This window comes from Epinephelus fuscoguttatus, linkage group LG5, assembly GCF_011397635.1.
Source record: "Epinephelus fuscoguttatus linkage group LG5, E.fuscoguttatus.final_Chr_v1".
In the NCBI taxonomy this organism is placed as follows: domain Eukaryota; kingdom Metazoa; phylum Chordata; class Actinopteri; order Perciformes; family Serranidae; genus Epinephelus; species Epinephelus fuscoguttatus.
The window spans coordinates 2,159,671-2,231,759 of record NC_064756.1 but is presented as its reverse complement, the minus strand read 5'-3'; the positions used below and the strand labels follow the sequence as shown (position 1 = coordinate 2,231,759).

Sequence of the window (72,089 nt, the reverse complement as noted above, 5' to 3'; positions counted from 1 at the left end):
TGTGTATGATGACAATGTCACATGTCACATTTTACAAATTACTCTGCACAGACATTGTAACTTATTACTCTCAAATGGAAGTAACTAGTAATCTGTGATGTGTTGAACTGTCAGTGATCGATCCATCATCCGTCTTCTTCCTCCGTCAGCTGATGAACCTTCAGCAAAGCATTGACTCTGTCTTTAAAATATTATTTCCTGTTTTTTTTTTCTTGTTGTGTTTCCTGTCACAGTGAGTGGGCGGAGTCTGCCACTGCTGCGTCGATGCCAGCTGTTGGTCGTCACTGATGTCATCCTGCTGCCTGCAGGTCTGTCAGGGGAATAGTGTATAGTGTTCACCTGCTCACACACACACACACACACACACACACACACACAGCTGAATGGTTATTAAATCTTTTATCTTTGCTCACAGATGTCTCTACAGCTACTTATTGTTTTTCATTTAATGAATTCCTGCTCTGCTCACATTTGGTGTTTGTGTGTAAAATAGTCTGAACGCCATCACATCACACGTCACCTGACTCACAGCTGCTCACACACACCACTCACGTTCAGACAGGAAGTGGAGTGAATTTGAGCGCTGGGCTGTCGACGAAAATGACCAGATTAAATCATGAAAATATTCTTGTCCTCAAGTTGATTCCTGGACAGTAGAACGTTGTCACAGACAGTCGAGTTTACTCCTCGTCAGCAGAGTTCTGCTCAGTAGAATTAATTTGAGGAAACAGTCAATAATCATCAGCCTGCGACCGATCCCAACACAAGAATGGTCTGAAACCTGATCAGATTTCTATGGTTGAAACTTGTTTATTAACTTAAGTTTGTAGTTTGATGTGGCAACAAATTTGCTCAGTTTTAGCAACATGAACAAGCTAATACGCTGGTAATTAGAAAGTACTCATCTGAGGACACTGGGACCTTATTATCGTCTTGTTTGAGGATACTGTGTCACAGTGGGCACTTGTTACCTGCCATCTCCTCAGCTCACTCAGTAATTTTCCACTCACCCTGCTTCGTCATCACACCTACCTGCCAGCCTATCACCTGTCACCTCATCAAGCTAACGGCCCTCACCTGTGGATCATCACCTCCTGACACTATAAAGACGCCCGCTTCACACACTGATTGTTCTTCTTTGCCTCTGTGCAAGACTTTCCAGCGTTTGTTTCCGGACTGCATCCTTGGTATTGACCCTGCCTGTCCCTGATTCTCCTGTTTCGTCTGTGAACCACTCTGCCTTCTGTTGTCAAACAAGAGTTATGCTGCGCCTTCCTGGTTCGCCTGTATTCTGTAGCTGTCTGGAGAGACCATCACCCAGCTCTCCAAAGTGAGTTTACGGGTTCAGTTACCAGTGGTCGTGGGTTGCTTCACTGTGTGGCTGCCTGTGTGCACCGCAGATTCCACTTCTCACCGCAGACAAGCTCTTCTCCATCCATGGCCTGCTTGACATCGGTGAGACTGATTCTCCTTTGAGTACTCTGACATCACTCTATGCCTGCCCCCTCACTGTACCAATGCAGACACCGACTCCTCACCTGTGTTTGGCTCCGGCAGTCCACGCCGAGAGCTGTGGACTGCCTCAGTTTCCCTGGAAGCTCTGAACCTGAACATCGACTCCCTCTGTTGCTTTACCAGCCTGCTCTCCCTGTATTTGTTTAAGTGATGCATTAAAGCTCAGTATAAACTGTTCCACCTGTTCCTGGTGCTGCTTTTGGGTCCTAAACTCACCTGTTACACGTTGGGACACTATTATTATTGTCTCGTTTGAGGACATCAGGACTTTGAGGTGAGGTGAGACAGGCTGTTGCTAGAGACAAAAGGATGTTCCGAACTTGGAGTATGGAGCAAATAAAATTCACACAGAGTTACAAAACTAACAAATCATGAGGCTTTTAGACGTGTTACATTATTTGAAATTTAGTTTTTACACCGTCACGTTCAGGTGACTATGAAAAACAAACCCATCGTCCTCAACATCTTTTTTATTTTATTCAAAAGCCGCTCACTGTTCACAGACAGTGTTTAGCTTTTATACGTATCCTACTGATCCCAAGTAGTGAGGAGGGGGTAAAGGTTTTATTTTTGTTCTTCACAGCTGATTTGAAGGTGATTGTGCAGCCTTGTTTCAACACAGTCTGGATGTGTCTGTGTTCCTCTGAGAGCATCTTAGTCTTGTCATATGAACACCCTGTTGCGGTCATAATGTTCAGTAATATGTTGAATCTGTGGGAGTCTCCGTAATGAAGCAGTCAAACAGTTTCCCACTGTTACAGTCCCAACACTAATCACACCTCCGTGCTGCGAGCATCAGCACACACTAACTTCTTCACTCTTTCATATTTCTGCACAAACAAACTCTTTCACACATCGATGCTTCGCCGTTTGCAACGTGTAAACAACATTTCTGCCCCTCGATCCATCAGAAGCACCAGCAGCTGACGTCACCGTCCTCTGATGAACCAATCACTCAGCACGTTGGCGGATGATGGCAGAGGTCAGAGAGGTGCTCTGCGATTGGCCTGCTGGTTACCTGAAAGGCGTCGGAACAGGTGACACATCAGAGACAAGAAAAACGAGTCACGAGCCGACGTGTCTAGTCGTCTCCCCGCTGACTGATCAGGTGAATCACTTTTGTGATGTCATCAGTGGTTCGAGTTCACCTGCGTCATGACTCCCACACAGGTGGATGCGTGTTGATTCTTTTCAGGTAAGAGCCCGCCTCCTGACAGGATCAACCAATCAGCTGGTTTGATCCTCAGGTGTGTGTTGATTCTTCTGCGACAGGTGATTCAGCAGTAACACCCCTCATTGTGTTAAACGACGGAAAAGTTTGAAAGTCCAGCAACAGTTGTGTAAAAGACTTCATTGTGAGGTTTCCTGCATGTTTCCTTCATGAGTGGTTTGTTATCTAAATGTTTCATCACCTCCATGAACACAGTGACACCAGAGGGAAATGCATTCTGCGATGCTGCAAACCACACATCTGTTACATTTTCACATTTACACAAATCCTGTCAGTGTTTTTGAAGAGACGTAGTATCTGAGCTGACTTTGTCATCAGGAGGTGGAGGGGACGGTGGATGGTGTGACACCAAGAAGAGACGCCTGCCAAGCTACCTTTGTTTCTTAACGAGACATTGCTGCACTTCCTGCCGGGGCAGTGCCATGAAAAGTGGCTGATTTCTACAGAGATGTTGCTGTGATTCCTGCGCAGATAGAGCCATGAGAAGTGGTTGATTTCTTTAAGACACTGCTGTGTCTCCTGCCCGGACATTTACACACAAGTGTTTGTTTTCTCTCGAAACATCGCTGCTTCTCCTGCTGCTGATAGTTCCACAAAAGTGGTTATGTCCTACATGACATTCCTGCATTTCCTGCCAGGACAGTGCCACCTACAGCAACTGTTTACTGCCAAGACATCACTGCATTTCTGCCAGGATAGTTGCACAAAAGTGGTTGTTTCAACTAAGACATTGCTGCGTCTCCTGCACAGATAGTGCCATGAAAAGCAGTTATCTCTTTTTCACTGACAGAGACCACACCAATAAGATAAACTTATGATGAAGAATGATTTACTGCATGTGATGGATTATGGCATGAAGGGATGAGTTGATGAGGGATGAGGGATGAAGGGATGAGGGATGAAGGGTTGAGGGTTGAATGGATGAGGGATGAGGGATGGAGGGATGAAGGGATGAGGGATGAAGGGTTGAAAGTATGAAGGGATGAGGGATGAAGGGTTAAGGGATGAGGGATGAAGGGTTGAGGGGTGTGGGATGAAGGGTTGAGGGGTATGGGATGAAGGGATGAGGGATGAAGGGTTGAAAGGATGAAGGGATGAGGGATGAAGGGTTAAGGGATGAGGGATGAAGGGTTGAGGGGTGTGGGATGAAGGGTTGAGGGGTATGGGATGAAGGGATGAGGGATGAAGGGTTGAAAGGATGAAGGGATGAGGGGTTAAGGGATGAGGATGACGGTTGAGGATGAAGGGTTGAGGGTCGAATGGATGAGGATGAGGATGGATGGATGAAGGGTTGAGGGGTGTGGGATGACAGGATGAGGGATGAAGGGTTGAGGGTCGAATGGATGAGGGATGAGGGATGGAGGGATGAAGGGTTGAGGGTCGAATGGATGAGGGATGAAGGGATGAGGGATGAAGGGTTGAGGGTCGAATGGATGAGGGATGAAGGGATGGAGGGATGAAGGGTTGAGGGGTGTGGGATGAAGGGATGAGGGATGAAGGGTTGAAAGGATGAAGGGATGAGGGATGAAGGGTTAAGGGATGAGGGATGAAGGGTTGAGGGGTGTGGGATGAAGGGATGAGGGATGAAGGGTTGAAAGGATGAAGGGATGAGGGATGAAGGGTTAAGGGATGAGGGATGAAGGGTTGAGGGTCGAATGGATGAGGGATGAGGGATGGAGGGATGAAGGGATGAGGGGTGTGGGATGACAGGATGAGGGATGAAGGGTTGAGGGTCGAATGGATGAGGGATGAGGGATGGAGGGATGAAGGGTTGAGGGGTGTGGGATGAAGGGATGAGGGATGAAGGGTTGAAAGGATGAAGGGATGAGGGATGAAGGGTTAAGGGATGAGGGATGAAGGGATGAGGGATGAAGGGTTGAGGGTCGAATGGATGAGGGATGAGGGATGGAGGGATGAAGGGATGGAGGGATGAAGGGATGAGGGATGTGGGATGAGGGATGAAGGGTTGAGGGTTGAAAGGATGAAGGGATGAGGGATGAAGGGTTGAGGGTTGAAAGGATGAAGGGATGAGGGATGAAGGGTTGAAAGGATGAAGGGATGAGGGATGAAGGGATGAGGGATGAGGGATGAAGGGATGAAGGGTTGAGGGTCGAATGGATGAGGGATGGAGGGATGAAGGGTTGAGGGGTGTGGGATGAAGGGATGAGGGATGAAGGGTTGAGGGTTGAAAGGATGAAGGGATGAGGGATGAAGGGTTGAGGGATGTGGGATGAAGGGATGAGGGATGAAGGGATGTGGGATGAAGGGATGAGGGATGAAGGGTTGAAGGATGTGGGATGAAGGGATGAGGGATGAAGGGTAGCTGGTGAGCACATGATGAATGTGTTGAGTCAGAGGCAGGAACACAGGAGGGATCCGGGGAGTGAGACTGAGTCGGGGAGTTGTCTCTTCGTGAGCTCGGCTTCAAATCGAGCCCCAACTGGTTCCTGTTTGCAGAAAGGAGCAGAGAAAGAGATGTAAGAGGCGAGATGGGATTGGATGAGTGGGATGTGAGAAATGTGTTGAAGGGAAAGAGAATGCTTCAGGTGTGCTTAAACACTGTTGGGCGGAAATGGGATGTGTTCGAGGCGTGGTCTTTGTTCCCGAACCTAGTTATAAAACTACATCAAGACATGGCTGAGTTTCATGCCAGGATAGCGCCACAAAAAGTGATTGTTTTCTACCAAGATGTCGCTGTGATTCCACGTGTGCCACGAAAAGCAGTTATCACGAACCACTGAGACAGATCAGACACTCAGGACAGCTGTGTGAGTTCAAGACGCAAAAATAAAAACAAACGTAAAATATAAAGAATATTTTTTTGTCTATTTTCAGGAAATGAAATCCTGCCATCACTCAGACACAAAAAAACACACCTGGTAACCATGGCAGCATCACTTCCTGTCTCCTGTAACCTAGCAACCACAGAGGTCCATCTCCAGCTGCAGTGACCCCCTCAGGACCGACTGGGAGGAGGCGGGACTTCATCCGTCGGATGGCTAACAGCAGACGACGGGACACATTTCACAGATGTCCAACACTGTTACCACGGAGACGCTGCCCGGTGACAGGTCAGATTACAGCGGCTGCGTGTTTCTGACAGCTGATTGGTTCAGCTTGTTGATGTGTGTCAGACTTTACAATGCTGCGCACAGACTGAAGCTAAACTCTATGCAACCTTTATTTTGCTTTGAAGCGACTGACTGTAGTTTCATGTTTGTCTGTTTGTTTGTTTTGGTGTCACAGTGAAATGTGTCCCCACGTCCTCAGGAAACAGTTTGTGCTGGAGTGAACACCTGCACATTGAGTTTGCCACAAAAATCCAAACAGGTATAAGCTGGTTAGCGAGCTGTCTTACCTCATTGTCTCGTCTCTCTGATCCCTCAAAGGCGAACAATGACAGGAAATTGCAAGTCACACAAACGCAGTGACGCAGTTTGAGTTTCAGTTCAAGGTTCTTAAGTTTGAACACATTCACGCACACACACACACACACACACACACTGACCTGTTTGGTTTGGGTTTGATCTCACGTCTCCAGGTTGGAGGTCGGCGTCTTTCTCCACTGAGCAACTCAAACAACCAGAGAGAAAATTGATCGCATTTGTGGTGTCGCTGAATGAAGGTCGGACAGACGAACCTCAGAATCTCAATTTGAGGCCTGAAAAATATCTCTGAAGTCTCAGGTGTCTCTCCACCTGTCCACCAGGTGTCCCCACACTGCTCTCCTGCTCATCTGTACCTGTGTTCACACCTGCTGCCTCTTCATCATCTGGGTCTGATGTTTATTTCCTACCTGCTCACCGTGTGTGTGTGTGTGTGTGTGTGTGTGTGTGTGTGTGTGTGTGTGTGTGTGTGTGTGTGTGTGTGTGTGTGTGTGTGTGTGTGCACGTGTGTGAGATGTTACCTGCAGAGGTACCAACACCTCAGTGCAGTGTTCCGTCAGAGGTGAAGCTCAGCTGAGACATAAACTCATCTTTGTCTCTGTGTCCTTTAAAGTTAGAACTAAAAATGTGTGTGTGTGTGTGTGTGTGTGTGTGTGTGTGTGTGTGTGTGTGTCGTGCTGTGCAGCAGTGTGTGTCCTCATTACTTCTCCTCCATTAACTGAAACACGACTGAGAATCTGCATCGACTGATTTACATCATTCACTAAAGAACCAATCAGGGATCTGGATTCTGCTCCGATGTTTCCTCTCATGTCTCCTCTGTCCTCTCCTGTGTCCTCTCCTCTGTCCTCTCTGTGTTTCCTCCCATCACATTTTCTCTCCTCCCACCTCTCCTCCTCTCTTTCCTTTTTTCTTGTTTTTGTTTCCTGTTCTCTCCTTCATTGTTTCCTTTTTTCCTCCCTCCCTTTTTACTTCTATTTTCTCTCTTGTCCTCCCTTTTGTCTCCTCTCCTTGTTTCCTCTTTTAGTTCCCGCTCTCTCTTACCTTGTTTCCTCTCTTTACTCATCTCTGCTCCTTGTCTCTCTGTTTCCTCTCCTCTCTTTCCTTTTCTCCTCCCTTTGTGTCTTTGTTTCCTTTCCTGTTTTTCCTCATCTCCTCTCCTTCAGTCTCTGATTCCTCTCCTCTCTTTCCTTGTCTTCTCTCCTTGCGTCTTTGTGTCCTCTCCTCCTTCAAATCACTGACTGAGTCTTTAACTTCCTGTCAGGAGGACATTTTCTCTCTGCCTGTCAGCCCGAGCAGCCCTCCCAGAATCCCGCTGGGTGTCGGCAGGGGGTCACATCGTATGTGCTGACCTGCTAATTATGTGGACGAGGCAAATCAGTGTGTGTGTGTGTGTGTGTGTGTGTGTGTGTGTGTGTGTGTGTGTTTGACGGACACACGCCTGCTGTGTCTCTGCTCATTGATTAGTCCAGACTGACGGACACATTCACCTCCACCCGTGCGTTTGATTGGTCGGCCCACAGTGAGGCGTTTTATTGGTTGGCTCCTCGGCAGGGTGTCGGCGTGACTCAGAACCTCCCGCTGCCCCGCCGCCCGCCCTCACTCCCCCCTACCCACGACGTGACCTTTGAACCCATTAAAGGAGCGTTGTGTGCATACGTTCATGTTTATTATCTCAGCCGGGCGAGGACTCAGTGACCGAGGACAGAGAGACGGAGAGACAAACTGAAACTCAGACTGGTGACAACTGCACATCAGCACCATCACCTGTCTGTCTGTCTGTCTGTCTGTCTGTCTGTCATTGGTTAACTTGTGTCTGTCCTGCAGTCAGTGGGGAGCTTGTCCCACCGCTGTGGAGCCAGGACAGGAAACAGTCATGTAGCCAGCGTCCGTCATAGTGAGGGAGCGATGAGCAGACAGGCGGCAGTAGAGCGTAGTGGACGGGCCTGAGACATTCACAGCTCAGCAGGCGAGTACCAGTCCTGGTGAGACCAGGATCCGGTGCAGGGAGCAGAGGAGCACCAGAATGTTGGCGTGTACATTTCTGCAAACGGCGGACATGTTCCATCTGAACCTTTCTCATGTATCATGTCTGAACTGACGCAGGTCAGATTACGCGTGCAGGAGCTGAGCTTCTCATCAGGAGGTCGAGAGGACATTTCCAGCCGTGTTTATGGCGACCAAATTAAATATTTTTTTAGTTCTTAACATTTCTAGCCGCCATTGTGTTGACCAAACTGCACTCTGGGATATTTACAGCCCTATTTATGGCGACCAAACTGCACTTTTTTTTAAATAGGAGTTGAGGACATCTCCAGCAGTGTTTGTTGCAACAAAAGCAAATATTTTTTAATGAGGGTTTGTGACGTTTCCCACCTCGCTCTTGGCGACCAAACCACTTTTTTTTTTCTTTCTTTTTTTAATGGGTGTTTGAGACATTTTCAGCCATGTTTTTGTTTATTTTTGTAACAAGAGTTTGGGACATTTCCAGCAGTATGTGTTGCAACAAAAGCAAAGATTTTTTAATGAGAATTTGGGAAATTTTCAGCCATTTTTCTAACAACCAAACAAAATATTTTTGTTGGAGTTTGGGACATTTCCAGCCAAATTTATGGCGACCAAACTACCTATTTTTTCAACAAACGTTCAGGACATTTCCAAATATTTTTTAACGCGAGTTTGTGACGTTTCCAGCTGTGTTGACGGCGACCAAACTGCACATTTAACGAGAGTTCCAAACATTTCCAGCCTTGGCTGTGTCGACCAAACCGCACATTTTTTATAAACAAGAGTTTGGGACATTTTCAGCCAGAGGTCGGACAGCACCTGTGCTGAACGTATCCTCCTCCTGATGTGGAGAATTAATCTGCAGGAAGGCGTTGTCACAGTGATGTTGCTAACGAAGGACAGCTGGTTATCTGGTGTTACGCTCAGGTTCAGAGACACCACAGAGCTCTCAGTGGTGATGGAGAGGTCACTGACCTTCTGTGGAGGGAAGAGCAACTCAGTGTTGTTGAAGTTGAGCTTCTGGTGGTGTGCAGACATCCACTGAGAGATGGTGGCCAGCCAATCCACTTTGACTCCAGATGTCCTGAACTTCACGAGTTTCATGGAGCTAATTCTGGTCTTCTCAGGGTTTATTCTATCTGATGTTTTTGGATTCTTCCACGTGTGTCTATGTGTCATTTTGCTGCTGTAGATGTTTCAGGTTGTGCCCATTTAACTTCTCTATATCCAGTTGGGTAGTTTAATCTACAGCGTCCTGTGAGACAGACACGTTTATTTAGCAACACATAAAAGAAAACTTCATCCTTCAGTTTATCACAAACACTCAATGTAAGTACATGTGGAGATACGTGCTTTTTCACACACCACATATCATCAGCCCATCAGATTCGCTCCAAACTTTTTAAATGTATTCTGTAAACTGTTGTTTCCAATCAGCTGCAGACAAACACACACACAGATCAGACCAGCGATATCAGCCTCACTGTCACGGAGCGTTCAGGAGCTGAAATGAATGTAGGACACGTGTACAACATGTTTGGAGACCAATAGGAGCAGAGACAGAGCAGTGACGTTGGTGCTGTCAGGTGGGGCGGTGACATCACTGTCAGGTGGTGACAGATGAAGAGCTCTGATAGGTCCAACATGTAGGCTGTCATGTCAGAACAGCTCAGACAGTGGGCAAAGATTTGGCTCAACATTCACAAGTGAAGCAAACGGCGGGTTTCAGGTGAAAGTCCAGAGTTTATTGGATCCTTTCACCACCCCTCCTGTCCACCTGCCTTATAGGGACTTTCCAGCTCCTTATGTTACGTTGTTACCAGCGACGTTTGAAACTGACGACGTCCAGAGTGTTTCATAACGCTGCAAGAGGTGCCTTACAGGGACCTGGAGATGTTAGTTGCTGCATCAACAACTGCCACCACGAGTGCGTAATGTAGCGCTGCATATGTGACTTTGTGTGTCCGTATCTTACAAAGTCGTCCACGGACATAGCGCCAGGATTTGACAACTTTAGCTGGTGACCGCTGCGTCAATGACTGCCACCACCCGGTGCGTATTATACCGCCACAAAAGGTGCCTTTGTGTGTTGGTATCTAACGCCGAGATCACTGACAGAGCGGCGGTATTTGACGAGTTGGGAATGAGAACGGAATGAGACAGAAGACTTCGGACAGTCTGAGCGACACGTGACTGCAGTGTAAGCCAATCACAGCAAGACTTTCTGACTCTGTGATCGACTGACATCATCGTACTGTTGATACAGACGACAGCGGTGCAGCAGGATTCACACCTGCATCTGCTGACAGGAAGTTCATTCATCACCGTGGAAACACAGAGAGATGGTAACCAACCAGCTGACGGACCTAGATAACACACACACACACTCTGTTCCACCTGATAACAGTTTAATCTGTTTTCAATTATTTCCAATTTATTTCAGTTGCAGCTGCAGCACCTCAGCTGTCTGTCAGCTTCCTTCCTGTTCAACTTATTTTTATTTTATTAATTAGTTTTTTGTTTTAGTTTTTATAAATGTGAATGTTTCAGAATCAGGTGCAGTCAGTGTCCAGCTCTGATTCTTTCTGTTTAAACTACAAATGATCAGAATTTCAATAAATTTCTGACAATGATAAAGTTTAATTATGTCGCACAAGAGATTAACAACGCTTTACACACAGTCTTCATCTTTTAATACAAACACACGTCACATGTTTATCGACCAAACTGCAAACACACAGTAATACACACAGACAAATTTACACAAATTAAATAAGGTTATTAAAAAATCTCTTGGTGAGTCAAACACCTGCTGAGTGTTTTCATGTTTAATTCAACAAACACACCGTCCTGCCTCCTCCTGCACACGCTACAACAATTATCTCAACACGCTCACCATCAACACAGAGGAAACAGAAACTCACCATTAATTCTTTATAAATTCAAAATGAAAGTTCTTAAGATTTACACCCAGTGGCCACTTTATTAGGTACACCTGTACAATCTGATCCATAAGTTGTGACACAAAATGTATTTTTTTGTTTATGTTTGCATTGTTTTATCATGGAGGTCACTGTCAGTATGATCATAGGTGTTCCTAATATTCTGACCACGTCATATTTGAAAAATAAAAAATAAAAAAAAAAGAAGGACAAAATAAAAGACACACCTGACAGTGTAATATAACGTGGTCCAGTACAACGCCACCTTAAAGGTGCCTATGTGCGTTGGTATCTTACACAGACGTCAGTGACAACTTTGGTTGTTAGCTGCTGCGTTAACACCTGCTGCCACCCAGTGTGTTTCATACCACAGTGAAACACGGCCGTGTATCATGGTGACGTGAAAGGACGGCTAGAATAGTGTTAACTGTTGGTTTCAAACGATACACAGACCGCGGTCTCCTTGGTGAAAGCCCCAGAACGTCAACAACCAACACACCCAGGGTACCTTGGACGCCATATGTGGACGTGGAAAGTCCATGACCAAACGTGAACAAGGTCGGAGTGAGAATTTGTTGTAAAGTGAGTATAAATGGGCCTTAAAGTCCATTCTCATTGATGGCGAATATCTGCGCGGAGTATTCTCGCGGAAAAATATAAACGCTAATTTCATGGGTTCTTATGGAACCAGGGCGGAACTTTAGTGCGGTGAAAAAAGTTTCTGCCCAGACTTTGACCCCCGTGGAATTCGCCGGCAGAACTATACAGCTGGGCCAATGACATTGACCGGACCGACAGGACAGTATGGGAGAAAGGTTGATAAACCTCGTTTCACAGCACCCTGTCCTCTTTGATAAAAGACGGGATGATTTTATGAACAATGAATTAAAGGACAATGTCAGGCAGTCCATTGTCCAGCTTGGTGGCTGCAGTGAGAGTGGTAAGTGCTAAAGAAAGTTGATGTTGACGTTTGTTAAATGTTAGCTTGCTAGCTAGCTAGTGCTAGCTAAGTTAACGTTAGCTAGGCATCAGGGTAGCTAACATTACTGAGTACTCGGTAACGTTTGCTTGACCACCAATAATTTTGATTTTGTCAGGATCCACATTAGTCCGTACCGCGCCTGTGTGTATGGTTTAAAAAGCGCTGCACGAATATTCCGCAAATCCGTCCCGCATTTCTGCATCGCGGCAGAGAGAATGGACTTTTAAGAGGGACAACTTGTATTTTTGGGGTTGAACTGTCCCTTTAACTGTGAGCTCAGTAATAAGCATGTCATTTACACATCTCTGTGATGTCAACAAGAACTAGACACTATTAATTTTGTGACGATGTCATGGCAGAGCTGTTTGATTGGACTGCGTTTGACTGTATAGGCTAGGTGTCCCTAATAAAGTGGCCACTGAGTGTGATCCAGCCAGTGAGTTGTGGAAGGAGAATATGCATTCACAGATGTTTACGTTTTTAATTTAATCTTGTATAATAAAAAGCTGCTGTGTTTTGATGTCGTCGTCCGCAGATCAACACGAGACTGACAGCAGCAGCCAATCCTGTGGCTCAGATGTAAGCAGTGGGCGGAGCTACAGTTCAATTTATATTAGTGAGGGTTAATATCTTTAAAGACACGTCTAAGTAATATTGTGCTTTTAGTTTGGGTTGAGTATGTCGGTGTAATGGCTCACACACACACACACACACACACACACACACACACACACACACTCTGCAGTGTTTAATGAGTCAATATTTGCTTTCTGTCTCTCTGATCTCCATTAAAGGTTAATTAGTGTCGACCTCCTCTCTCTGTTCAAACACTGAAACCTGCTGCTGTTTCCACACACTCTCATCACTCTCATCACTCCCAGTGCTCCCAGTGCCCCTCCCAGCCGTGCATGCTAGAGTGTATTTTAAATGAGGCAGAGGAGCGTGTGCAGCATGTGAACACGTGCGCTCTCACTGCTGAACATTGTGTCCTTTCTATCACCTTCTCCTAAAGTTGTGTTCAAAAACAGGAACTTTTTTTGAGTCTGATTTGATTTGCAGAGTTTTGCTTTGATGGAAGAAGTTCTGTTCCCGTCTGATAAATGTTTCCCCGCTGCTGTGTGGTGATGCACGAGCTCCATGTGGGCCGGACGCTTTCTGTGTTAATGACACAACCTCACAAACTAACCACCCTTTGTATTTCTGTGTCACGTCTCGGCCGTGGTCAGTTCTGTTTGTTCCTGTTTAGCGTCTCCTCCGTCAGTCAGGATACTGAGGGCTGAAACCAACTAGTAGATTATCGACTTGATTGGATCTTTTCAGACTTGAACCAGAGAAAAATTCATCCTCGGGATCTTGTCTTCGCTGACCTCCAGTGGTTCTACTTCTCACCTTGATGCAGTGTTGTTCAGGTGTTCTCTAGAACCCTGTGACATCACTGTTGGGCGTGGCCACTGGTGCGACAGAGCTCACCTCTGACCACGCCCATCAGTGATGCTGTGAGGTCGAACAGAAACCTTCAGTCAGAGAGGACAGTGACCAGCAGGGGGCGCCTGAACCCTCAGCACCCCCTTAGCTCTATAATCTCGAATCTGATCAACACCTGGATGTTTATGTAGTATTTTACTTCAAACTCTGGACACACAGGAGGCGGAGCCACAAACTTGATTTCTCTTTTTAATTGATAATTACATTAATTATTCAGGTACACTGCAGCCACACAGCTGCTGATTGGTCCATCCAGTCGCTCAGGAGAAGGCCAGGTGATCTGGGATTGGTCTGTTGGTCAGTCGGGAACAAAACAACAAGGACAGGTGAGAGACAAATGCAAATTACCTATGCCTGGCTTCAATAAGTAGTCTGGTACAGTTTAAATAGGTAGTCAGGTACCTGGGCGGGGCTTAGATAATTGGACCGGCACCTGGATTAGACTTTAACAGTTAATAAAGTACCTGGGCGGGGCTTAAATAGCTGGTCAGATACTTGTGCGGGGATTAAATAAGTAATGGGAGTACCTGATCAGGGCTTAATCAGGAATTCATGTACCTGGGTGGGGCTAAAATTGATAATTGGGTACACTGGTGGGGCCTAAACATATAGTCAGGTGACTGGGCTGGGCTCAAATAGGTAGTAGGGTACCTTGGTGGGACTTACACAGGTAGTAGGGTACCCGGGCAGGGCTAAAAAAAATAGGTAATTATGTGCATGGGTGGGGCTTAAACATATAGTCAGTATCAGGGTGGGACTTAAGTAAGTAGTAGGACACCTGGGAGGGGTTTAAACACGCAGTCAGGTACCTGGGTGGGGCCTTAACAGGATGTGAAGCCCTTCCAGTAGAAGTTCTTGCAGCCGGCTTTGCGTTCGCGGGGGGGCAGGTTGTTGGGGGGGTCAACAGACCGCTCCAGGTTCATCCTTCCTCCTGTTGCCATGGAAACAACCTCAGCCTCCCGCTGGGTGTCGGCCTCCGGGAGAGACATCTGAGCCAACAGGTCCTCCACTGCGCGTTTACTCCACTCCTGAGAAACAACAGTAGGTATTTTTCAGTTCAGAACAGTTTGAGAGATTTTAGACGCTGTCAGAACAGACGACTGAGAAAAGCCTGAATCACAAAATACTGGAGCTGTTCTGGAGCTTTTGATTGTATCACATGAACTTCCTCAGCAGGTGAGGTTGTCAGCTGCTGTTTTTAAGGTGAAAGACGAAATGATAGCGATAAGTCATTAAAGTCCACAGAAACAAACAGCTTGAACATCTGCATGTCATGTGGTGACACCAAAAGCTTCAGACAAACCTTCAAATACTTTGCATCGTCTTTGACATGAAAACAAGACTTTTTTTGTGGACATAGAGACTAAAATTAGACTAGAACATTCTGGATAGAAATCGGATTTTTAAACCAACACACAGCAGCCTGCTGCAGTTCGGGCAGGAACCTAACTCGTGTTATCGTCACATGTTTCATACATTCTTTAATCATGAATGTCCATGGCCTGCAGCGTCTCTCACAGCAGGTGATCCATATAAACATTTGCTGTTCTTTCAAGCTGAAACAACACCGTTAGATTTGCATTCTGCCGCCTCCACCTCCCCGGCCTCCTCCTGTTTTAGCATTTAGTTGTTCATGATTCTTAAACGTTTTTAATTTGTCCTTTAAATGTTGAGTATCTCAGGGTGTTTGTCAGCTTAGAGACAGTTTGTGTCAAGAGAATCACCTCACATTTATTCCAACATTAATTCTTGATATCAGTGTTTAAAACATAGAAGTAAACTGTGTATGGATGACATTAATCTCACAGCTGAACAGGACAGCTAGGGTCATCATGATAAAGACGACCCTAGCTGTATGATCCCACAAACAGTAGAAGATGACTCTTCAGCTGCTGAAAATGAGGCATGTTAAATATTAAATCCTGAGCTCAGTGCGGTGATGGAGTACCTCAGGGCTCCATTCTGGGTCCTCTCAGTATGAATCCATAAAAACTGGGAAGTAATCACTAATCCTGTTGTGATACAGTTCTTATTTTGGAAGTTGTGTTCCTGGATGAATCTCTGTTTACAGTTTGTGAAATAACTAATAATGTTCTTTTTGGTTTTCTTTTACCATGAATGTAACCAAACTAACCAGTTCGTCTTCATCACTGAGGATGTCGTCTCTCATGTAAAACCAAGACACACTTTTAGGAAACACTTCTCATAAAGCCTTAAATTCAACTTTAGCTGCATCTCAGTTCAGGGCTGCAGCCTTTGAAGGACACGACTTTAATGGTTGACGTCGGCCATGTCCACTGAAGATCACATCAGCCAAACTGAATGGTCTTCGAAGTGGGACAGTCTGGTCTGTGGAGAATTTCCTGGTTGCATCACTAGTTGTTTTCACCCCAACCTGTTGGCGTTACTGTTAGCTAGCAACCAGCGCTTGACGAAAAACGGAGTAAGCTAGTAAGTTAGTTAGTCCTAAATCATGAACCCGGAGATTGTTATGATATATATTTTTTTTTATTTAATATTTGAGGAGATGATTCACCGCTGCAGACGCTGCTGTTTGATATATTTCAGGCTGATGGAGCGTTTTCAGTAAATGTATTAAATTTTAAGCTGTGTGCTTTTTGCTAACAGAAACGTTAACAACAGTTAACTTTTAGCTAGTTAGCAACTGTTAGTTAACTTAATATATAATCGCCACCGGCGCACAACGCATCTTGGGATAGGCTGGGCCACAAAGGACTCATCCGTTGCATCCTCCAAATTCTGGGAAAGAAGGCTGCATTTCTCAGCCGCATTTGGAAGGAGCCTTTGAAATGCGACGGCCTTGGTCACACCGATGTGACGCTATCAGTCTTCAAATATAGCCTTCGAAGGCTGCAGCCCCTGAACTGACACACAGCTTTTGTGTCATTGTTTTTATGTAATGTGACATATTCTTCATCCAACTCTAGGGCACCAAGCTGTGGTGTGCTCGGTACCGCCCCCTGAGGTCAGAGAGCACAAAACACTCACTTTAAGTGCTGTTGGTGAGAACTGTAGTTACTGTGGGTATTTTTAGCTTTCATCCACCAGCATTTGAATTGTATGCATTTGTCTGAAGCAATATTTTTGGGTTTTACAAAAGAAAACTCTTCTAGGATGAAGACGAGCTGGTTGGTTTGGTAAACAAACATTTGGTTAACTTCCCTTCCTCTTACAAGACTGAACCCTAACCCTGTCCTGAGCATTAAAGTTGTCACAAGAACCGTAAACAGAGCTGTGGCCTGGTTTAGCTTTGACCCACTGCACTTACTGTAGCTGTTACTGTGGAGGGTTTTAACAGACTCAAACCTGACTGCAGCCCAAAAACACCTGTTGTCAAATTAGTAGTTTGTGTTACTGTGTGACTTTGCTGAGGCTGAACGAACTCTCATAAACACCAAAGTCAAATAAAATAAAAACTAACTAGCTGGTGGAGGCAGCAGTAGAGCAGCTTAAATCACTGTTTTTCTAAATGGAGTCTGGCTTTGACAATTTAACAATATAACAGCTTCAGATCCCCTCTGTAAATGTGCCTGACGGAAAGGTAAAGTGAAATTATTGTAAATATAACGTACAATTAACTGATATTGATTTTTTTAGGTGGCTAAAATCCATTTTCTGCTGACCCCACACACAGCAGTAAATTGTTAAGCTTCTGTGGTGGTACAGCTTCCTGCTTCTCCGACCTGGAGGCGGACCCACCGCCATCTACTGGAGGTAACACACTGAATATGGGTAAGTATCTCAAACAACCCCATTTCAAAACATCCAAACTATCCCTTTCATGCTCTCAGTGGTTTTGTTGCTGCAGCCACACATGGTGGCTAATGTTATCTTCTTTTACAAACCTTTTGATTTCTATTTGATTCAGTCAGTTTGCTGACTTCATGACTTTTCTTTTACTTGTGCCAGTGCCAAATGTTCTGTTTCGCAAAAGTTAGTTTTGCTTTAAACTTTAAAGCACCTCCAAATCAGCAAAATGACTGAAGTCAGAACTCTTTTCACTGAATCTGCAAACATGAACAGTTGTCTGGGAGAAGTTTGGGGCTTTTGTAGCGCTGTCCAAATAACTGGCTATCACGTTTTCTGATTGGTTGTTGACTCTGTCTCTCACCTGTGACAGGAGTCCGGCACTGCGAGCTCGTTGCAGCAGTCTGTGGTGACGCAGCTCCAGGTCCAGATCCTGGTTCTGGTACTGGTCCTGGTCTCTGTCGGGCTGTGAGAAAACACCTGGACTGCACAGAACCAACGCCACAAGAACCAAGATGGTGGGACAACGAATGCACTGCATACCTGCCGAAATATCAGGTGAGAGAAGAAGAACATTTACGCTGAGGAAAATCAAAATGACAGAAACAAAGTAGGAAAAACAGAAGAAGAAGAAATGAGAAAGAAAAAGGAATGAAAGATGGAAGTTCTCACTGTCTGCTGGTCTGGTGACTTCTGTCGGTCTTGGTGCTGGTTCTGGTTCTGGACTTGTCTCTGGTTCTGGTCCTCTGGGTGCTGCACTTTTGAAGCCCAGTGCTCCTCCTCCTGCAAGTCACATGACGCAATGTGTGTGATTGACAGCTGGCGGGGTGCGAGGCGATGAAGGAACGCCGACATTCAAGTTAAACAAACGTCCATTAGTCCTTATTGACTTTAAATGGAGTCTGAACAATAAAACAATAAAACTATCAGCAGCAGCAGCGTTCTGCAGCCGCCGGCGCTCATCTACAACAAATACAACGGCAGAATGTCCGGCTGAAGAGGAGAGGAATTAACGGAGCGTTCAGAGGATTAGCAGACTTCATTAGCACTTGCTGATATCTCCATTAAACAAAGAGGCAGCTGCGGAGAGTCGCCCACTCAACATTTAGTCAGAACAAACACAACTCCTGCTTCACTTTAATACTGTAGAAAAACACTTTCTGTGAGTTTGAAATGTTCGGCTGAGGAAAGACAGAGTGGATGTGACATCAGGGAATCCCAAACGTAGGAACACCACAGAGATACTTAGAGTAAAAGTTCAGGAAAGTAAAGCAGCGTTCTTCAGCCGAACTTTGGTCCCTGCAGCTCGTGATGAAAGACTTGATGTCAGAGGTCATTCATGCATCTTAGTGTTTACCAAATAAAACAAAAACAGATAATTATTGATTTATTGATTAATTTCTCGTTTGTCAGTGATAAACTATCATACGGCCTCTGAAATCTCTCTGTCAGATCATCACAGATATCTGGGGACAGTTACTGACAACACAGCTCGACACACTCTGATCCTGATCCTGATCTCTGAGTCGACTGAGCCTGAGCTGAGAAACTCTGAGTTTATGGTTCCAGAACATCTGATCAGAATCAGCTCAGTTGAATCTGAGTATGTTCAGCCTGAGGGAAGCATGCTCACGGTGAGCTTATAAAGACATCATCAGCGGAGTGCAGATGATATGATTCTCAATGTAATGACCACGAATGTGGACTATTCATGAATCACTGCATCATGTGTTCATGTAGATTAATTTTCACTGACAAACCTGCAGTTCTGTGGAATTCCTCTTTGGTGATCCGTTCTGATTCACGCCAGGGAAAACCACAACAACGGGCAAAAGTCTTTTCAGAGCCAGAGACACTTTTCTTACAGCCCGACAAACTGCTGTCTCTGCTGCTATGATAATGTAAATCCAGGATGTGTGATATGTGATATATGTGGGTGGAACAGATTGTTAGATACATGATAGTGTGAGGTGAAATTGTTCATATAGACCCTTCTCCAGGAACGATAAGACAACCAAACAGGGTCTAATCCTGACGCAACAGTCCCTGAATCATTTGTGCCTCAATGTCCTCGACTTTATTCACAAAAGGACACGCCATGTCTCTACTTCCTGCTATACGCTCAGCAAGCAATCAGCCTCAGGCTTAGATACTTCATGGAGTATGTTGCCGTAGTAACTGACTCAGGGTTACGCTGAGCTTCCTTTGTGATACGGAAAACTCAGAGTTTCATCTGAGGCTGCTCTCTGAAATAGGGCCCTGCAAATAGACAAAACATGAGAAAATTGAGAAAACATCTTCAACAATTTGACACCACACCGCAAAAAAAGAAGAAGCAAAAAACACAACCAAATATAGAAACAAAGGAAACTATCACTATCAGAGGCCCCATGACATGATACTATCACGTTACTTAAGTGTAAACTTTGTGGGCGTGTTTGCGCCACAATATTATTAATGTAATAACTTTTGTGAATTGACTGTTGAGCCCACACTGTAACTAACTGCACTACCTGAAGATATATTATGATATTTTTGGAGAAATGAAAGAGTGATTCCAGAGAGCAGCAGACAGAGGGGTCTACAGTCTGTGTTTGAAGGATATATCCAGGATGTCAAACTGACTCAGCAGCAACAACAGGTTAAAAAGACGAAGATAGTTAGAAGCTAAAGCCGAACTATAGGCTACAGATCACAGTGTAAAAGTGAACCACCACATCACTGCTGATCGCCACACAAGACAAAGAATATGAAGGGAAACTTTGCTCATATTGAACCACAGCTGGTTCAATATGAGCAAAGTTTCCCTGCTTCCCTTCACTGGTTCCTGTACAGCAGGGTCGCTCTTTGTTTCACGGTTATAATCATTAAAAGCAAAAGCAGCATGTGTATACATTCAGTAGGCTATATCTTCAGTAGCTAGCTAGCTAACCCTACACTTTTCAGGGTCTGATTTTGGTTTTGGAACAGGGAAGAAACGTATATCTTTTTCCAACCTCTCCAGGTAACGAGTATCATTAATACACGACGAGCCCCAGGCACAACATTTAGCTCCAAATCCACAACACCAGCCTGAAAATGAAGGAAATCTGAAACAATTGCATTAGAGTCAATGGAGCACAGCTGTGTTGTTGTTGGACCCTGGTCTGAGCCGCCTGATGCTACGTTATCATTGGTCAGTCTGCGTTCGGAGTCGGGACTTAGCAAAGGGTCAGTTTGAGCTTGAGATGAGCCAGATAGCAGCACAAATGATGGAGCTATCTGCAGCCATGATCCGTTCTTGTGAATTTAATCATCAGTGCGTATGATGTGACATAAGACATATAAGACATTAACGTGGGGAATAAGAGTCGTACTGAAATTAAACCTGTCAGTTGTTTGTTGCTGAGATGGAGCGACAAAAAGTGGTTGTTTCTCACTGAGACATCCGTGTGTTTCCTGCCAGGACAGTGCCATGACATGTGGTTGTTTCCCGTCTTCCTGAGCTTTCTACCATTTTTTTCTGCTAAAAGGTTTTTCTTCCTCAATATCAAAACTCTGAGGACAAAAAGTATATATATCTTTTATTATCTGTAAAACATGACTGACTTGACATCATCTTCATCCTCATCTTCATCATCACTTTCACTGAATGCTTATAAACTGCACATTAGCAGCAGCTTGGTTGCTGTGGTAACACATTAACCGTGAGCAGCCGTTGCTGCGGAGCTGCTGGCATGAACACACACACACACACACACACACACACACACACACAGGGACACGAAGGGAGAGTGATGACATCACACTCCCCCCTGTGATGCGTACAGTTTTTGTTTCCACACTGAGTCACTGAGTGAAGTCACCAACATGCAGATTACAGGAAAACACTTTAATTTCATTTAGGTCACATTAAACTGTTACTGGGAAACTTTATTAAACGTGTGTTTCATTTGGGGAACATTAATCACAGGCAGAATTGATCAGCTTTTTCTTTTAATATTACTGCATATTACAACAGTACAGCTCAGAGCGCTCTGCAGCCAGACACACAATCATCTGACACAACGTATTCACGATGCTCGGGATGCATCCGAACTCTTGTCTTTTGTTTACACTTTGTTGGTGCGACAAATAAACTAGTGTTAGTGTAGAGTGTCTCTCCTCTGCAGCTCAACAAGGAAACATAATCAATCCATCAATCATTTATTTGTCACATGGAAATTAAACGTAACTCCAGTGAAATGTGAACACATCAGCTCCTTTAACTCGCGAACTGTGGTTTAGTCCTTTTTCATCTTGTTTCATTGTTGGCTGATGTTTCATAACTGTCCATGATGGTTCTGGTAATCCACGGTTTCTGGCTGTGGAATGATTTAACTGTCCGCAAATCCCGACCACAACAAGATGGCCGCAGGGTCACTTCTTCCTGAATACGGTAGTGCTGCACTACAGTCATCTCTGCATGGTGAAATGTTAGCTGGACCAGGAGCAACTTCCCATCAACACACTAGTCCTTATTCACCGCCAGAGACCTCTGCTCCGTCAGATTGGCATATAGAAAAGGTTGAATGGCGCTGTGCAGGATTTGGTTTTGATGAATCAAGGGATACTAGTCCATAGACATTGGTAGCTGTGTCACCTTCTACCTATGCCAGTGCTGTTATAGCGCCACCCAGTTGCCAATTAGAGTTAAATTTCTCCGGTCACCTTGAGGCGTCCTGTTCTACATATCTACCAAGTTTAGTAAAAATCCATATGGCGGTTAGGCCTAGATAAGAAATGAGCTCTCTAGCGCCCCCATTTTGTTTGATGGGCTCAATAATGGAGGGGTCCCCTCAGATTATGTGTGGTCATATGCCTACAAAGTTGCGTGGTGATGGGTGAAACCCTTGAGATGTTCTACACCTTTATGTGATGAGCCACGCCCTCCGCAATATTCATTGCCTTATAGAAGCTCAGTTTTAGGAAGTTTTCCAACTTTTGCCAAGAGGGAACTTTAGATATTGCTCCCTAGGTTATACGCCAGCATCAGAGGGAAATGCAGCAGGACTACAATGAAAGGTGAGACGGGTGGGAGGGGTCCAACAACCACAAACTGTCACCTGGGAGGTTGGTGTTCACTTCCTGACTGTAAACTTCCTGTTCTTTTTTCCTGAACCCAACTGGCGTAGTTCTTTTATTTTGAAAGAGACTGTATGCAAACTGTACATTTCCTGTGAAAACAGAAGTGTATTTTGAAAACAGACAATGCATGTAACAGGCTGAAGTTGACACGGCGTCCCAGAACGTCAACAACCAACACACCCAGGGTACCTTGGACGCCATATGTGGACGTGGAAAGTCCATGACCAAACGTGGACATGTGACGAGGTCACAGTGAGGATGAGTTGCACTGGGTCATATTTATTGGGATGTAATTATGTGACAGATCTCTCTCATAAAACTGATCAAAACTTTAACCGTGGGTCTGAGAGGGGCTCTCCAGCTTTGCAGGTTGATAATATTTATCCAAAGGGGTGACTGCCATCCCCCTCACACCACTGGGCCCCAGTGCCAACATGAAAGGAGGGTTTTTTTTTCATATTTTTCATCGCTCTGTATTCAACAACTTTGGAGTGAGACCGGGTTGTTGGTTTTGTCTACATTGAGAGCCAGGTTGTTGAGCACTGACCATGCTTTCAGCTGCCCCACCTCAGCCCTGTATGCCTTTTCATCATTGCTGCCGACGAGTCCCACCTCTCTGGTGTCATCAGCAAACTTGATGATGTGTTTGGTGATAAAGCTAAAAGCTCTGGGGTGAAGTGTGACTGCCCACCCTGTCCGTCAGGAAGTTAAGGACCCAGCATCCACGTTGAGTGACCTCAGCTTCTCTACCAGTTTTTGCATTATGATGGTTGAGCTGAGCTGAAATCAGTGAAGATGATCCTGGCGTTCTTCCCTTCAAGGTGGGACAGAGTGAGGTGGAGTGTGGTGATGATGCAGCCTCTGTGGATCGATCTGCTTTATATGCAAACTGTGGGGGAGGCCCGCCTTTATGTGCAAGTCGCTCAAAACACTTCAGAACTATCGACGTCTGACTGTTGTTTAAAATATATATGTAGGGGAGAGTGGGGTGATTTGAGCCAGTTGAAGAGTTGGTTGGTTTGGCTCGTTATTGTCATGCCCTCACTTAGAAGTCGCCTAATGTAAAAACTGGCTCTTCTAACCCCGCTCTCCCCTACCTGTCCTTTACCCTGCGCTAAGATGAGTTTTTACAGGATGCAAATCGTTTTAAAAACACAAAATACAACAGGAAGTGACTTCTGTAAAACAACATGTTTTATTAAACTCAACACAAATCATATTCACAAAACAAAAAAAAAAGTTATCACACTATATCAGTGATATTTAACAATTACAGGATACGAGTATGTACAACAAAAAAGCCTTTTGGATGATGTGACGATGGTCAGACTGTAAACAGGTGTTATCGTTTTTCATGTTTATCATCATTTAGTAAAGAATACAAAGAAAACCTTCGTGCAGAGTCACCAACTACATTATGACTACGACACCCAGCATGCTTTGCCATGGGAATCTCCCAGTCAGAGCGCTCCAGGCTCTGTCGCCATGCGGGGAATAAAACTGTGTTCATCTTGTGATTTTTTTATTTTTTAAGTCACTTCAAGTTTTCTTGGAGCTCCATCTGCTGGCTGCTGGAGGAACTGCAGCTTCTTCTTCTGTGGTGTCTCAGAGGAACTGCAGCTCCAGTCACGGAAGTAGTGTTAGTCGTGTTAGTGGTGGTGACATTAGTACTTCCAACAGTAGCAGTCCATACAGTAATAGTAGCAGTAGTACGATGATGACAGTAGAAAACATGGCAGTAGTAGTGGCACTTGTGTACACTGACTTTCTTCTACATACTCACAACTGTGAGTCGTACCAGTAGAAGTACTTGCACCAGTAGCAGTAGTCACATAGCTCTAGCAGTACGAGTGCAAACACCAGTAGATGAAGTAGCACTTAGAGGTTGTAACTACCAGTAGATAAGTGCCAGCAGTAGTACTACTACTGTAGTAGTAGCACTAGTAGTTTTTTTTTACACTCACAACTTTGTCGAATATCAAAACATTCTTGTTTAACTGCTGGAGAAAACACTTGGGGCATGTATGAAGTAACCGAGTACCACTACACTGTAGTAGTGATGCTGATGGTGTTGAGGTGTTGATGTTGCTACTGTTACCTGAAGGATGTGTTAGTATCAGTGACAGTGACAGCTGAAGCAGTACTTGCAGTAGTAATAGTAGTAGCACACCAGAGGCGTCGTGATGAGTATCATCATCAGGTCTCTGCTGGCGTCAGGAACATCAGTAGTATCAGCGGTGTTAGCAGCAGCAGTATTTACAGCAGTAGTATCAGCAGTGTTGATGTTTACAGTTGCTTCAGACAGACTCGACAGCGGCTGATCAGACTGCCCGGAAACTCTCCTGTGTCAGTCTGAGGCTTCGGTTTACTGCAGGACGAGAGACAGAGAGAGACACAAGTTCATTTCATGTCCCAGTTTGAATCCTTAATTTAAATGAAATGTTGCGCTGACACAAACACGAAGAACACAACAGGTTAATTTACTTTCTTTGTATTTCATCACATCCCCGCTTTGCTGCACGTCAAACTGACACTGCCTCCTGCTGGTGCTAAAGAGCACTGCAGCAGGATTATATCAGGATCTGATGAAGCAGGAACACTCAGTGTGTTTCCCTGACATCAGAGAAAATGGATTTATTGTTTCAGTCGGACTAAAACCAGACTTTTAAAATACATATAAATGTGTTAGTGCGACTGAAATCTTTATGAATTGTGGAGGACTGTTATATTGTTTTTACTTTACTGTCCTGAATTGCTTAAGATGTAATCTGTCTACCTGACCTACTTTAACACTGTGACAGTGTCTCTGAGACAAACAAGTCAAGTGACAAATATGAATAAATCTTCATATATCTGAGAAAGTTTCAAAGTTTTAACACATTTCCTTCTGCAGGGATCATCCTGATGTTGTGGATCAAAGGTATCCCGATCATACTGAAGAGCTTTGAACAACACAGACTGAAGGTTTGATCCACATCAAAACCAAGACTGGAATATGTGATCTAATCTGATTTACTTAAAACGACCCATTTTCAAGATTTGATCCAATCTGATCAGATGTTGTCTGAACAGCAGGGCCCTGAACTTTATGGTCAAAAATTCTGTTTAGATGTCACGTGTTCTGTTGTATCAGTTTGGTCGTAATAATAATACAGCACTGCAGATTAAACATCTAAATATTGATATAATGTGATCATGTGCAGCAGTCCCTCAGTCTTTAGTTCTACCTGTTATTTCCTTTTTCCCAGTCAAGTGTAGCTGAGTGTCAGCGCTCCCCTCAGTTGATTGGAGGGTTATTCGGATCACCTGTTGTTCGGACTGAGTGAAATGACTCCTGAATGAGAATTGAGAGCAGCTTGGTGTATTTCTCCTCTGGGCCAATCAGGAGGTGGCGACGCCCTCTCTTTGGAGTTTAAGTGAGGTGATGAGGCTCACACTCAGGACAGTCTGATCCGTCCTCGAACAAATGCAGACCTCATGTTAGCAGATTTAATCAGCCATGACGAAACTCTGATCTCTCAGCCCTTTGAGAAGTCTTCGCTGTTTATTGTTGTTCTGTTTGAGGGGATTTTAAGATGAAACTTCTGAATGCTAAAGAACACCTGTCCTAGTTACCTGTATGAAGGCACATTTTAGTTTAAGGTTTGCTTACCTAACGATCACCCAACAGAGAGAGATTTGTTTCTCCCAATAATGCTTTATAGATTGTGTTGTTCTGAACTGGTTCTTAGGCTTAGTCCGATCAGCTGAGACAAAGGGGCCAACAAAACAACAGAAATCTTATTAAACCAAAACCACATTTGTCCCTCAGAGCAAAATATTGATGCAGTGTCGACAGATTGGTTCTAACTGAAATGATACAACTCCAGACAATTTCAAAACTGATGGAGTTGGTGTGCACCTGAACATCATGATAAAAGTGATGTGTAATCGAACACTGAGACAAAGTTGTTTCTTATTTGAACATGTTCATGAATTTGTTGTGTAAATGTTGATCACACTGTTGTGTACCTGACCATCAGGGTTTTGCCAGCAGCTGATTGGATAGTTGGACACTAAAACATTTCCTGAACATCATCCTGATGATTCCTGAACCACGAACATGCTTCATAAATAAACTTGATTTGATTTGTGCATTGAAGCCTCCCAAATCAGCCCATGGATTTTTTTCCACCTGTCATGCTCTTGGAAGTGGAGAGCTTCTTTTTTTTTTTCTTTCAACTAAACGAGGTACAGCGCTTCAAGGTTTGATAGACATTTCACAAATCAGACATCCTAACCGGAAAGCCTGTGATTCAAAGGTACAAACTGTACATAAGAATCGCCTTGAACGGTTTGGAAGTGCACTCAGAATGATTCATGCACTGCCTTCTCTATAATTAAGCCTAATCTATGAAAAGTTGAAGTAAAGAAAACACTCACACAGCTATGTTCATATTACTCATATTAAAGTATTTTCATCCAGCTGAACATTGTACGCACTTGTGGAGACTCTGCTGCACATTGTGATGCTGGTATGGTGTACATGAATATGCTGACGACACTATTGTGTACATGAAGCTGTTTGTCCCTGAACATGTTAATAAAATCTGTGCCTACCTGAATGTGTCGTGTACATGAACAAGACCTTAAAGGTGTGTCGTACCTGAACATGTCACTGGGGTTGAGAGCGGCCAGCCAGTAGCTGTAGGAGTCGGTGTAGTAGTTGCAGGTTCCTCTGCCGTGACACTCGATGAAGGGAATCTTCCTAAAGTTTTCCAGACAAGATCCAGGGGAGACCAGAGGCTGACCTGACCCCTCCGCCCCCACACCTGTTTCCTGCAAAGTGACAGCAGCAACAGCAAGGGTCAAATGTCAAAGTAACCTCTGTTCTAGATCAGACCTCAAGAGACAGTGGCTGGTTGTACCAAACACCTTAGATTAAGATTTTTTCTAAAGTCTGAATTAATGTTTCCTTAAAATAAAATTGAAAAAACACCCTTAATTCTTCTCCTCCGTTTCCTTTGAGTGTTCACTTAAGCATTTAGATTTACTCCTTCTTTTGGTCTTGGAATCCCTTAAAGTTAAACTGTTGCACAAAACAACCAAAGTAAGGAAAAAAACTTCAGGTGCCTCGGACCCTTTCTTAACATGGCCAAGTTTATGGCGATAAATGGACTAATTTTTTTGGACCTTCTCGCCAGACTTGTTGAATTTATTTTTGTGGCAATTTCCTCTCACGTTCGTTGTTTTGTTTGCTGTTACTTGCGAAACCAATTTACTTTTTAGCGTGTACTTAATTTTATTATATTTGTCCAGAAGTAAAACATTTTCCTGAACAACCTTCTTTTCTTGTCTTTTTTTCTCCGCTATTTCTTTATTATATACGGACCTGCTTTGTGAGATAACAGCTATCACGGGCTTGAGTGCAAGCAAACAGTCTTCATGAAAACCATGGCATTTTACAGTTGCAAAATCTCTTAAAACAGTAAATAACATCTGTTCAACATCCTTAAATAAGTCCCTCCATTAAAGTGAAATTCAGCTGTAAGTGTAATACTTTAGGAGAAAACTTGAAGTGTTTTAAACAACTGACCACAGATTGTCACATTTCAGGCTGTGTGTTTTATGAAGATTTTGGGATGTTATGGTCTTAAATTTAGTGTTGTACCTTAATTTCAACTTGTATCGTTATCATTTTATCCTATTTGACCTTTGTGTAAAATTTTGTCATACACAGTGCATGAATTCTTAAGGTGATGGCAAAAAAAACCACATTTCGTGAGGTCACACTGTCCTTTGACCACTAAAATCCAATCAGTTCATCTTTGAGTTGAACTTGAAGTTTGTGCCAAGTTTGAAGAAATTCCCTCAATGTGTTCTTGAGGTATTGCGTTTCTGATCATGGGACAGATGCAGGGTCACTGTGACCTTCACCACTGACCTTTAAACACCAAATTCTAATCAAGTGTCCAAGTGTTTTTGCCAAATTTGAAGAAATTGACTCAAGGTGTTCTCAACACCTCATTCACGAGAATAGGATGAGAGTGAGGTCACAGTGACCTTTGACCTTCGAAATCTAATCAGTTCATCCTTGAGCACAAGTGGACGTTTGTGCAAATTAGGGAAAAATCCCCTAAGGCTTTCCTAAGATATGACTTTCATGAGAATGCAATGGATGAGGTCACAGTCATCTTTAACGAGCAAATTCTATTCAGTTCATCCTTCCGTCCAAGTGGACGTTTGTGCTAAATTTGAGGAAATTCTCACAGGTCATTCTTTAGATATCCTGTTCACAATCATGAGAAGATGCAAAGTCACAGTGAGCTTGATCTCTAACCTTTGATCACTATATTCTTATCAGTAAATCATTGAGTCCAAGTCGACGTTTGTGCCAAATTTGAGGAAATTCCCTAAGGGCCTTCTTACGATATAAAGAACACACACACTGACAGACAACCTGAAAACATAATGTCGCCGGCGTGGAGTCATGACAAAAGCAGCCCAACCCGACAATACAAGCTCACCATCACAAAGGAGTACCCGGACCAGAGCGGGTCCCAGCCTGAGGGACACTCTGGGATGATACTGGTCTGACTGTGGACGGCGATCACGTTGGCTCTGGCCTCACAAACTGTACACCTTGGACACAGGAAACACATTGTTACAAACATGTTGATCGTACAAATTCAGCTTTAGGTTTGCTTTAGTGTGTGTGTGTGTGTGTGTGTGTGTGTGTTACCGGCTGATGTAATTCTTCAGTAAATCTCCGGAGATTAACGGCATGCTGGCCGGCAGTAGTTCATCAGTGGACAGCCAATAGGAGTAGTCATTGCGGGAGGCATAGCGACAGGTGCTGTCAGTGCTACAGAACAGGAAGGGCATGGTGGTAAAACGAGGCAGACAACTACCTAACGTACCTGAAGAGACAGAGAGAGACAAAGAGATGTGTTTCATTTCACTTTGACAGCAGAGTGTGTTTTGTGACATAAGGTGTCTTTTTGAAAGTGAAGAATCTGAACATGTTTATTACACTTCACCAGAAATCTGTTCACTGGCTGGATCTTTACTCAAGTAAAGTACAAGTACTTTGAAACTGTACATCAGTGCAGTACTTGAGTAAATGTACATCTCACGTTACCCAGGTCTTGTCCGTGAGCTCGGTTGTTCCCGTTGATAAACAGCAGTGAGTATCCACTGTACATCTGAGTAGATCCTGCAGGACACTCTGGGATAAATAGTTCCTGGCTGTGTCTGGTGAACAGGAAGCCGTCGTTCTCTGGTGCGAAACTGCAGGTGCCCGATTGACCCCGAATACCTTTAGCGCCAGGCTGACCTCGTGAACCTGCGACACCTGTCAACACGGAGTCACCTCTGGATGAAAAAGATCACCAGCAGTGTAAAGCTGAAGGAGGTGATTCTCAGATCAATGAGCTCAGTGATCAAACCGGAGCTTTTAAAGGTTAAATTTGGTATTTTTCAACTCAGAATTGGTCCTGAACTGATATCGCTGCAGCCGGCAGCAGTGAAACAAGCTGCAGCGTGACCACTCTGGACACATTCACACTGTCAATGTACCTTCACCAAGGTCTTTGTTTTTTTGCCACAGGCTGAGATTGTTATTCTAAGTGTCTCACTCTTTAAAAAAAGGTCTGTCTCTGTAGAGATCCTTTCCATAATGTTGTCAGATCATTTTTGTTTAACCAGAAACAGCCCCAAATTCTCCATCATCAAACCCGCTGGACTCCGTTTAAATTAACTTATTTTATCATCATAAAACACACTTAATTCAAAATGTAGAGAAGCAAAATGAAACTCCCAAAAACCGTCTTTGTCTTTCTATTGTTCCAGCAATCACCAACTCTGGTTTGGTTGAAATTAACCCTTAAATCACCCAGTTAGATGTGACAATATCAAACAGCAAACCTCACGGCACAAAAATGAAGCCAGTGCAGGGGTGCCAAAAACTGCAGTTCATCAAATGTCCACTCGGGGCTGGCTACAAAACAGAGTCCGTTCCTACAGAGTGCTCCAGGGATGGTGTTTTTCTGTAGGCTGATGCGGGGGTTAGCATCACCCTGGTTCAAAAAACCTACAGGATTTTTCCATTGGGTTTTGGATTATTGCAGAAAATAAACTCTGTGGCAAACAAACGTTTATGATACTTACATGTTTTGTTCAAGGAAGGAATCTTCACCAATGAACACAACTTTTATGATTTTTTAAGCATAAATACAATCACCAGAAGTAAAAAAAAAAAAAAAACAAAAGCTAATGTTACGCTATAAACAATCACACCACTGTCGCATGACATATCGACACCATCATAACAAGAGTGTAAAGATGTGTTCAATGTGATAACGTTCTGTAGTCTCATTTAGGTACTTTTTTAAGACACATACACACTTCAGAATTCACAGTGTGGTATTTACTGACGCATTTTATGTTGTAGAACAAAACATAAAAGTCTTAGTCTAGCAGAAGAAATAAGTTCCCATGTACCTGCATGCCATTTTTTGTACCCTTGTTTTTTAGGACCCTAATGGTGTGTAGTTAAGAGTGTTTCTTGTTGCCAAGGTCAATTCATGGCCCATGGGGTTCATTTGGCAGCCATCTTGAATTGATGTCCACACTCCTATCCACCTTATTTTTCACGGACACTTCCGGACAGCACTCTTACCACTGTGTAAATGGGAATTGCCTTGTTGTTTACCTTGCTGAGTTTAGATATATATATATATACATATCACATTTTTCACGTCACTATATCACCGTTTAGACTAATCTGATGTTTGTAAAGTCTATAAACACAATGACTGAACAAACATTAGTATTTTCTCTGTGTGTAATTAATAACATGGTTATTGTAGATTAGCTGGGCTAACCGTTAGCTGTTAGCCGTTAGCCATTAGCCGTGTCTGTAATAACTCACTAAACTCACAAAGTGGCCCGTGAAAAACATATTTTCTCCAGCAGATGTCTTAGTTACAACATGATTGAGCTAACTGGAGTAGTTTCATGTCGTATCTGACAACAGGAGGCTTTTAACGGATGACGATCCTGATGTTAGCTTTGCTGCTAGTGTTAACGTTAGTTGTCCCTGTCAGCTGCAGCCACTGATGCTTTCTAGACATCGTGAATAAATACCACACATAGCAACACGAAACTGCTTTGCTAGCTCAATCATGTTGTAACAGCTGGATGGTTGATGCGTCTGACGCGTTGATGCGTTGAAAGCGGCTGACCGGAAGTCACGCACAAAAAAACGGAAGTTGATCACTATTTACTTCCGTGTTTGAAAATAAGGTGGATAGAAAGCACAAGTTGACAAGTCTTCTCACACTGAAAATCTCTCACCAGACATAATGAATGTGAGGCACCTGTCCAGCTCCTCAGTGAACAGTTTATCTGCTGCCTGAGGAGTTCATCTGCTGCAGGAATTTTCTAAAGCACCAAGACAAAAACAAAAACAAAAAAAAAACAAACAAAAAATGATCTTACTCTTTAACACAAAGGTCTACCTCTGTAGGGATCCTTTACATAATGTTGTCAGACACTTAGAATAAAAATCTGAGCCTGTCAGTGACAAAACAAACACTTTTAGAGGACGTACTCTGATGGTTACACTGCAGCCTGTTCGTCGCCCTCAGCACTGGACCAGTTTCAAAAACTGTTGTTTCCATTTGTCATTCAGACACAGAAACATGGAAAATATGGTCTAGGTTGAAAAACACCAAACTAATCCTTTAATAGAAACTTCGCGATGCTGTTGTGTGTCTCCATCGAAGTCCAGTAAATTTTATAAAGTATCAAATGTATTTATTTTGGTTCTTTGAGTACTACTACTTCAAAGGTTCTTTGAAGACTGTTTAAAAGCTGACAGATGATCAGAGTTCTTACCTTTAAATCCGGGGAATCCTCGGTCTCCCTGTTCCCCTTTCAGTCCAGGACGACCACCTTGTCCCCTTCTCCCAGCCCTCCCTCTGATGCCCTTAACACCTACAACCACAAAACACAACACTGCTTCTAAAACCCCATTCATTGAGTTGGAACCTAAAAGTGCATTTACCCAGCTCCCACCTGAAGCCTGAGGACTGAGACTGAAATATTACTCCAGACTCACCTGGACCTCCAGGTTTCCCTTGGGCTCCTGGGGGTCCTTTTTCTCCTGGTGGTCCCAAACCTCCAGGTGGGCCTTCATCTCCTGGCAACAACACCACCTCCCTGGATACATCTTGCCCCCTCGGGCCTGCAGAGGGCAGCATTCAGTACTACATTCAGTATTTCTACCAGCATGCAGTATTCAGTACAGGGCAGTACGATCACCAGAGGCAGTGCATTATGGTATTAGTATGACTCAGGTGTGTGGCTGCTGACAGTTTGCTGTCCACTGTATTACCTCTCCTCCCAGGTGGTCCTGCAGGTCCTCGTAAGCCACTGCTACCTGATGGTCCCTGGTCCCCTTTCACACCTGAAACACACACGAGGAGCCAAAAGCCTGGTTCAGACCAAAGGATCATAACAAGATAAAACCATTTTAGAACGCTGCGGTCTGAGCTCGTCTCAATCCGGCTGATGGTGTCACCTGACACTCAGCTGGTCAAATGACCAGCAGCTGGTTTTAAAGCACGTCACCTGTTTCAACAGCCAATCAGCTTGTAGTAAAGTCCCCTGGTCAAGTCACACAGAGAGTTGTTGACTGATGATACACTGTCTCATCTAGTTAATGTGGTGTGAACTGGCAGGTTTTTAAATCACTGAAGAACAGTGCATTGCCAAGTAGTTACCTGCTTCAACTCATCTTGTCACGAATCTTTGTTCTGAACTGATTAAAACACAAAGATTAACCTTCAGACAAACTGGTATCAGATTTACACCCTAAGATCGAAGTGTATAGAAGGACGCTGATGTGGTTGGCAGACAGTACTCTTTGTTTGTAGTTGTACTGGTCAGTATGCTACTTATCTGGCTGCAGTTCTTACCAACAGGTCCTGTGACACCAGTCTCTCCCATCTGGCCTTTGAGTCCTCGAGGGCCTGGTGGTCTGTCTTCACCCTGTCAACAACCACAATGACGGCATTAGAAACACTCACAGATGTGTTTTCAGTGAGGATTTAATCGGACACAAATTCTATTTTCTGCCCAAAATATTATTTGACACTTCCAATATTCCTGTCAAAGAATATTTAGTCAATACTTTAAGATTACTGACTAGGTGTTCCAGTTTAAGGTCTAATGTTGTATTCACACCGGGCAAAAAACGTGAGTAAATTACATATAAAGTCAACGTGAAGACACAAATTGATTCCCGCCGGGCAGCACAATGGACGTGAGGCGAATGATGCGAAATATGTGAATTAAGAGGCGAAAATGAAGCAAGTAGTCAATTTCACAACATATGCTTATTCGTGAGAGTTGAAAAATCTGAACTTAAGCGATCAATTCGCACCATGATAGCAATCAGCATTGAGATCCTCCGAGGATGTATAATGCAGAGGAATAATTCTAGCATGTGAAGAGAGTCAACATAAAATATTCTAGCATTCAAACTCGCTCGAGTAACATGACATGAAAACTTGCATCACATTTGGTGCAAACACAACATAAGATAAATTGGATACTTAGTGTATATCTGTAATATGATATAACTATGGGATATACTAACCGGCTCGCCTTGAGGACCAGGGTCACCAGGGTAACCAGTTGGTCCTGGGTTACCTGTTGCTCCTTTAATTCCTTTATCTCCCTTAAAACCGGGACCTGGAGGACCGGGCGGACCCCGAAAGCCTTGTGGACCTACAGAGAGAGTGACCTGATTATCACTGAAGTTGGTTTGTCCTGCTCTTTTATCTGTCTTTCTATGCAGATGACATTGATTTATGATTAACTGTTATCCTGGCACACGACAGAACAAAGAGGCAACAGTAGAAATGTTTTCTCGTGGTCCAACTGCAACTAAACTGCAGGTGTGTATAAGACCTCAGAGTCTACAGCCAGGCTAACAGCTCTGTGAGGCTGTACACGGACACTGCAGTGCCTTAAAAGTAAATATTAACATCAGTGTAGAGCTGAGGCTGATACCAATGTCAGTAGCTTTGAAAGTATTCGGCCATAAACCAGGTTCTAAAGTACACCCTGCAATATCCCAAATTACGCCGATGTAATTTAGCTTTCAGTAGCATTCTGTGGACTTGTATACACTGCATGCAGGATATGCATCTTAGTTGGGGTTTTTATCGCAGTTTGCAACAAATGGCCTCTTGCCTGTTTACAGTCACCTCTGTGGGTTGTAAACGGCACCAACTCGCCAACATTTTGAGGGTTGGGGCAGAGATGCATGGATCTTCAGATATATTTGGATATTTGCAAACATCCCAACACCGACCATTGCGAGAAAGTAGTTAAAGGAACTGAGAGATGGAGGCTGTGTTTGCATGGTTAAACAAGTCCATCACCAAAAAAAATCAGTTTTGATGAAAAGAAGCAGAATGGCACACGGCAATAAACATGTTAGGGCACACTCATTAGAGTATGCACGGCTGCATGTACATGGGAATTTTAGTGGAATATCTATTTTCATTTGCCATGTCAGCAGCTTAGTAGGAATATTGTCTTTTTTGGAATAAGGGCAAAAAGGTGAATATTTTCCATGTAAATTTAGTCACTGTGTTTCATCACCTTTCGATCCGCGTAATCCCATGAGTCCGTTTTCTCCTTTGCTTCCCTCAATGCAGACTCCCTCCCTGCCGGGACAACCAGGAGGACCAGGAGGTCCAGGAGGACCAGGACAACCTGGGTTTCCTGTAGAACCATAGGGACCAGGTGGACCACAGACACCAGGAGGACCCTTTTCTCCAGCGCACCCTAAGGACATCAGAGGGGGCGGAGAGTGTTTTATTTCATCGTCTTTAGTTCTGCCTGAACTAAACTCATAATCGTACCTGAGGACTCACCTGGTGGACCCTTCTTCCCCTCTGGGCCCGGTGGTCCGATTCCAGGATCTGGGAGGAAGAAAAGCAAGACCACCAGCAGGCTTGGTTATGAGCTGAATCTGAAACCTAAACTGTTCACAACAATACACTTGTATCCAATCAGAATAAAGGTGGTAGCTTCAGTCTCTTCGGTCTCCTACCTCCCATAGCTCCTTTCTCTCCGGGAGGTCCTGGTATCCCATCCTGTCCCTGGTTTCCTCTGGGACCTGCTGGACCAGGATCTCCAGGAGCCCCCTTGTTACCTAATAAAAAGTAAAGATGTAATTGACTTATTGGGAGGACAGATATCAGCCTATTTTAACAGATGCACTGTACTGTAGTACTGCTGCATGATGAAATAAGACTGGTTTATGCACCTGTGAGGCCGGTGGGTCCTTGAGGGCCATTTTTCCCTGGAGGACCATCACAACCTTTTTCACCAGGAATCCCAGGAGGTCCTGAGATAGACAGACAGACAGACAGACAGACAGGTCAACAGTGGCTTTCATTTAGCTCTAGAATCTGCCGCTTCCCTCGGCTTTATGGAGCTTTAAAGTGACTTTCAACATTCTTTATCTGTCTGGCCCATTATCTAAGCTGTAAAAAGTCATTATACACAACCTGCACAGTAGTGCAAACTACAGATATATGATGTATAAACTGTAATGAATCACACCTCTGCATCCCGGGGGTCCAGAGAGTCCTTTGGGGCCACAGGGGCCACATTCTCCTGTAGGACCCAAATTTCCACTGTCTCCCAGTGTCCCCTTTGCACCTGGTGATCCTGAACATCCTAGATTCCCCTGAGAGAAGGACCGAGGAGGATAAGACACTTTATTGTTGTTTCAGATGAAATGTGTAAGGAGCTTTTAAATATATGATTAAAAAAGATTCAGGTTCTAAATACATAAATATCTAAAATGTCTTTAAATGAAAAACAACACATGAAACAGAAACAACCATAAACAAAGAGACAGTGGGCTTTAGCAATATAAAGCAGATCATCATCTGCATACAAGGATATCAGGTTAGATCAACTTAAAATTAATATATTCCAAGATATCCCACAAATATTGACACTCCACACAATCACGTGCCTTTTCTGCAACTAATTATACCAGCTGGTTTCACAGCAATACCACCAGCACAAATTTAAAACAATATATCTGATATTTCTGACTTAGGGCTGCACAGTATATGCGGTAGACAGTAGAAATGATATAAATTTGGCCCACGGTAGAGATTTGCGCTCTACCGTCCTATCGTCGATGACGTCATCACACCTGCCTCAGTGAGAAAATGGCTGCGAGCACAGAGACAGCGGAGCAAGAGGAGCTGGTTCACGTCCGTGATCTAGCGTAGCACGTGCAACATGTGTTGCTGGAGAACTTGTGAGTGAGTGAGTTAATGTCTTATGAACAGCCCTGGACTTCTCAGACTCTTTTAGCGACTTACCGCTCAGAGGGAACTCATTCAGTGTCTCCTCTGGCAGCAGCACAGCGTCTCTCCCTCTCCTCTCTCGCCATGCGCACACGGGAGTTGGTTTTCGGCACGAAAGTTTGTCATAAACCTTTGGTAATGTAAACCTATGTGACGCTAGGGGCTCCACAAAAAACTCCATATGTGAATGTGTGATAGTTGTGGTATCATAGCAGCCTGTCACAGGTTACAGCGTGATGATTAGAGGAGAAATGGCAGAGCATAAAGGTCCAGGTGAAAAAAAAACCAACTCAGTCATTTAGGATTTTGCTAAAAGAAGGAAATTACCTTTTGATATAGATCCCAGGGGACATTTTGCACCATAGAGTACTGGGTTTTAATTTTGAGTTTTGAGATCTGCATTCTGCACAATAAATGCTCTAAAAAATACATTATATCTTTGCTTTTGTTGTTGTTGTTGTTGTTTTTATCAATTTAGCTTTGCTAAGGGACTACAAAACCCATTCAGAAACACTTCTATTATAACTTGTACATCTAAATTTATACCGCGATATATACTGTTACTGTGAAGGGATTCGAATTTATACTGTGATATGAATTTTAGGTCATACCGCCCAGCCCTACTCTGACTGATACCTTTTTGTAGATAGACAGCACCGTTATTTGTCAAACTCTGTATTTGTGTGATACCTTCTCTCCCGGAACTCCTTTTGACCCTGGTCCAGGTGGACTTTGTTCTCCTTTAGCACCTTTAGGTCCTCCTTGTCCAGGTATTCCATCTGATCCAGGCTTCCCACAAGGCCCTGGACAACCTTTCTCTCCTTTAACACCTGGACAGAAAACGCCAGGAGTTCATAAAAAAGTAGAGACGCAGATCACCCCAGAGTGAAATTTGTCTTCGTAAAGTCTAAAGAGTTGATGCTGATATTTTAGAAGAATACAGTCTGTTTCAGACAGCTACAGATGTTCTCTCTAAGCGTTTGTTTTGCTAAAGACATTTAAATATATAATGTTTTAACAAAGGACTTTTCAAAGGTTAGATTCTCAAGCAGGTAATTCAATATCAGCTCATTAGAGCTGATAACCCAATCAGTCCCTGCAGATACAGGTCATTATCAATAAAATCCTCAAATATTTGCCTTTTAAAAATTTTTATGCTGACACATTTTGTGTTCAGGGGAACGTTACCTGGCTTCCCCATGTCTCCTTGGTTACCGGTGACTCCACAGGAACCAGGAGGACCTGTCGCTCCATCTCTGCCGGGGTCTCCAGGAATTCCTGATAGACACACACATTTATTAACTTTCAAATTATGGTTTGATAGTCATGCAAATAAGACTTTGTCACTCAGGGTTTTTACTTTTAGTTTGACCGTCACATAAAGTATCACTTTGACGTTTTCAGTGGACGTCAGGAGGAGCAGATACAACAGTACGGGCAGCGCAAACAGTACTTGCAGTTAGTTGTGTTCACCTTGCGGCCCGCTATCTCCAGGTTTCCCATTGCTGCCATCAACTCCCAGTGGCCCTGGGAGGCCTTTCTCTCCTTTAATACCAGTGAGACCTCTGGGCCCTGAGGGTGAGACAGGAAGAAGACAGACAGGTCACAGAAAGGTAAAACCAACGTGTTCTCATCGGACTTCATCAAATTTGATGCGCTAGGTATCCTCCTGCATCTGCTGTTGATGTTCCAGGATGGTGTGTCAATTCACAACTGTGACATCTTTTCAAAATACATTTCCAAGTTCCAAATGTACAGTTTGTGCTCGCTATATGCATACAGTTTTACACCTTGTTTTTTTAAGTCTATTCCCTTGTGCATCACAGCACACTGTTAGGTTCAGAAAAATACATTCACATGGTTCAATATCTAGCGGGCTCCCAGATGAAAGTCCAGGTTTTGCTGGACCAAACCACCTCCCCTCCAACCCACCCTGTAAGAACTTTGCAGCACTTGACATTACAACCTGACACTGTCTGGTGGCAGTACAAACTGACACTGCTCAGTGGCATATCAAGTTACTGTTAAAGGTGCATCTTTGCGTTGTGTCTGACACCGAAATCACTGACAAAGTGGCGGTATTTAATGAGCTGGGAATGAGAACGAGCTAGAGGAACAACACACCTGGGGCCGTATTCACAAACATTCTGAGAGTACTCTAAGAGACCTCCTAACTCAGACTAAAAACTTTTAGTAAGGAGTCTTAGCTTAGGAGATATTTAGGAAAGTTCTAAGAAAAACAAGGAAGGGACAGAAACTTTTATCTTACTGAGGGGGTGTGGTTGACCCTGTTGCTAGGTGTGGTGCTTTCTTTTAACAGATGTCATTGGTTGTCATAGACACGCCCTTTTGTGAGCCTGCAAGGTATGGACACCCAGTGGAAATGAAATGAACTGCATCACAATAACAGCTTGACAGTGTCTTCATTGTTAATGTGATCACTCTGCTGATGGGAGGTTGAGACAGACCAAAGTCATCACTGCTGCACTGTTGCATTTTTCCAGTTTTTCAAATATCTTGATTTTGAATATCTGATCATTTTATTTCTGGCGTTATAGCGTGGGAAATGTGTGCATATCCCAAATGAGATATACCACAAACATATCCCTGCACAATCTCATCTGTAGCATTTCATTTACTCACTGTAATTTTGTGTTTAGAGACCTCTTTGTGTTTCCACCATTTTCTCTTCTGGTTAAGAAACTCTTAAACCACTTAACGTCCCCCTCCCTGCTCCTAACAGTTTTTCACCGTAGGAGCTCTTTTAAGGTCTGAGATGCTTTGTGAATAACTTATCTTTGCAAGGACCTAGTCTTAACTTTAAGGGGAAACTCTAAGAAAATGTCTCAATTCTAAGAATTTTCCTAGTGTGTCACTAGGAGCGACTCTTAGTGCTAGGAAGCTTTGTGAATATGGCCCCTTGAGTATATCTATTAAAAGTGGAGCTCATATGACTTATAAGAGCAGTTTCCAACTATTTTGTCTGACATATCCCTGCACACTTTACAGTTAAGTTTTTGTAGATATTTAACAGCTAAGACATAACATGTTAATCAGAGGGCTTTAAAGGTGTTGTTTTTTATTACCTTTGGATGGAGACAAGTTATCTGTTTCCCCTGTTTAGTCTGTCCCCTGTTTTAGTCTTTATGCAAAGCTAAGTCAGCTATCTGCTTGCTGTAGCTTTATATGTAATGAACAAAGTCAAAGTAAAGTAGTATAAATAGGCAATACAATGGGACCCAGCATAGAGCCCTGAGGGACAGCAAGGACAACTTTTGCTGAGGATTAAAGGCTCACACTGACTGAAAACTAAATGATACCTGACACAGTTTCTCACTTGACTGCTACTTTTTATATAGAACTGAATAGAATAGAGTACCAGGGGCTCCAGGGTCTCCAACATCTCCATACATCTCCACAGCCGTCTGGAATCCCTTTGGTCCGGTTTCTCCTCTGTCTCCCTGAGGCCCCACAGGCCCCTGAGAACCCCTTGTCCCATCTACACCCATCTGACCTGACAGACAGACAGACAGACCATAGACAGTTACAGTCAGACAAAATTTAATGATTGATTGACTGATTGACTGGTTGATTGATGAAACCTTTCTGTCCTGGCTGTCCAGTCTCTCCTGGCTTCCCATAATTCCCTGGTTTCCCAGGGGCTCCTGGGAGGCCCATGTTCCCTCTGATACCTAACACACAGATATGTGGATGTTAATATACTTGTGAGGACACTGTATTGATTTAAATTCACATGTCTACAGCCATGCCAGCAGCTCTGTGAGGCTGGGCTTGAGCCATATACTAACATGCTGATGTTAAGGTATAATGTTTACCATTTCAGTTGAACATGTTAGCAGTAAACACAGTCTACAGCTAAAGCTGATGGGAGTGTCATTAGTTTTGCAGGTATTTGGTCAAATACCCGAGGTACACATTAAAATATTGACCTGATAATGGTTCTAGATGAAAAGTCAGAGAATTCATCCTGAGGGTAACATAAATGTGTGAAACACATTTCATCACTATCCATTCAGCAAGTGGCCACACCTCCTTACCTATGCTTCCTGGCTCCCCATTGGCCCCTCTCAGGCCCTTTGGTCCAATTTCTCCTACTCGACCTGGAGGTCCATCAAACCCTGGGGCCCCGTAAGCCCCCTGAGGTCCCAGGGCTCCCACACCTGGCCGCCCAGGGTCACCCTGCACACCCTTTGAGCCCCTGATGCCTACAAGACAAGATACCTGTTAGACTTAGAGACAGGAGTTTTATAAATTTTACCAAACTCTCTGCTCAGGAAATGAAGGGCATGAGAGTCAGATGAGATGCTGGATTCTGTACTGGGACACAAACTCTACTGTCTCCACCTTGTAGATTTGTTACCTGTGAATCCAATGAAGCCCATGGGTCCCTGCTTTCCTTCAGGTCCAGGATCTCCGGGTAAACATGGTCCAACAGCACCAACAGGACCAGGTAAACCATTCAGACCGCTACGACCTGAGAGACACTTCAGTTCACTAAAGATAACTTCGGGTGTTTTAAGACCTCAGGTTCATCAGAATTTAAATGACGTACCTTTGGGTCCTGGAGGTCCGTCTTGTCCTGGAGGTCCTGGAGGTCCATCTAGACCTTGGGGTCCGGGGTTTCCTTGGGGCCCCACAGATCCATCTTCCCCCTGGGGGCCTGACTGACCCTGCTGACCTGGGAAACCAATACCACTGTCCCCCTGCGATCATAGAGACATGAAAGTAGGAAATCACCAGAGGATGACAGAAGCTCAACATGCCTTCTGTTTACATCCAGCAGCAAAACAGGAAGTAGCGTGATGTTGTTATGAGGCACGGTCACATGTCATATGAATGTCAACACTTTTAGCTTGCTGCTTTGTGTCAGCTCGTGCCGCCAAGTTAAAGAAGTTGTGGTATAAAATGAACAAGTTCATAGTTCACAATTTAAATGAACTAGTTTACATTCCATTTAATCTTTTTTTTCTTTTTATATAGAATAAAATCTTTAGATCATCATTCACTTGCACATATTTCCTTAGACTGATCAGATGCTTCAACTCGATGTGTCGTTTCAAACTCAGTGCCAATGTTGCTGATATTCTGACTTGTTTTTTCAGATCCTTCACTGTCTTTATGTTGAGGACATTCTGTCTGTCTGTATGAGTCCACGTTACCTTAGGCCCCGGCATCCCTGGGGGGCCTGACGGCCCCGCCCGTCCTTTGATACCAAATCTTGAATCACCTGGAGCTCCTGGAGGGCCCTTGACTCCTGATCCAGACAAAAACAACATATTACCATTATTTATCATCTTCTTAAAACTCTCAGCTGATTGATTTATTCGAAATGTTCGTAAACCAGACCTTTGACCCCTGGGAACCCTGGAGGCCCCTGGATTGAAAATCCTACATCTCCTCTTTCTCCCTTTGGACCAATAGCTCCTGGACCACCTGGAAGTCCTGTCACACCTGAGACCAGCAGAGACAACAGGTGAGTCAAAGGGTACACATGTTTTGTAGCGTCAGTTCTTCAACCTGTCTTTAAAATGATCAGCTTTCTTTTTAAGTGAGTCAAAAATAATGTCGACACTCGAAGCTACAGCAGATCCACCTGTCTCACCTTCAGGTCCAGGATTTCCAGATAAACCTTTCTCTCCTTTCTGCCCTGGATCTCCTGGAAAGGTTCTGATTTCACCTGGAGAACCTTTTTCACCTGAATAAACAGACAGACAGACAGACAGTGGTTGTTAGTGTGTCTGAATCACACTGAGAGATCAAGGCTTAATACAGCCCTGCCTCAGAGTTATTGATGAAGTAATTATTATTTACAATTATCCAGATTAAAGACCCCATGTACAATTTTAACTTTGTCTAATCAACATCAACAAACACGATTGTATGCAGTGCTGCAAAACTGCATTTCTGAGCAGTTGTGTCCAACAAGAACCCTCAAAAATTACTCTGGTTTTGTCTTCCAGCGCCCCCTAAACTTTTATCCTCTCTCAGAGAATTTCAGTCTGACCTCTGGCAGCTCAGATAAATATCGGCAGAGACAGGAAGTATCTTGCAAGAAAGAAAGTTGATAACCACCTGCATCCACCTGCACTGCCTCGACGAAGCAGTCAAGATGCGCTTTATATCCATGTCTGTCCAGACTCATGTAGCCGTGACAGTAGACAATGCTTCAATGTTGCTGCAAAGAAGCTTCAAGCTCTAAAACATGGATGCTTCACACACAGAAGATCTATACAATCAGCACAGTTTCAAGATTAGAGTCACCAATTCAGTATCTGACCAAATGTCTCCCCTTCTGTTCCTGAGATATGACATTAAAACATGATGATGTCACAGTCAAGCTGACCTTTGACCTTTTGGATATAGAATGTCATCACTTTATTATTTTATCCTGTTAGACATTTATGTGCAATTCTGTCAAAAAAAAGTGTAAGAATTCTTGAGTTACAGCCAAAAACATGTTATTTGAGGCCACACTGACCTTTGACCTTTGACCACCAACTTCAAAATCAGTTCATCCTTGACTTAAAGTGCATGTTTTTTGCCAAATTTGAATGAAGTCCCTCAAGGTATTCCTGAGATATGACCACCAAAATCTAATCAATTCATCCTTGACTCTCATTTGTGCCAAATTTGAAGAAATTCTGTCAAGGTGTTTTTGAGATATCACGTTCAATAGAATGGGACAGACGGACGGATGAAAGCATAATGCCTTTGGCGACTGCTGTCACTGGTGCCTGTGTTTACAGCCAGTTACGTGTAACTTCTTGTTTTGACCCACTTCAGTCCAAACACTCTTACCTGGATTTCCAGCAACTCCTCGCTGTCCCACGACTCCCACGTTGCCTTTAGGTCCTGGAAGTCCTGGAGCCCCAATTCCAGGTAGTCCTGGAGGTCCCATCTGTCCTGTTAGTCCTCTGGGACCAGTCTCACCCAGCGGGCCCCTCTCACCTTTCGTACCCGGAGGCCCCTGAGCAGCATTAAAGAAACAAAACTCACTGTCACTTCAAAGGGACAGGAAGCTCAGAATCATGGCTTTAATGGCTAAAGGACAGATTCACATAAACACTGAAACAAGACTTTATTTCTGTAATCATTCGTCCTGTTCATACTGGACATAAAAGATCTCCTCATTTCATCTCTCAGAGTAACAGAGGACAAAATCTGCAATGTTCACCCTGTACATTTAACATGTTCTAAAAAGTCCCTTTTACTGTTCGTAAATATGATGTTTGTTGGTGGGTGGATCTTAGCTGGAGGCAAAACAGTCCTCCACAGACATTAGCTAGCGCTAGCTAACAAGTTGTGTTGTCTTGTTTTAGACGATGGAGGAAGATGATGTGAGTGGTGCGTTCAGAAACACTCATTGTGAGTGTGGGAGCGCACTCTGACACAAACTGGAGCGTTGATAAATTGGGAGCGCTGTCTGAATGTAGCGTTGGGTTATCCAGAGCAGCGCACTCTCAGAGTGGCAGAGCGCACTCTGGACACTCTGTCTGTGGAGACGGAGCAGCAGAGCGCCGAGCGGAGTGAATGTGTGATTAACTTAACCGTTGGTTCATTCATGTAGAAATATAACGCTGCGTTTCTTCCACCAACAGGGCTCTCATTTTAGTGTAGAGCGTCAGACTGAATTTACCAACGCACCATGTCAGGTCACTCACTCTCCGGGACCGCCAGTGTTACTGGAATAAGTAAACACTGACCAACGGGACCAGACTGGCCGACCCGTATGCTCTCACTCAGTGGATGGATGATGTCACAGGAAGCCAATCTTACAAAGGAGGACCACACTTGTTTGTTTTGCTATGGAAGCTAACGTTAGCTAATGTGCTAAAAAGTTAGCGTTGCAGAGAAATCCAATCTTCCTCTTAATCCCTCCCCAGTTTCTGATGAGGTGGACATGATAACCCTTAATACACATAACCTTATTCATCCCTACAACAGGAAATACTTTTTCCCTAACCTGATATGAAGTGTGCGCTGCACATGTGAGCATTTTTGATGATGGCCTCCGTCCAGTCCTTTGGTCTTATCACATTTAACCATAGTTGTCTTTGTTTTTGTTGACGGGCAGTGGCGGCTGGTTTTGAGCCATGACTCCTTCTATTCTGGCTCCCAATAACACAACAAGACAAACACATTTTAACACTCCTATGGAGCCTACAGCCCTGTGGGGGAGAGGCAGCTGCACCTCCAGCTGATAACATGATGTCACTGTGACGTCGGCCCTAAAAGGGTCTATATAATGCTTCAACAGTCATTACACATTAGGTGGAGGTCTTGTAAATTTACAGACTGGCCTGTAAAGTGTAACCCGACAACCCATGTGTGCTTTTAATAAAAATGTTCAAGATATTACAATAAACAGGGCTTTTACTATAATGTTGAGGGTATTTTAAGAAGTAATACCAACCTGAAAATATTTTTATATTGTTGATATTTTTGGATTAATATTTTGTCTGTTACTATGAGCCTCATTAACAGACCTTCTACGTCCCACACATATGCATGAACAGGTTGACATCGGGTGGTTATTGTGTAGTATCTTAACTGCTGTTTCCACAAAGCCAACAGAGGGAGTCCCCTCCACATGAACCTTGTCTTCTTTGTGTATCAGGTCTGAGTGTTTTTGGTTGACCCCCTCAGTCTGCACTCTGGATGATGTATCTGATACTCACAGGGTTTCCTTTTTGTCCCAGAACACCTTTTGGACCCGTCAATCCTCGAGATCCATCTTTCCCCTGGACACCTGGTAGTCCTGCCACCCCCTGGTCCCCATCCTCACCCTTCTGCCCCACCCTCTGCATGATCCCAGGATCACCAACAGGTCCTGGGGATCCCGGGAGGCCAGGGATACCAAAGGGGCCCTAAAGCCAAAACAGCAGACAGTGAAGACTGATTTTAAGTTGTGCAAAGGCGACACGCAGAGCCTACACAAGTGGCCAACACCACTGTGAGCATTTCTACTTGTGTGGTGGTGTCTGTGTCTTCAACATTCATATACTCAGAAAATGTCACAAACTGTGAAACTACTTCTAAACATCCACAAACTCAAACATGTGTGACTGAGTCAGTCCCCTGAAATCTACAGTTGTGACAGAAGAGTTTATGGAGGTGCAGAGTGAGATCACCTGTGGACCAGGTGGTCCTTTGTCACCTTTGAACCCTTTGTCACCTTTGGGTCCTGGAAAACCGTATGATCCTGGAAACAGAAGGACATCACAGAGACGTACAGGTGAGTTTTACCTGCTCGACAGCTTTACACTGAATCTTTACACTGGATCAGATGCTGCTGTCTGCTGGACTGGTCGCCGTGAACGGGTTTTATGCTTCAATATTTTGTAACAGTGTAAATGAAGTGTTTAAAGTTGAGATCATTTAATCTGGTGTATATCTTCAGATTGTGTAGTCAACACTGACTAACTCTTATAATCTTCATATTGTGTTCCTGTGTGCTATCTTTTAGGAAATTAAATTACAACTAAGAACTCAAAAATGAACTACTTTTACTTTGGTAAATGACAGTATTGACAACACATTCTCACTGTGACCTCGTCACATGACCACGTTTAGTCATGGACTTTCCACGTCCACATATGACGTCCAGGGTACTCTGGGTGTGTTGGTTGTTGATCTTCTGGGACGCCGTGTCAACTTCAGTCTGTTACATGCATTGTCTGTTTTCACAATACACTTGGCTTTACTATCATATGAGAAGTGAACACTGGCCTCCAGCATTAAAGTCAGACTTTTTTCATCTAGTGTCTGACGCTGGAAGTCACTACCCAAGCACCAGTATTTGACAACTACTAGGTTGGTGTTGACATCTAGCTAACACTCAGGATCAATACCTAAATTGATCAGAGTCAAAGACAACTGAGTCATGTGCGGTTCTTACCTGGTTTCCCATCTTCACCTGGCTCTCCTGGTTTACCTGGAGGTCCTGGAGGGCCAGAAATAACTGGACAGACGGAGCACAACTCCCCCTTCTCACCTGACAAACGACAATTATTAATTATACAAAAGACCCCACAACTCTTTGTTTTGTTTCTTAAAAATCTCAGTTTTAACTCTGAAGCTCAGGTCCAGGTCAGATTACAGTAAAATGACAACACTGAATTAGCATATCATATAACATCATGTCATGGGACATCACGACTCCCCCTTCCTTTTACCCACTCACCCATCTGTCCTTCCTTCCCTCTGATTCCAGAAAATCCCATTGAGCCTTTTAGACCTTTAGCTCCTGGAGGACCTGCACTTCCAGGCAGGAAGTCTGACAGAGAGAAGACAAAAATTATATCAGACTGAGATGGTATATTTTTTATTCTTCGATGCAGCTATGTTAGCACATTCTCCTGCTTCCAGTCTTTCTGCTAAGCTAGGCTAACCACGTGACTAAGCAGACATCTTCTAATTTTTCCTCAAACTTAACCAAGAATCTAAACATAATCATAAAAAAGTTTCACAATGCCACAAGCAGATAAAGTATCGTGAGATCAGATATTTTAGCAAAAAAAACAAATGTTGTCAATAAACATTTTACTGTTTAGTATCAACACTGTGTGTTTTGTCAGGTAAATTAATGATTCCTCATTGTGTTAATAGAACTCATAACTGGATCAGCATTATATTTGCTTTAAAACATTTACTGTTGCAATTAATTGTAAATAAAAGTTCTTTATGAAATTAAATGGTGGTCAATTTTTTTTTTAGATTCCCTTGAAAGATCAGAGGCTCCAAGACGCTTCCCTGAGGGCCTCCACAACTAACAGAACAAAAGGCTTTACAGGAATTTCAGCCTGTTCCTTTGGAGAAGCTCACTGTCTTTATTTTACTTTTCATTTTTCTTCTTCTTCTTACTGTTATCATTATTATTTGTTATTCAGGGCTGCCAACTTTTCAAAAAACCTTGGAGTGAGATTCAGTGTGGCCGACCACAATTTTGTCGTTTAGGCCTATACATTAATACCTATTAATTATTACCTTGAAAATTACTAATATCACAGACAATTATGTTTTAATACTTCATTTTTTTTCTTTACCAAATACAGCAGGTAACCACAAAACCTTCATTTAACATAATGTGGCCTATTACCTGGACATACATTTATATTAAAAAATAAATAAATGCTGTGTGGATATTAATATAAATTTATCTCTTGCATTTTTCATGAATCATGTTTCTAATTTACCTTATTTTACATCATGTTAGTGTGGTGACTACCAAATTAACTCATTAGTGCAATTCCAATCACATAATTTCAATCACATAAACAAACGATGGCTCAATTCTGCTAAATATGTCCGTCAATGAGCATATGCAGCAGATTTTTTTTTTTTTTTTTGCCTATCGACTGCTTGCTCTGCCCAGTTGCTTGAAAGGATGGCTGCTGCAGTAATAGGCTTCTAGTTCATTTAGCTGCTAACATAAAGCACTCTTTGCTGCTAATTTAGCATTTTTGACATTGCAAAGCTCCAAATGCCTTTACATGCTAATGTAAATGTAAAGGGTTTTTATAAGATTATTTTTTGGGGCTTTTTCGCATTTAATGGATAGGACAGAGTGAAATGGGGAGGGGGGGGGTAACATGACATGCAGAGAATGTAAGGTGGCGCCACCTACCGTACAGGAGTGGAACGACTACCAGCACTTTTTTTTTCCAGTGAGAAATTGGAGGTGTGGCATGAGACCATGTGAAATCAACCAATTGCATAACTCTCATGGAGAATGCGTTAGAGTTGGCAGCTATGGTTATTCTTCTTTTTCATTTTGACTATTTGTCTTTTACCTCACATGCAGCATCGACACTTGAATTTCCCTAATTTAGTATATTTTGTGATTCCTGATTGGACTGTTTTGCAGAGGCTTGTTGACATAATTGTGAGGAATAACAGATCTCTGATCATGTCAGAGTCATTAAAGTGTAAAGTTTTAGTCTGCGCGGACTTTGCATGTTCTCCCCGTGTCAGCGTGGGTTTCCTCCAGGTGCTCCAGCTTCCTCCTACAGTCCAAAGACATGCAGGTTAATTGGTGACTCTAAATTGTCCATAGGTGTGAATGTGAGTGTGAATGGTTGTCTGTCTCTATGTGTCAGCCCTGTGATAGTCTGGCGACCTGTCCAGGGTGAACCCTGCCTCTCGCCCAGTGTCAGCTGGGCGAGAGGCAGGGCCTGCTACCCCTAATGTGTATCCTATGAAGTACCCCAGTCTTTGTGCACGATATGCTGGAAGTGAGGGCGGGGCCTCTTCAGAGAAACGCCACAACAGCGGAGCTCGACAGGTCATTTATTTGGATTAATATCTCCAGGAGATTTTATCATACAAGCATTAAAAAATACTGACAGGGACCCGTTTCCTGCTTTTGTTTGCATTTGGGTCCTACATTGAACTGTCACAACAAAGACGTATATAATCTTCTAGGACCTCAAACAGAAACCCTCCATCACCTGGTATTCCTGGTTCTCCTGGTTCCCCTACAATTCCAGGACTTCCTGGGGCTCCAGTCTTTCCTGGGGGCCCGACGATGACGGGCCCCGGCTCTCCTGGTTCTCCTTTGGGGCCGCTTGAGCCAGGTGGCCCCTGGGGGCCCGGTGGACCAGTGGAACCCTCACCTCAAGAGAAGAGTAAGTGTCTTATTGTCATTACAGAGGAACCAAACTAGCAATCTCATTCTCAAGCTGGTATATTCAGTCTGATTTAATGGTGACACATATCAAGACCTGCACTGATGATGATCTACTACGGAATTTTTATCATTAGAATTTTTGTATAATTAGAATTTTTGTATGGCTATTTAATGAATTTTTTATTGTCTATTACTGAAATGTTTGACTTTATGATCTATGGACACATTGCTGCTTGTTCATTAACTGTGTCTTGTAAGGCGTCCTTGAGTGCTTCGAAAGGTGCCTATAAATAAAATGCATTATCATCATTATTATAATCTGTGTGAGTCCTGACGTCTGGAGGGAAACAGGTTCAGTCAATCTTGTAGGACAGAGAGAAAAAGTAGACGGAGGGTACCTGGTTTGCCCTGCAGTCCTGGAAAACCAATGAATCCTGAAAGAAAGCAGAGAAGAAGAATGTTACTGAGGACGACACCATTCGTCTCAAACATTGAACTATAAGATTGTATGACCAACAGGTTTCTAAACACTGGATGAGCTGCATCAACATCAGCAGTCCCCAGAACTACAAACTGATGCATAAAACATAAGATGTTGTTAACCCTTTGTGTTGGTCTCTATACTACCTTGTTCTCCTTGGACTCCTGGGGGTCCACGGGGCCCGGGGACACCACGCTGGCCCTTCAGCATAATGTGAGTCCAAACCATCTGATAAAAACACACAATCATATTTTTAACATGAGGACTGGCGGTCTGTTGGCCCCACCCTCATTGTTTTGCCCCACCTTTCTTATGGCCCACGACACCTGTCTGAAAAACTGCTAAACCTTTATTTTATAGCCAAATCTTTTCTCTGGTTGTAGCCATGATGGTGCACCTTTACACAGTCATCATTGGCGGCCCCAGGCCAGATGAGATATGTAATCCCTCCAAGAATCGCCATCTTAACACGGCGGAGGGGTTTGTGTGTCCTTGTGTTCCTGCAGCTGTGTTGTCTGAGGCTAAGCCCCTTCTAGGCTCTCCAAATGCAAAGTGGTCCCAGAGGAAGGGCTGGACTAAGAGTGATTCAAGAAGACCTTAATGGCATGGCATATTCCGACTTCGAGTAGTGCATTGTGCGCCAGCCAGCAGGAAGACAGATAAAATTATGTTGACATTCTTCTGAGTGTTGTCCTACTTTTAAACTAGTCAACTAGTCTTAGTTTAAACCTCCATTTCAATATCAGGGAAATAAACCATTAGGATCATCCCCAACATGAACACACCAGGACCTCAGACCTGAGACTCCTTAAAAAGATCTTTCGTTTTTATTAACCTAGCCATTCTTCCTGTAACATTTTACTCTGCACAAAAAAACCGACACTCACCTCTCCTGGAAGACCTGGGAAACCACGTTCACCTTTCTCTCCCTAAAAAAACACACACATCATAAACACACTGACAAAGTAGTGAGTGTACTACACCGGTAATACTTCCTGTACCTCACCAAGTACTCACCGTGGCTCCTTCTATACCTGGAGGACCGAGGTACCCACGATCCCCTGGCTCTCCCTGCAGACACACAGCTCACGTCAATTTAATTTCAAACCAGAATCAGCAATCAGATTTTTAAAAGTCTGTACAACACATGAACCCTCCATCAATACAGAGTGTCTACACTGCATATTAGCTAGCTGTTAGCTTAGCATGTTACCGGTTGTCCCAGCTCTCCAGGGACTCCATCCTTCCCTGGTTTACCCTGAAACACAAATGCCAAACATGTTAGACCGACACCTGTCCAGGTTTCTGATGAGGTTCAGGTCAGAGCGCAAAATGAAACGAGGTCATGAGTTAATATCAATTTTGAAAAGGGATCTATGTTATCGTGAGTGGAAGTGTCTACAGGTCTTTCTCTTACTAGTGAGCCCGGATCACCTCTGCCGCCCTTCTCTCCTTTAACTCCCACTTTCCCCGGCACACCCTGGAGGAGAAAACAAGCACATACAAGATTCTGACTCTCTGATAATAACAAAAAGAGACGTTTTCTTTGCTGTAGGTTTATGATTCTGTCAGACGTATGGACAGACACACACACAGACTGTGAGACGGCTTTGACTTACAGGAGGTCCTTGACAGCCTTTCAGTCCAATGGCACCTGGTTCTCCCTGAAATATAACAATGAAACTATCAGTGAAACAGGCAGAGAGACAGACAGTCAGACAGACACACAGACAGATAGAAAGGCAGACAGACCTTCAGCTCTTTGGGTCCTTCAGCGTACAATTTAATTCCTTTCTGTCCAGGAATCCCCGGCGGGCCGCTATCACCCTAATAACCAAACACAGCTGATGGTGATGGTGATGATGATGATGATGATGATGATGATGATAGTGGTGTTTCACAGGTCAGAGTGTGAATTACCGGGTGATGTCACTCTATGTGAGTTCATAACCCTGGGTTTAGCATTAGCCGTTAGCTTACCTTCTGCCCCTGGGGCCCTGGGATCACTGGACTGGGGCCCTCCTGACCCTGAAAGGAAATAAAAAGCATCGTTAGGACTGAATGATCCCAGACTGAGGTCACATGACTGAATGTCAAAAAAAAAAAAAACATTGGTAACTTGTGCTAACAAGATATAAACACGTGCAAACAAGGTTTTAAAGTGTATGAACAAAATATTAACTTGCGCAAACAAGATATTATCTCATGATAACAAGATAATAACTCATGGTAACATATTCACTGGTGCTAACAAGATATAAACACGTGCAAACAAGGTTTTAACTTGTGCAAACAAGATATTAACTCTCGATAACAACATATTAACTGGGGCTAACAAGATATTAAACTGTGCTAACCAGGTTTTAACGTGTTTCAACAAAATATTAACTTCTGCTGACAAGATATTATTTTGTGCAGACAAGATATCAACTTGTTCGAACAAGGTTTTAACTTGTCCAAACGATATCAAACTGTGCTAACAAGATATAAATACGTACAAACAAGGTTTTAAAGTGTATGAACAAAATATTAACTTCTGCTGACAAGATATTATTTTGTGCAAACAAGATATCAACTTGTGCGAACAAGGTTTTAACTTGTGCAAACAAGATATTAACTCGTAATAACAAGATATCAAACTGTGCTAACAAAATATAAACATGTGCAGACAAGATTTTAACTTGAACAAACAAAATATTAACTTGTACAAATAAGATATTATTTCGTGCTAGCAAGAAGATTTTTTTTTCAGTGTCTGATTTTTTCAGTCTGGGTTTGTAACAGCAGTTTAAAAAAAAGGCAAAAAGATTATATGCGTAAAGGTGCAATGTCAACATTTGTCTGTATTTACACAGACTGGGGGACAAAACATTTGTGTCACTGCACACGTCTGTAGATACAAACTGCTCTCAGATCAGTTCAGCCCGTTAGCACACTAACCTTCTCTCCTGGTAACCCCGGCAACCCTGGACTGCCCTTAATTATAAAAACAAAAACAGCTTATGTCAGTTGACTCATGAATCACTGTGAACATTAAAATAAATTTTGGCAGTTCAAAATCTGAGGCATACAGGAAGTCCAGCGGATCCCTGTGGTCCTGGCAGGCCTGGTTCACCTGGCTCTCCGATTACCCCCTGGAACACAAACAGCCAATCAGAAGACACTCTCAACTAGCCAGTCAAATAATTCTTATCACCAATCAATCAGAGGTGTCTGTGAACACGATTCACTTTTTGAGACTTTTGAGAAATAAACAATAATCATTTTGTAAAAATAAAAATAATGGATTAAGAAATTACATGAATTCAAATTGGATATTATTGAGAGAAACTGACCTCCTTTCAAAATATAAATGCTTAGATTTCACATCAAAAGTTGTATAAAAACTTAATTCAGTTACACAGTAACAGCTTTGAGATAAATATTAAAACCTTTATGGGTCAATGTGAAATGCATGCTGGGATACTACGGGTCAACTACCAAAACATCCAGTCAGATGAACAACACTTCTGTTCTTGTCTACATGTGGGCAGTAACTGGTGATGTGTCATAAGATCACACACTGAGGAAGACTATTTGTCTCATCTGGATGTCAAGTTAAAGTGACTGACATTTTCTCCATCTGGTCCTCGTGGTCCTGGTACTCCTTTAATATCCTGAGGGACAGGATAGTTGTACGTGTCTCCCTGAAAACAAAACAACCATAAACCGTCAGAAACAGAAGTTCAGCGGCGGCCAGGGCCTTCTCCTACTCTGCACCCAAACTTTGGAACTCACTTAGTGCTGATATCATTATAATCATTACTATTTTAAAGAAACAGATGATAAGCAAGTTCCAGATGGGGAGTATTTAGGATAAAGATTTTCATGTTTTTTTCCCTTGCTGGGTTTTAAAGACAAAACATGCCTGTTTGGAGCAGATTGCTTGTTCAGCCTGTGGTTTTGCTGCTTGCAGCTTTCTCAAGAGCCGCCTCTTCTTCTACCACTGCCAATACCAACATTCCCAGTCAGAGAGAAGGTGAAAAGTAAAGCAAGACAGTGTTTACCTGGGGCCCCAAAATCTGTAAAGCCACCCTTAAGAAAAGGCACCGAAGTCGTCGCAACTTGTGGTCCGAAATACAGGTGACATACACTTAGCAAAGGTTGGTATCCACACATTGTCATGGGCAAAACTTCCTTCATTCAACTTCATTTTTAAACATATTAGATTCAAATTCTATTCAAACATAACATCAGCGACTAGGTTTACATGAAGGGAGAGACGAGACCAAGGAGAAAATGATAAAACGTGATTCTGAACAAAATATTGTCACACATCGACACATACTAGGGCTTTGTTACATTGACAGCTACAGAAAATGAATTTGCCATTATGTTACATTACGTGGACAGGTATCCACACTACTACTACTACTGTAAAAGTTTCATTAAAAAAATTTCATGACTTTTTCAAAACGTTCAATGATTATGTTGAATTTCAGGACTGGAAAATGTGATCGGGAAATTCCATGACTTTTTCAGGTTGTTGTTGCAAAAAGGCGTATTAGTCCCTTGCTGTGACACGTAACCAGTGTATTTATAAAGTAGAATGGATTTAATGAGCAGGGTTATTTTGCCAGCAGTAAGTCGTAAGTATGGCAAACTTATACCATTTAAGTTACAATGGCAGAGTGGCACTGTTAAGAGCTATCCACTCGTGCTCTTTGACTCCAGGGTTGTAGCATTAGTATATCCTGCGTCCTGGTGGACTCAGTGTGCAGAGCCCTCAAGCCCCGCCCCTGTTACTAGTCAGTTTTTCATTCAAAGTTTATTCCAGTTGAATGTGTCATGTTTTAATATTGCACCAAATTTGACACTGCACGTCCTTGTGTATCCAGCACTACACCCACCATGTGTGAAGTAGATCGGATGAACGGTTCTCTTGATATGTAAAGGAAACACATACAGAAAGATTTCTTGGTTTATAATTAGCTAATGACTTTAAAAAGTTCTGCATTCACATAAGAAATGAAGTGTTGGCTGAGGGGTTTATTAAGCTGACAATGTCCTCTGTTTAAAGCGACACTTACCTTTCTGGAAATGTTACGCTTTTCTTTGTTTAGGTTAAAATGCTATTAATAAGCTGATGCCACACTAAAATGTAAGTGAATTCCACCAGAGATAAAAACTCTTAATTATATCATTCTCATATGGTTCTAAGAAATCTCCATTCGGTCTGAATGCAATGACTGGCCGAGCGTCCTGTCTTTCTTCCCCACGTGGAGGCCTCCGACTGACGTAGCCGCTCGCGTAACATCTCCACCGCTATTACAACGCTACTATCTAACATTAGCACTGTAACCTTATTCTAAAACTCATCAGTCATCACTGACTCTGGTTGAGTTTTAAAACTCTGGGGTTGCATTTGACTGTCTTGGTTGTAATGTTACACTCACTCTCCTCTTCCATGTATCTAATGTTACCTTGCCGACGCCTACGTCTATCATAGTCGTAATGAGGACGTAATGGAGGAGGGGGGAGGAGTAGGACTTTGGAGGGAGGCGGGACTTGTGGATGTTCAAATTTTTTCTATGTGCTTTGTGAAATGCAAGAAAGGTAAGAGTAGCTTTAAGTCTAGCTGGTGGGTTTACGTTGCTCATGTTGTCATCAGTTAACTTCTCAGATTCTTATCAACTCCGGACTATCTTCACGACTAAAATGGCAAATATAACGTGGATATTTCTGTTTAAACTGCATGTGTATGATTCAGATGGAAACATTTTCTTATTTAATACCAACAAACATCTGAAAAACATGGAGATACAGGGTTTTATCATGACAGTGTGTAAATTTGTTGAGGTGTGCTCGCTCACCTTTAGACCTCTCGGTCCTGGCCGACCCTGAAACACATGAACACAGTTAGCTTTAGCTTCTCAGAGCCAATTAGCCTAGCTTAGCTTCAGCCTGCAGTGATTACAATGTTTTTCAGGTAAACAGAATGTTTTCACATCATCCAGTCGCTGCTTTGTACAGGAAGTAAACTGGACTTACTCGAAGGCCGACAGGCCCTGAAATCCCAGGGTATCCTGGGTAACCAACATCCCCCTGGAAGACACCAATCAATATCAGTCAGCGTTTGTGTGAATGACGTCAGGTGATTTTTGTCTCAGGTAGATCCTCCTCTGAAGTGTCAGAAGGTGGATCTTAAAAAGAATAATTCACTCAGTGGATTCTGAAGACAGTAACGTTGTGACATTGGGTCAAAGGGAAAAAAACAGCCTTGAAAGTTCTGGATTACGAGGGTAATAAAAATGTCCTCATATTGCCTGATAGTTCTGTTGTTATATTTTCAATTACCTCAGTAATCATGGTGGAGTAATAGAATTTGTAGATTACTTAAGCAATTCCTAAAAATGTACTTGTGGTGTACCTCAGGGCTCCATTGATGGTCCTATTCAATTCTCCATTTACATGCTTCCAATTAGTAACATCATTAGAAGACATACCATGTCGTTGCAGATGATACACAAGTGTGTCTTCCTGTCCACTTTTGTGATAGTAACGATCTGCTAGACCAGATTAACGGGGAAATAAAGAGGCAGTGGGCCTCATCTCAACCTTTGTCCCGTTGCATCCTGGGAGTCCTGGTTGGCCGATGGCTCCTTCATGTCCAGGGAGTCCCTGAGTAAACAGACAAGAACAGCAGAAAATGATAAATGTCCAAAAAGTCACACAGGAAAAAAATCACCTTGTTATCAGGTGATAAAATATTTACCTACAGTTTGATTTTTTTTTTCCCAAAATATTTCTGCCGTACTATCAGATTTTTTTTCCCACTTATTTTATACTCATTCATAGATTAAAACTGCTTGTGGAGGTGGACATTTTTGTTGTGCAGGAATATGTGGAGATGATTTAAACCTAAAATAACTTTGCATTAATTTCAAGCGTTTAAATTCAGTTTAAATACTCAATGTAAATATTTTACATTGTCTCAGGGTATGAATAATTAGATTTTTGAACTTGAAAAAGATGGCAGCTGTCCTGGAAACATCAGTTTATTATATGATTATTATGACTATTACTGTAATCATTATTGTTACTACTAATATTCCGATGATGATGATGATGATTAATAATAATAATAATGATAATAATAACTTTATTTATGCAGCACATCACAAGAAGTAGTGCTTTACATGGTTGAACCAGGATTCAAACATTTTAGGACTGCACTGACGTAAATAATTAACTACAGTAATACAAAAATAGAATGGAATTACATACCCCAAAATGATATTATACAACCAATAATAATAATAACATAGATAAGGCATGTTGGAAATAAAGAGGTGTTCTAACATTAATAAAAATATATATTTAAAAGATAAGTTTTGAGAGGTGAAAATTCTTTACATTCTTTATTTTATCTGAACATGTTCTGAACGTTACATGTTGGTTCTTACCGGCAGCCCTGGAGGTCCTGGGAAACCTGGTTTTCCTGGAAGACCCTGGAGAATACAGAGACAGAGAGACCGTTTTTTTTTAATTCATTTTATCAGTATTCATTCAGGTCTATAAAGAAACCAAATTTGTCAGGATGAATTTTGGTCAAGTGTCTAAAATGGTGCTCAAGTCAGAGAAACTCCAAAGTTTAAGTTGAAATCTTCATCATAATCAGTCCTACCCGAGAGCCCTTTAGTCCTGAGCTTCCTGCTGCTCCCCGCTCACCCTGAGGACAAAAAAGAAAAAAGGAAAGAACCATAGTAAGTAATAATTGCAGAGATTGTTGACATTTATAATAATAATAATAATATTCAGCTGACTGTACATCAAGCTGGAGTCACACTCTAGGTTTTATGAGTAAATGTTTTATATTAAACAATAAGGGACAATATCATTGTTGTGTCTCAACACCTGGCCAACAAATCAAGAAGCAACAAGTCATAAACTTCAAGTCTGAAACCGGCAGTCATTGTTTGTCTGCTGGAATGCTCTGATTGGACCTGTGGTTGATATCACATTAAATTCTCAAGTCAACAGATACATGCCTCTAATATGTGATCAATCAAATTCTAAATCATCTCTGAAGTCGTCACGTTTGAGATGGAGACGAAAACAGACAGTGGAGTCAGCAATCTGCAGACAAATCAATAAACTTCTCCAAATGAGGCAACAAAAAAACACACCTGATTTGGGAACAATAAAAACAACATAATATCAAAAATGAGAAGGGGTACCAGGATAGAACCCTGAGATACTCCGCAGCCTAAAATGAGAAATAATAATGATAAGACTGATCTCTCATCATTATTATGAAAACATGTCGTTTTGTGTTCAGTTCAGTTCAGATGGTGTTACCTTTTCTCCGGATGCGCCCTGGTTGCCCTCGTTTCCAGGGTAACCAATCACTCCAGGAATTCCGTCGTAACCAGGGTAACCAGGTTCACCCTGCGGAGGACAGAAACACAGGGAGATCTCGTGAGGTGTGGATCAGATCCTGGGTCAGTTCTCCTGCCATTCACACCAAGGCAGTAAACTCAGCTGTACATAGATCCTGGCTGCGGTCCAGGTGCATTGAATGAACAGATGGATGTTTCATGTTCAGCAGAGAGGAACCGGCCTTTATTCTCCTGCTGAACACACCTGAGATCACAGAGTTCACACCTGGGTGGTCTCAGGTACCACACCTGAGACACAAAGACTCCAGACTCCACTGCAGCTCAAATCACATCTTTATTTTTAATCTTCGGTATTTAAATCATTTTCTGCTGTTGGTTTGAATGTTTTGTTGTTGTTCTCAAATCAATTATATATGTACGTATATATAAATACATTTATTATTATGATGTGATATTAAAGTCTATTCAATTTTTATTCAGTTTGTTCACACATCAAAATAACGTCTTAGTATTAAGAATAAAAAAAAATTATATTATCTTCACATGATCTTTATCTTAGAGGACAGTTTTACGTACTTGTAATAATTAAACAGGAAATGTCTGTCATCCATTAGACCCTCATACAACCATAAACACCATCATAGTTAGTATATAAATGTATTTGTATATATCACCTCTCACCAGCAGAACATCACAAAGTACTTTAAAATAAAAACATTGATAACAGAACAGGAAAAAAAACAGATGAAAAGAGGAAAAACACCATAAAATGTTACATTAATTATTATTATTATTATTATTATTATTACTACATATTAACATTTTAGTTCATTTTCAGTAACCCTTGTACTGATCTTACTTCTGTTGTTGCTCCATGAGGCACTATTTTTTGCTTTTTGCCCCTTAAACACTTTAAACCTTGTATATTTTGAATATTTTGACTGATAATCTGTTGTTTTAAAAACTGGGCCTAGTGTGTGATCCTGACCTGGGGAACCCACTGGTTGTTCTGGTTGTTACTGGTTTGTGAATGTTAATTGTTGTTACTATGATTGAAGTGTTCTCTGGCGCAAGAATTTCCTTCGGGATAAATAAAGTTCTAATTCCTATATTATTATTAGTTGTAGTAGTATTACATTTTTTGTTATTAGTTGTACGTCTTGAGCTCCAAAATAAACCCCACTAACGAACCAAGACCTGCTGACCCACATTAGATCTGAGCAGAGCCACATTAAAAACCATCAGACTGCAGTTCAGCTCTAGTTTAATGGAGGTCTGTAGTGACAGCAGGTCACCACTGGAGGGCAGCAGACTGCACACATAAACTGATCCAGTGTCAGTGAGGTCGGATAGACATGTCTCAGTGTGTCCCAGTGCACTGCCGTATTATTTAACATGGCAGAAAAAGATTCAGTGAGTCCAAACACAGAGTCTGTCAGTGCAGTGTAAAATAATACAACCAGGATGTTTTACTGCATCTGGTCTGATTTTGCAGTTTGTAACCCAGGATGACTTTCTGGATATTCTGACCCACAATCCTCTGCACAGCGGAAGATATGTCACATCGACTGAGCCACAGCTTGGCAGCTGATTGATATAATTTTATTGTGGTGAATATAATGTGTTAGAATCTACACTGTGCAGTTATAACTTCAAACTTAAAACTACACACATCACACAGTAGCAACAGCAGAGCTCTGACCTCCGTCTCTGGCGCTTTGCTTTATCTCCAAGGTAACAGATACATGAGAAAGAGGGTCAAAGTTCAGGGCCTAATTTTATCAGAAACAATATGAAGTAAAAAGAAAAAGTATGTGACTGGGATCACCATGTTTATGTCTTACTGGCTGACAGGAAATTAAAAACAGAAGGACTTGAACACTTCCTTTTCTGACGTTGGGATACATCTGAGATCTTCTCTTTTTTTAATTCATTTTATAATCAGTGTTGACAAATGGTCCATTTTCATTCAGTCTGATGTTTATCACAGAAATTTGTTCCTGTTCAACCACTTCATTCAGTTTTTAGTAACAGTTACTATCAATAACTCGCACCAACAGCTCTGACTGTTTCTGTTGGACACTGAAACATCCCGGTGCAGACTATTTACTGGAGTTTACCAGCCTGTCGCTCATGCTGCATTTGAGGATAATTACAATCACAGCCGTCTTTACAATCCTCAACTTTCAACGTCCGATAGTCCACTCCTAACATTTTCATCACATCTCGTCTTGTCAACGAAAACGAAACAGAGATTTTGTCCTAGTTATTTTTATCAAGATCTATTTTTGGCTCGTCATCGTCTCCTTTTCATCACGGAAAACAAGGTTGTTGACGTAACATTTTTTTGACATAGTTTCTGTCAGTGACGAACTCTGGTGTCTCTCAGGAGTCGTGGATGTTGTAGAAAATGTTGCTGAGTAACTGTGAAAAATTCTGGGTTCATTCTCAGAGCGTAAAGATTGTGTCTGGTTTTCAGACAGGTGGTCTGAGTGAGTCGAGATCTTCTCACCTTTTGACCTTTGACCCCATCGCAGTGACAGAGAGACTTCCCGGTACAGTGACACACCTGCAGAGACACAACACAGTACACGTTTAATATCGTTTCCTATCATGACAGAGAGCAGAGTCGTCTCATCGGGTCTGAAAGGTTAAAGAACAAAACAGTTTGATGTTTTCAGCGTTCACTCTTTGTGATTCATCAGTTTATTGTTTTTTTATATATATATACAGCCAATGTTAAGACGATCTGCACTTTATGAGGCCTTTTAACATTTAATCTGTAGTGGTCATAGCAACTGTAGATGTAAACAACTGCTTTTTGATTGATTCCAAGTCAACGTATCCATAATGTACATTTAGACTAGCACTCTCAATCAAACCATTCTTTATTCAAGGAAAATTGACTGAGCATTAAGTTCTTTTAAAGCAATGACATGAGTTCACATTCAGTGGGCTAGTCTATATGATAATATATGATAACAATCACAATAAAATTATGAAAAAAAATCCATAAAAAAACAAATAAGTAGCAGAAATATCTACTAAGAATTACATACAGCAATAAAAAAAAAACAGTAAAAAGATGAAAAAGTTATGGACACACAACAACAACAACAAAAATAAAAACAGTAAAATTCATTTCTCTATAGTCAAAATAATAATTGTTGATATTACCAATTAATTTCTTCCTAATAATTTGTGCAAATTTAATATTTGCATATCGGGAGGCTCAACGCAGATACATGAAGCTTCATTGCAACTCTTACCCTTGACTTCTATTCACACTCATTTAAATATATTTATAATTAATATTAATTTATTCTTAGTCAGTTTATTGAACATGTTATAATACAACAAACACAAAATGAAACCTATAAGCGATATAAACAAAAACAAATGAAATCCTCAGCAACACAGAAGCAACTAATGAGCAACTCTAATAATATCATTCATGTTCAGAAGGTTTAAGAAGAAGTCTATTTCTTTATATATTGATCACAGAAAATAAAATCAGTTTCTGTGATACTGATCTAAACACATCGACCCGTTTGGACAAAACAAGAACAAAATATTCAGAATGAACCAAAACCATCAAAGAGTCCACAAGAGACAGATCAGTCCAGCTCGTAACCTTTCAGTGTTCCTTTTCTCAAGAGTTTTTTCAGTTTGGATAAAGTTTAGCGTTTGTTGTTATTGGTGCACATTCACAGTAAGTTTCTGTTCGTGTTCACAGTAAACTGTTGTGAAACGACAGCTGTATAATGTGATCTCACAGTTATACCTACATATTACTGTGATTTACCAGCATGCTCCTGTAGAAATACTGTATTTCACTGTAATCTCACATTTAAACTCCAGATATTACTGTGATTTAGTACTGCTGTAAAATAACCGGCATGAATTTCACAATAAAAGTCTGAATTTGGTTACAGTAAAAGCCTGTGAGTTGAGGTGATAATAATGTAATTTATTGTGAAATATTACAGTTTCATATTTTAACCAGAGATAATTTGCAGTGCAGGTTCATGTCAACGTGTTTGTTTCCTCTCAGCTGGATGCTACCAGGCAGTTATTGATCAGTTGTTCTGAACATCATTTAAATAGTTTTATAATCAGTGAAATCTTGAAATGTGTTTTCCTTTTGATAAATAATGGATTTGTGGTTTTGTGTGTAATTTGTACAGCTCTTATTTGGAGGTTCATATTGGATATTTTGGCTTTGATATTATTTAGGTGTGGTTATTTTATAAAGTCAGCAGATGATTTTTTTATTAACTGTGATCATGCAGTTCTGCGCGTGGTTTGTTTGTTCCTGCACCTCTACGTCTCACATGCTCTACTCAGACTGCAGATTGCAGCTGATCAGTAGAGACAGGTAGAGAGGAGAGGTCATCAGCAGGTGGTTGTATTTGGTTATGTGGTGTTACTATGGCGACGGCAGCAGATGGCGATGTCAAGAGGCGGCGGTCCTTCTGTCAGTTTGCAGCACATTCAACACGCTTTTATTCTACAGGCTCTACGAGAAAGTCAGTGCATTCAGCAGGTTGATTTACAGCCTTCAGGTTCTGTGTGATAACATGTAACAATGCACTGACATTCAAAAAAAGTTCTTTGATTACTCCGGTACTTTAACCCTGACTCAGCAACTTCACGTGTATTGGAGTAATCTTGAAAAGAACAAAATCCAAGGCAATTCTTCTCTGGTGCAAAAGTGAAAAGGCCTTTATTAAATGGCTAGTTCATGATGAACATTAAAATCACCAACATGTTTCGGCCATGCTCACTGGCCTTCATCAGGGCATCATGTATTGGAGTAATATTTGACCAGGAGTATCTGTACTTTGACTCAAGTAACTCTGTCCAAGGTTAGGAGATCGTCTTCTTGACCACGTGATGCAGGTCAGACATGAAGTCCAACTGGTGGCTTTTAAACCCCTCCATGTGCCCTGCAGGTGTACCGCTGAAAAGTTTGGTCCAGGTTTAGACGTTGGTGAAGCTGTTGGACGTGTTTCTTCATGAAGTCTTTATCTGTCAGACATCTGAGAATGCGTTTAAACCCAAACAGCTCCATGTGTCCTGCAGGTGTAACAGTGCTCTTCCTATGTGATAAACTGAAGCAGCAGACAGGCAGAGAGACAGGCAGCCCTGTCAAGGACTGATGTCGTCTTATCTTCATTCCTGTCTCACATCCCGCACGACGCTCGATGTCTCGACACGTCCCGCAGTGGGCCATCGTGGGTAGAGTTCTGCATCTTGTGTACTGTGAGGGTTCAGGTGTTTCAGACCTGCACACTCTCAGCTACACAGCAGATTGTTTCCTGACCCTCATGACCTGCCGTACAAACCTCACTGTGGAACCTTTGTTACATTGGCATGTTGTTATGTCGTGGATACACTGAAACTTTTCAACAATGCTGTGGTTATATTTAGGCACAAAAACCACTTGGTTATGGTTTAAAATGTCGGCGTCTGAGGGCACGGACAGACAGGGACAGGCTGTTACGAAACTCCCACGTTAGGTGCCTAAAAATTTGCTGGAAATGCAGCGACGTCACTGTAAAACAAAAGGATCAGTTGTTTGTTGGTGTTGAACAGTGTCTGCAGCTTGGCAAGCATCTCTGCGAGGTGTCACACCATCCACCATCCACAGTCAGCTCAGATACTACGTCCCTTTAGAAACGCTGATATGATACGTACAGTGTTCCGCAGTTTACTCTCAAAATGTGATACATTATGCATTACTAGTTACCTTACAGTTACAGCAGCACCAGAGAGAGAGTTATGTATAAGAACAGGACTGTGTGTCAGCGTTAATCTGCAGCTGTAGGAGATGTGAACTGAAACACATCCAACACATACTGACATCACCCAGATGTGCCGATCACCAGGACGAGGAAAAAACAAACTGGAGGCCAGCTCTTTCTCCCCGCTGCTTCAACCCGGTCTCAGTCCAAAACTGTCGAAATCCGGCGCTTGGTCAGTGACTTCCAGTGTCAGACACCAATGAAAAAGCCGTCCTTTCATGTCTGTATGATACACAACCATTTGCTATTATTGTTTAATGACGCCTGGCAGTATCAGGAGGAAACGTGGTGGGGCAACAACGAAAGCTAAGATGGAGAAAGTCTGAGTAGGGCGGGGAGGAGGGGTGGATGGTCCAACAACCACCAACTTTCAACTTGGAGGCCGGAGTCTGCTTCCCATAAGATTGTAAAGTCAAACCCTGTTCTGTTTTTCTGAACCCAACCATGTGTGTGTCGTTAAAGGACAAAAACATCAGTTGGTGGTGTTGTACCGATGTAGTGCTTTTATTTTGAAAGAGACTGTATGCAAACTGTACATTTCCTGTGAAAACAGAAGTGTATTTTGAAAACAGACAATGCATGTAACAGGCTGAAGTTGACACGGCGTCCCAGAACGTCAACAACCAACACACCCAGGGTACCTTGGACGCCATATGTGGACGTGGAAAGTCCATGACCAAACGTGGACATGTGACGAGGTCACAGTGAGGATGTGTTGACTACTTTCATGCAGTCTTAGGACACAAAAGCAGAACGGAATATGTTGTAGACATTACATGTGCATTAATGGAAACACACTGAACATGCTAACACACAGTACGGCATCACACAGATGTGCAGATGTCATCGGCACCCTTCTATAATGTCGTCGGTATTGACGTGACAACACACAACAACCTTCGGATGGCAGAAGTGAAGCAGTGTGGATCAGTGTGTAATGAAATCTGTGTAGTTTCAGTGACTTTTTGTCTTTAATTCATAAAGTGTGAAATGAGTCAATGATCGTCGTCGGCCGACTGAAGATGTAATGACTTCCTTTACATGTTTTCTGTCACTGTTCAGCTGCAGTCAGTCAGAGACTTTGCTTTTCACCGCAGCTCAGCAGATCAGATCAGAGTGTGTGTGTGTGTGTGTGTGTGTGTGTGTGTGTGTGGGTGTGTGTGTGTGTGTTTGGGTCAGTAATAACAGCAGATCAGGACAAAGGGCTGAAACTGAAAACAGACGAACTAAAACAACAGACAGAGACAGAGACCGTCTGACTGACTGCACAGAGACAGACAGACAGACAGACAGACAGACAGACGGACGGACAGACAGACAGAGAGACAGACAGACAGGTTTTATTTCCTGTCTGACATTCTTTATGCATTCTTTTATTTCTGCAGTAAAAAAAAAAGATGATGATAAAACAGAGAGCAGCTACACTGAAGCAGACACCGCGACGACCTGCAGGGTCACATGACTCACAGCTGAAGGTGAAGAACCTGCTGCTTCTGTACTAATCTGTCCAAAACTGACCTGATGGTGGCGCTAGTTACAATTAACCCTGAGGGGAATATGAATAATGAACCACATGTCATTGCAACCCATCCAACACCTGCTGAGATGTGAAGGACCGACTGAATTAACGTCCATCAGGCTGCACTGTCTGTAAGCTAAAAGTCATTATGTTTTATTTATAGAGCGCTTTTTAAGGTATTTAACTTGAGTATTTGTCAGCTGTTCTCCCATGTTTATGTGTCTAAATGACTAAAGAGAACAACAAATTTTAAAACTGGTGCAGTAGTGAGAGAGAGCGCTGCGATGTAACCACTCTGGGCATTTGTGCACCGTCAGTGAACGTCCACCAGACGTACATCGACACCCATTACCAATATATTCCAGCCTGTTTTCACACTCTCTCTTAACTCTGGACCAGTCTCAAAACTAGTTGTTCCCATTACTCGGCTCTTCAAACATGGGAGAGTAGGGTGCAGGTAGAAAAACACCAAAATTGCCTTTTGTTTTTGACTCTTCACATGACACAAAAACAATAACGAAGGTGTAAGGACATGAAAACATGAGGTGATCTACGCTCACTGGCAGCAGTAGTGTTAGCTCAGTTAGCCCTCAGGTCAAAGAGGTCCCTCAAGTCTCCCCAAACACACTAAGAAGTGAGGATGGCACACTGAGCATGCTCAGATACTCTGAACTTGACTGGATCTGTAAGGAGAGGTGGATAAAGCGCTGGCCACAATCATTCCTATGAAAGTTGCTTAGTGGCAAATGAAGCCAAATAAGTTTGATTTCCAGGTATAAAATTGGATCTTTGGTACCACTGGGCTGACAGAGCAGGAGCACCAGACTCCTGCAGGCCAAGCGTCTAACTTGAATGAGGATAACGTGATGTAATCTTGCAGCTTTTCTAGACTTTCCGGATGTTATCAGACCGAACGGATCAAACCCTGAGAGAGAAATGAGTCATTTCGCGGGGGTGGTAATGCGGTGTAAGCCCGAACATGTGATTTCTGGTGTCTGCAGACGATGTATATTTAAAGGATTTGAAGTCTGGAGCCGAGCACTGTCCGCATCCTGAACTCAGCAGGTCATGTTTGAGTCCACTGTACAGGTTGTGATGCTTCACAGATTCAAAACACATCGTTAGTAATTATCATCATCAGTTCCAGTTACAAATATTTGTTTTCTTCAACATCCAAGACAGTGTTGGATCTGTATGAGCCCGAACATCTTTCCTTTATCCTGATTTTAAACTCAGATGTAGAGAATTTTGAGGAAGCTAATGGCCGCCATCTTGGATCTTGTCATACATTTACTGTAGACCAGGGGTTTTGGAATGGGGGCCGGCTGTTTCTCGTATCATATGGGTCATCAAAACGCTCCTAAACTGTACGCTTCCTTGCTGTGGCCATGTCTCCTACCTTGAAGGACAACTCATCCTCACTGTGACCTCGTCACATGTCCACGTTTGGTCATGGACTTTCCACGTCCACATATGGCGTCCAAGGTACCCTGGGTGTGTTGGTCGTTGACGTTCTGGGACGCCGTGTCAACTTCAGCCTGTTACATGCATTGTCTGCTTTCAAAATACACTTCTGGTTTCGCCAAGTTTTTTTCCTTCAACAACACACACACACGGTTGGGCAGGAAAGAAGAACAGGGTTTGGCTTTACACTCTTACAGGAAGTGAACACAGGCCTGCTGGGTGAAAGTTGGTGGTTGTTGGACCCATCTGCCACCACTCGGACTTCTGCCCCCTTAACTTTTGCTGTTGTCCTACCGTGTTAAACAATAACGACGACAGGTCGTGTATCATGCTAACGTGAAAGGACAACTTTTTGTTGTTGGTGTCTGAAGCCGGAAGTCACTGAACAAGCACCTGTTTCTCAACGACTTCAGAGTGAAACCAGGAAATATCTGCTGGTTGGTAACTGCTCCAATCATGAAAACACGTTAGTGCGGCCTGTGTAGTTCCTACTTGTCTAGAAACTTTATAAAAGTCCTGCCTTCATGAGGTGAACAGAAAAAACATGAAGTGATCTTGCTTGATTAACAAATACTGTGTGGTAAATTTATTTTTAAAATTAAGCAGAAGGTGTTCAAAACTGGTCCGTGGGCCGGATTTTGGACACGCCTGCTGTTGACTGTTCTACAGCATGATGACATGTGTAAATACAACACACTCAGCAGATCAGATATCTGATCTGAGAACAGCAAAGTGAAATCCAAGAAAACATTTTAAGATGGACTGAGATCTGATGGAACCACATCTGGAATGTCTCCTCTTCCTCACAAAACATCCACTGACATGTTCACGTGCACAAAATATTCCAGGTTTTGTCCTGATTCTGAAAAAGACAAGATTTCTACTACTGGCTGATGAAAATGAATATTCCACTAATGCTCCTGTTTACATGCAGCCGTGCAGAGTCTGATTAACGCGTCCGAACGAAGGATCAACTAGCATTTTTACAATTGCTAAAATTACATGGCGTCCCAGAACGTCAACAACCAACACACCCAGGGTACCTTTTACATCGTATGTGTACGTGTAAAGTCCATGACCAAACGTGGACATGTGACGAGGTCACAGTGAGGATGAGTTGCATATTTATTTCCCTGTGCAACATAAACACGTGGTTAGGTTTAGAAAAATCATGATTTGGCTCTACACTCACTCGGGAAGTGGACACTGGGCTCCTGTTTGAAAGTCCGGGGGTTGTTGGATCCGTCCACTACTCCTCCAGCCTGCCCTACAGCGACTTTCCAGCTCCCTAAGTTAAGTTGTTGACCTGCGTCGTTTCAAGCTGAACCCGCCTGGCTGCGTTATAAAGTTAGCTATACATAACAAACTTCCCGGGCGGCGCCATTTGGTGCCACAAAAGTACGGCTTTTATTCATTTGTGTCTACGTCTGACGCAGAAATCACTGAACAGGTGGCAGTTTTTGAACACGGGTTGGTTCTGTTGTGTTACCTTTTGTTGCCTGAATAACCCCAGAATACCTCCCATGATTCATAGCGACATGGACGACTACTTTAACTACTACTAATAATAATATAATAATAATAACACTGACAGGTCCTTCAGTTTCACTGTCTGCTGTTAAAAACAATTAAACTAAACAAACACTAATATCACACTCGTCTGTCTGTTACCATGGTGACACACACACACACACACACACACACACATACTGTGAGGCAGCAGGTGTATCAAACCAATCAGAGTTATTGATCACCTGATAACAGGATGTGACTCACAGAGACTTTGACAGTAAGTTTCTGATAATAAAAATCATCTTAAAACAAAAACAGACTTTGCTCCACAGTCTTTCAGATTTTCACAATAAAGTCCAGTTATTCTAATAAAGAGGAATTATTAACCCCTCATGTGTCGGGGTGTGTTCACTCACTCTTTCAGCATGTCCCGGAGCGGCGGTGCAGCAGAGCAGAAGAACCAGCAGCGGGACGCTCCTCCACCTCGGGCCGCCCGGAGCCTCCATCCAGACGGACTCACAGCTGCAGACTCCCCGCTGAGCACACTGACTGCCGGCAGGCTCGGCTTGGCTCGGGATGGGCTCCTCCTGCAGCCTCGGCTCGGCTCGGTTCGGCTCGGTTCAGTCCGGAGGGGGTCCGTGCAGCTGATCGTGTCGGGCCACAGCAACCTGCTGCGGGATGGAGAGAGAGACAGTCCGCAGGCAGAGGAGTCAAACTCGCGACACTCAGAGCGACACTTCCGGTTCACCTCTTCAAAATAAAAAAACTCGCACAGCTCTGATAAAGTCTCAAATACACAAACAAAAACTGTGGTTACACACAAATCAGATTTAAATATTTCAGGTTTGTCCATTTTCTACTTTACTTTTTCAGAAGGGTTTTTTAAGTCACAGATCGTTTTGATTTTACAAAGAAATAATGATCGACTTATTAAACATGATGCTCTGTGCAGGTTAAAGGCCCCTCAGACAGGTGTTGTGACTGATGACGTCATTGTGTACTAATGAGAAGGACAAAGTTCTAATTACACAAATTATGATTAAGGCCACGTTAAAGAAATAATATTACGTCAATAAAGTCATAAATCTACGAGAATAAAATCGTGTTATTACAAGAACAAAGTCGTAATATTACGAGAAAAAAGTAAATCTACAAGTATAAAGTTTTAATGTATCGAGATTCAATGTAATTTTAGAAGAGAAAAAAGTCACAGATTAAGACCAGAAGTCTGGTGACATGGTATAACAAGTTACAAAATGAAGAGTCTGATCTCGTGATATTTCTTTAGTCTCGTAGATTTATGATTTATTCTCGTAATTTTTCTTTAACATGGCCCTCACCCTCCTCCGTATGATCCGTGCACTTTTGTACTTTTGCTCAAGTCAGATTTTGTCTGCAGGACTTAAACCTCCAAATGTAACTCTGACCTCATGAATCTGATGATGCGTCAGCATCACACCTGCACAGGTGTACAGGTACAACCCATGGAGGATCTGTATTAAATCTACTGTCTGTATTCATCTGGGGTTATGTTACATCATCCCAGCCCCCAGTGTCCTCTGATGATGATATTTGGTTAGATTTAGGTTGTGATGTCAGGTGACCAAATTTCAACATCCCCAACCAGCATCTTTCTGCTAAAGACATTTTTAAAAAATGTCAGTGGTCAGTGGTGAAAAGACGCTTGAAGACGTTGATTGAACATTTAAGTTCAGACCGTATTTCACCAGGAGTTGCAACAGTGAGATTTTCCATCCTCTGCAGGGTCCAAACAACAGTCTGTCCTCATTTATGGAGCCAAACTAAGAAATCACATCCAGATTTCTAAGTTGAAAGTCAGTATTGTAAATCCCGGTGAATGTGGTCTAAATGTGAGTCGGTGAACGAACTCGCACTTTTGAACCAGTTCTGAGCGTCTTCACTGGTTTTAAACGTCTTCAACAGAAACACGCTCGCTGGGTCAGGACAACAACTTATGTCAACTTCAACATGATGCACTGGAGACAGATGATGGTGATGTTTAGTTGGATTTTAAGTTGTGTTGTTGAGTAACCAAAATACAACGTCTTCCAAACATCTCATGCCAACGTCATCGTGACGTAGAATACAGACATTTAGTCAAAACCCAACATCTGCAAAAGGTGACATGGAATCCTAACATCGTTGGACAGTTAAGATATCGTCAGCTCAGTTCCATTCCAACCAGAACATAACATCTGTCAGAGTCCAGCGTCTTTCTGGCAGCATTTCGACGCCCAGTGCCGGCTGGGATGTAAATAAATATTAATTATGTTGACACAGCTCTGCAGGATGAATACGTTCACACACTCCAAATCTTTATGGATATCACCATTACACTTCCCACACTGTCAGAAAAAAGGGTTCAGCACCATGAGGTCCTGTATCTGTACCCACTGCATAAGAATTAGGCAACTCTTTAAATTAAAGCAAGATGAAAATATTAATGAAGAGAGATCAACATGAAGCGTCCCCAACTGGTTTCTTATAATAAGACAATTATTGCTTGTACATATACGTTACACGTTTTCTGAAATGTTATAGATATGCAAATGAGTCATTATCTAATGAAATATGCACTGATTTACATAAATGTCCAGGACAGAAATATGAACTCAAATAAACCTAAATGAGTATTTTGGATAATTGTTTACCCACGAGTCTGAAAGACGTGTTATGGAAACAAAAGAGCCCAAAGTCCCACAGTTGAGTCTCACCATAAGAAAGAAATGTGCGATCATATTCTAAAGCAGGTGAACATGTGCTCTGTTGGTGTCTGATGCAGTTTTAAGGTGACACATCTCCAGATCTGAGATACGTGAATGTTCCTCTCTGTTTCTTCTCTGTGTGTCTGATGAAGCCACATCACTGTGACATCATGTGTCCTCACATTCACATGGTGCAACATTTTCCATATAAATTCATAAATCACTGATTTAAAAATCGAACCTGAACCACGAAAGATTATTTTCAACACTTTAAGAACTTCACACTGACCCACAGACGACTGATCGACCTCTGTCTTGTGTCAGCTGTGAGACTGTTGGTGTTGTGGACGAGTAAATAATATTATTTTTAATATGTTGTCAGTACTGTTGAGACAATGATCAGGGGAACTTAATGCAAACAGGACTGGTGTGATATCTAATTAATCTATATGTCACTTTAAAAATGTGGACCAAATCACAGATGTCATCAGAAAGTTGATTCTTGTAAAGATGTATGTCATTTATAGTTTATACAGCTCATGTGCTTTATGAAGCTTGTGTTGTTTAGAAACAGAGGTTTATCTACTTCACGTATTTTATTGTTCATACACAGCAGTTTTTGTTCTTTATGTACCGTAAAACTTCCATTAGTAGCCTGGGCTATTATTTGTTTAAAGGGATAGTGCACCCAAAAATGAAAATGCAGCCATTATCTACTCCCCCATATGCCGAGGGAGG

General features: G+C 42.7%; 2 protein-coding genes across 2 annotated transcripts; both read right to left on the bottom strand.

The window, feature by feature from the left end:
* Positions 1–13,724: 13,724 nt before the first annotated feature.
* sst1.2 (somatostatin 1, tandem duplicate 2) lies at positions 13,725–18,051 on the bottom strand. The gene is made up of 4 exons (XM_049575817.1): positions 17,989–18,051; positions 17,681–17,859; positions 14,358–14,576; positions 13,725–13,839 (listed from the first exon to the last, which is right to left on the bottom strand). The coding sequence occupies exons 2-3, from the start codon at positions 17,855–17,857 to the stop codon at positions 14,370–14,372; spliced, it is 384 nt and encodes a 127-aa protein (XP_049431774.1). The 5' UTR covers positions 17,858–17,859; positions 17,989–18,051; the 3' UTR covers positions 13,725–13,839; positions 14,358–14,369.
* Positions 18,052–23,594: 5,543 nt separating this feature from the next.
* col4a3 (collagen, type IV, alpha 3) lies at positions 23,595–69,329 on the bottom strand. The gene is made up of 52 exons (XM_049577125.1): positions 69,042–69,329; positions 60,836–60,892; positions 58,283–58,372; positions 57,609–57,653; positions 57,388–57,432; positions 56,540–56,602; positions 55,973–56,026; positions 55,795–55,821; positions 53,554–53,628; positions 53,014–53,076; positions 52,883–52,918; positions 51,923–51,970; positions 51,695–51,769; positions 51,562–51,606; positions 51,360–51,422; positions 51,156–51,200; positions 50,960–51,013; positions 50,830–50,871; positions 50,089–50,170; positions 49,860–49,895; positions 49,283–49,447; positions 47,017–47,109; positions 46,732–46,827; positions 45,965–46,035; positions 45,512–45,700; positions 43,632–43,800; positions 42,436–42,528; positions 42,180–42,284; positions 41,993–42,087; positions 41,386–41,536; positions 41,194–41,307; positions 40,871–41,038; positions 40,415–40,504; positions 40,192–40,326; positions 38,286–38,384; positions 38,001–38,090; positions 37,503–37,642; positions 36,049–36,175; positions 35,750–35,830; positions 35,534–35,635; positions 35,355–35,402; positions 35,080–35,265; positions 34,067–34,197; positions 33,384–33,456; positions 32,801–32,872; positions 32,525–32,650; positions 32,302–32,400; positions 29,543–29,755; positions 29,144–29,321; positions 28,929–29,043; positions 27,068–27,240; positions 23,595–24,790 (listed from the first exon to the last, which is right to left on the bottom strand). The coding sequence occupies exons 1-52, from the start codon at positions 69,129–69,131 to the stop codon at positions 24,709–24,711; spliced, it is 5,004 nt and encodes a 1,667-aa protein (XP_049433082.1). The 5' UTR covers positions 69,132–69,329; the 3' UTR covers positions 23,595–24,708.
* Between the last annotated feature and the right edge of the window lie 2,760 nt (positions 69,330–72,089).

What these genes read in the sequence shown, in the direction of transcription:
- sst1.2 (XM_049575817.1), bottom strand. Translation starts at nt 17,857, where the DNA reads ATGCAGTGCATTCGTTGTCCCACCATCTTGGTTCTTGTGGCGTTGGTT. An exon ending in GTGCCGGACTCCTGTCACAG is followed by an intron (nt 14,577 to 17,680) that starts GTGAGAGACAGA and finishes GTTGTTTCTCAG; the next exon opens with GAGTGGAGTAAACGCGCAGT.
- col4a3 (XM_049577125.1), bottom strand. Translation starts at nt 69,131, where the DNA reads ATGGAGGCTCCGGGCGGCCCGAGGTGGAGGAGCGTCCCGCTGCTGGTT. An exon ending in AGGAGTTGCTGGAAATCCAG is followed by an intron (nt 42,529 to 43,631) that starts GTAAGAGTGTTT and finishes CTGTTTATTCAG; the next exon opens with GTGAAAAAGGTTCTCCAGGT. An exon ending in TGGTGTCACAGGACCTGTTG is followed by an intron (nt 32,873 to 33,383) that starts GTAAGAACTGCA and finishes TGTGTGTTTCAG; the next exon opens with GTGTGAAAGGGGACCAGGGA.